At 48.9% G+C, this 70,852-nt stretch overlaps 1 protein-coding gene and 1 non-coding gene across 3 annotated transcripts; one reads left to right on the forward strand and one right to left on the reverse strand.

The window, feature by feature from the left end:
• The first annotated feature begins 34,611 nt into the window (after positions 1–34,611).
• Positions 34,612–51,463, forward strand: Lhx2 (LIM homeobox 2). Of its 2 annotated transcripts, none has more exons than XM_027938320.2 (5): positions 34,612–34,731; positions 36,218–36,420; positions 37,348–37,755; positions 43,347–43,545; positions 51,176–51,463. In XM_027938320.2, the coding sequence occupies exons 1-5, from the start codon at positions 34,612–34,614 to the stop codon at positions 51,461–51,463; spliced, it is 1,218 nt and encodes a 405-aa protein (XP_027794121.1). The 2 variants fall into 2 exon arrangements, with proteins under 2 accessions (XP_027794121.1, XP_027794115.1); XM_027938314.2 differs by having other exon boundaries at positions 37,348–37,751; positions 43,340–43,545.
• A 3,509-nt stretch (positions 51,464–54,972) lies between these two features.
• Trnav-cac (transfer RNA valine (anticodon CAC)) lies at positions 54,973–55,045 on the reverse strand. Its single transcript has one exon. It is a non-coding gene; the product is annotated as a tRNA-Val (tRNA).
• Positions 55,046–70,852: the final 15,807 nt, after the last annotated feature.

Raw genomic sequence — 70,852 nt, forward strand, 5'->3', positions numbered from 1 at the left:
CATGAATGTGGGTATACCAATATCTCTCCAAGAGCCTACTTTCAGTTCTTTTGGTTATATACCTCAAAGTGGATCACATGGTAATTCTCCTTTTCATTTTTTGAGGACCACTGTGCATTCCTATCATCAGGGCACAAGAGTTCCAATTTCTCCACATCCCCACTGACACTTTTATTCTCTGTTTTTCGATAGGTGCCATTGTAATGGGTGGGAGGCAATATCTCATTGTGGTTTTGATTTGCAATTCCCTAACGATTAGTGATGTTGAGCATCTTTTCATGTGCTTGCTGACCATTTGTATATCTTCTTTGGAGAAATGTTTATTCAATTTCTTTGCTCAATTTTAAATCAGGTTGGCTTTTTAAAAAAGTTTTTTTGTTAAACTCTTTATTGAAGTATAACATACAGATGGGAAAATGCACAAATCACAGTGATAAGCCCAATGACTTTCTCATAGTGAGTACATTTATGTGACCAATGCCCACATCAAGATAATCGAACATTACAGAACATCGAAATCCTCACTGTTCCCTACTTCTTCCCCCAAGGCAATCACTTTTCTGGCTTCTAGCATCATTGACTCATTTTGCTTGTTTTTGAATCTTATATAAATGGAAGCATTATGACTGGCTTCTTTCATTCAGCATTGTACTTGTAAGATTTATTATGTTGCTGCTTACAGCAATGATTTCTTATTTTCTCATTGCGATATAATAGTCCATTATATGAATTTAACACAACTTATTTTTTTAAGAGAGAGAGAGAGAGAATTTTAATATTTATTTTTTAGTTTTCGGTGGACACAACATCTTTGTTTGTATGTGGTGCTGAGGATTGAACCTGGGCCGTACACATGCCAGGCGAGCGTGCTACCACTTGAGCCACATCCCCAGCCCAACACAACTTATTGATCCATTCTTTTTTTTTTTTTTTGGTTCCAGGAATTGAACCCAGGGGCACTTTACCACTGAGTCACATTCCCAGCCCTTTTTTTTTAATATTTATTTTTTAGTTGTAGGTGGACACAATACCTTTATTTTATTTTTATGTGGTGCTGAGGATTGAACTCAGTGTCTCATGCATGCTAGGTGAGCATTCTACCACTGAGCCACAACCCCAGCCCTCCCCAGCCATTTTTTATATTTTATTTTGAGATAGGGTCTCACTGAGTTGCTTAAGGCCTCACTAAGTTGTAGAGGCTGGCTTTGAACTCACAATCCTCCTGTTTCAGACTCCCAAGCTGCTGGGATTATAGGCATGTGCCACCAGGCCCAGCTTATTGATCCATTCTACTCTCAATGGATATTTGGATCATTTCTAGTTGGGCAAATAGAAAAAGTGTTGCTATGGACACTTTTAAATTTTATTGTAATAAAATATGCACACTATAAAATATACCACTTTAACATTTAAATTTTTATTTATTTATTTATTTATTCATTCATTTATTGGTACTGGGGATTGAACCCAGGGGTGCTTAACCACTGAGCCACATCCCCAGCCTTTTTTTGTATTTTGTTAGGAGATAGAGTCTCACTGAGTTTCTTAAGGATTCACTAAGTTGCTGAAGTTGGCTTGGAATTCGCAACCCTCTGGCCTCGGCCTCCTGAGCCACTGGGATTACAGGCATGTGCCACTGCTCCCAGCAAATTTTTTTATTTATTTTATTTTTTAAGCTTTATTTTATTCATATATTTTTATGTGGTGCTAAGGACCGAACCCACGGTCTCATAGGTGCGAGGTGAGTGTCCTACCGCTGAGCCACAACCCCAGCCGAATTTTTTTAAATTTTTAAATGAAATATAATATTTATACATATGTATGGAGTCCAGTGTTGTATTTCAATACATGAAGATAACGTGTAATGATCAAATCAGGGTAACTAGCATTTTCATCACCTCAAACATTTACCATTTCTTTGTGTTGGAAACATTACAAATCTTCTCTTTAGCTATTTTGAAATACACAGTGAAATTGTTGTTACCCTTCTGTGCTATAAAGCGTGGGGACTTACTCTTCCAATCTGAATGTGTTTTAGTACCCATCCTCCATCATCTGTCCTTCCCAACCTTTTAGCCTCTGGTGACTGATTCTGCTCTACTACAAGATCAATTATTTTAGCTTCCACTTATAAGTGAGAACAGGCCCTGTTTGTCTTTTGCACTTGGCTTATTTCACTTAACATAATGTCCTCCAGGCTCCCATCCACTCTAACCACTTTTAAGTATATATAGTTCAGTGGCATTAAGTCCCTTTGAACTGCACTACCGTCACCACGACCCATCTCTAGACATATTCATCATCCCAAACCAAACTTGTACCACTTTTCTGTTGGGTGAATACTTAGAAATGGAAAGGCTGTGACAGGAGCGCATTGATCAACCTTTCAAAATAATGCCAAGCATTTTTCTAAAATGTTTATACTAATTTACTCAAGCACAGCAAAATGTAAGTGATTCCTTGTTCCACACCTCACTGAGACACAGTATTGCCAGATTTTTAAATCTCAGCCACCCAGGTGGGTGTGAGGTATATCTCACTGTGGGTGTGACTTCCATCTTCATGTTCCCTAATGATGTTGGGGACCTTTTCATATGCTTATTGGCCACTTGGATTTTTTATTTTGTCAAGTGCTGGGTGAAGGTTTTGGCACAGTTTTTTATTGCATTGTCTTTTTATTACTGATTGGTTGAATTCTTTGCATATCGGGTATGAGTCCTTGTTGGATAAATGCATTCCCAGAATTCCCTTGGTGACTTACTATCTTACTCTCTTCATGAGATCTTCTGATGAGTGAAAATTCTTAATTTAAATGGAGTTGAATTTGTCAACCTTTTTTCTTTATGGTTAAAGTTTTTGTGCCCTATTTAAGAAATCTTTGCTTATTCCAAGTCACATTTTCTTCTAGAAGCTTCAATATTTTCTCTTTTACATTTAAATCTGATTAAAACCTCCTTCCCTGTGAATTTACTAACACCCCTGGGTCTAGCTCCCCTCCTTTTTCTCCCAGATACAAAGCAAAATGGTGCCCCATCACCTTTCCTCCCTACACTACCCAGATGATGAGGAGCAAGATCCATCTTCTTCTCAGAACTCGGGTTGATGGGCAAGGTAAGGAGGAAGACATTGCTGGTCTGGCAGCCACAAGGCTACACCCACAGCCAACTTCTCCATGGAGGGGCCAAGGTTGTTTTACCTCAGAGACACCCCTTCCCCACTCCAACCTGGATTATCTGAAGCTGTGGTCAGGGCTCCTTATGGGCTATGCAGGGCCTGGGGGAGGTGTTTTTTTTTTGTTTTTGTTTTTTTTTTTGCAGGCTCCTTGTTCATGTAAACAATTTGAGTCACACAACCTTAGCAATTCAGCAGCATTCTGGAAGTCCAGTCTCACAAAATTCTGCAAAAGAAATAGCACATTGGCCAGCAAACCTTCTTGGAACTGGAGTCCATCTAGTCCACATAGATACAAATCTTGAAGCTCCTGAGGGCATCTGGTTAGGGAAGAAATAAGGTTCTATGGAGATCAATTTTGAGCTCCCTACACAGCCATCCTGGCCACCAGAAGGGGACTTGGAACATGTTCAGAACCCCCAAAGCATGAGAGTAACTAGCGATCAGGGTCTAAGGGTAAATCTGGGTTCCATTACCAGCGTGTGATCAGGGTTCCTTAGGAAGCCCTCTCTGATCAAGCCTCATGCTCTAGTTTCCTAGCCAGTTCCTTTCCCTGCTCTCTTTTCTTTGGACGCTGTGAGGCCTGGAAGTGCCATGGTCTTACTGAACTCGGGTCTCCAGGCTTCCAACTCTTAGCTGTCCTGGAGATCATAGCCCCACTTCCATTTCTCCTCTAGGAAATGGTACATCTGGTCCTTTCCTCCTCGCTCTCCCCTTCACCCCAGTCCCTCACTTTCTCTGCCTTACTTCTTTTTCTTTCATTCTCTGTCACTCTTTCTCCTCCCTTCTTTCTCTTCTCCCTTATCTCTCTTGCTTTTCCTCTTCTCCTCCCCCCGCCCACCAGACACACCCACACACACTCACACACACACACACACACACACACACACACACTCACACACACCCTTTGAGCTCTGCAGCCCCTCAAGCGCTCTCGGCTCAGCCTTTCTCCCAGCCAGGCAGGCGGGCGTGCAGACCATATGTGGTGCCAAGAACAGGCAGGAGCCTGGCGGATGTGGTGTGGCAGCCCGGGAACCATTTGTTTTCACCTGGTCCTCACGCTGCTAACATGTTGGAGCATCTCCATGCTTTAACCCTCTAGCTGCCAGTTGCACAGTCCTGAGGGAAGAGACAGAAGGGAGAAGTGGAGAATGGAGAATGCTTGGGATTCCCTATTCATCCATCCATCATTCAGCAATGATTGACTGTTCCCTGACCTGCCGTCCTCCTCAAGGCCTGGCTGGCCCCAGGGGAGGCAGAGGTAAGGCAGGCACAGCCTGAGGAATAAGCTCATCTTCTGAGGAGGGCAAAACACAGCAAGACAGCTCCAATCCAGCCTGATGTGTGTCGTGATGGGGGTGGAAGCAGAGCCGTAAATAGGGCACCTATCCCAGCCTGGGGGTCAGAGGAGCTTTGGCCAGGAGATGTTGCCAGAGCTGAGTTGTGAAGGTCAACATGAAGGTCAAGTAGGGACAGACTAGGCCAAGAAGAGGGATAGAACAGTCTAGGCAAAGGGAACAACAGGTGGAAAGATACAGATGCTTAAGAGAGCCTAGCGTAGCCAGGAAATTCTTCAAAATGGCTGTGTCTCTGTGTGTGTGTCTGTGTGCATGTGTGTGTGTGTATATGTGTATGTGCATGCGCACGTGTGCACACACACACGTAATGGGGATGGAAGATATGGTACGAAATGAGTCTAGAGAGGAAGACAAGAGCCATATCACACTCAGGGCCTCGAATACCAGTATTATATGTTTCCAACAGCCAGTGCCTTATCCTGCCACCGTGAGGAGCCTTAGCTAGAGTGGAGAGTCTGATTTATGTTTCAGGAAGACTCCTGGCTTCAGGGTAGAAAAGGAGTACAAAGGGGTGAAGTGGGTGACAGGGGGACCTCAAGTCATGACTGCCTCTCTCTAGGGCCCCTGCTCACTCCAGCAGGGACAATGTCCCCCTTTCCTTTAGCATCTGCCTCCAATTCAGGCTTCACGTGTGAGGGCCAGTCAGATGCTGAGTCCATACGCTCCCTGCCCTATGAAGACCTTCAGGGCTGGTGAGGAGGGGCAGCACCAAGCTGGCTTCCTGGCCCCTCCCTGCAGCTTCAGCTACCAGGTGTCCGGGCCTGTCCTGACCAGGGTGGGAAGGTAGGGGTGGACAAGTGGGCTCCAGGAATAGTCTTGCCGTCAGCCATCTGGTGTCCATGTGTCCTGGGAGCAGTTCTGAGGCTCTGGGCAGCCCTCTGCTCAGCTTTTGAGCTGCTGTGTGAGAGTCAGCTTGGTCGGAGAGCCTCAACACCTGGATTCCGACTGACAGCAGGACCAGGGCTCCTGTACTGCACTATCAACTTTTGTCTGTGTGCTTGTACTGCCCCGCTGGACCACTTTCCTCACCTACAAGATGAGATTCTGACATGTACCCAGGAGGCTTGGGAGTTTCATATGATGATTTCAGCATTTAACAAAGTCAGACTCTTGTGAGCCCTGAGTGAACAGGGCTGTGCTGGTCATCTTCGTATTCTATGATGGGCCTGATTGGAGTCCTTACTGGTTGTGTGACCTTGGGCAAGTTTCCTCCCTTGTTAGATGGGAATCATGCCGGCACGTATCGTGGGGAATTGTGGTTAACCCAGGTAAAGGGCTTGCAACCGTGCATTGGCGTGAGAGTATAAACCCATAGTAGTATTTTCCTACTTGAATATCTCAGAAGAATTCTATTTTTACTCTCATTACTAATGGTACCCTGGGGACCAGGTCCATATAGTACAATAATCCCCCCACTTCCATATAGTACAATAATCTGCTCCCTTTCCTTTCTGCTGCCCACTGATGCCAGTTAGAATCAAGCTAAAGCTCATTGCACCATATTGGGCACTGGGCATTGTGCCTCAGGACACCCCTGGGGTGTCTTAGGCCTCTTACCTTTCCACTGTCCCTGAACTGAGATGCCAGCATGCATTGACCCAAGTCCCAATGTGTCTTGGAAAGAGCCTGAGGACTGAGGACATCTGTGCCCACTTAATGGTCCCATCTCTGCACCGCAAAGCCAGAGATTTCTCCAGCTTTCATTTTCTGCCCTGTTCCTCATGCCCCAGCTCTGGACACCATCATAACCAGTTTTAACTGGTCTGTGCTTGGGCCAACCCCTCTGCCTTTCCCCTTAGCACAGGTATTAGCTATGGGAGTGTGCCTGCTAGCATTTCAGTCTGTTCCACCAAGTCTATTGAGGAATGAGATGAGGATTGTGTTCAGTGAATTGCTCAGCTGAGCCTTATACCTGGTGAGAGCCATGGGTCACTGTGGGCTGGAGTAGGCCATTTATTTATTCAGTCAACAAACATGGAATACCTTCTCTGTGCCAGAGGGGGCTGCTGAGGGAAGCCTGCCGAAATCACGGCTGCTTATCGACAAGCAGACGTGTTACTGGGTTTTCTTAGGTAGATGATGTCAGCAAACTCTTCTCTGCAAGAAGAGCCAAGAGTGAAATTATTTCTCCTCTTCCAGAAATTCCATATGATGCTTCCAGGTCTGGCAAAAGCATTCCCTCTGTTTAGAACCACCGAGCAGTAGCTTTCCAAGAGAATTCGAATGTAACATTTTAGTTAATCTGCAAACAACCCCGTGAGGAAGAGAGTATTAGATCCTTCCTACAGGCAAGGAAATGGAGGCCTGTTGACCTACCCAGGCCACCTGCTGAAGGATGACAGAACTGGGACTAGCCCAGCCCTCCCCACGGATGCTGACCTCCCCGAAACCCTCCTGCCCCTAATCACTGTGATTCTTTTTCTCTTGAGACTCTAGTCCCTGGTGGAAAGAAACTAGTCTTCAAGAAAGAAGATCCCCTAGCTGAGTGGTGTGCACCTGTAGTCCCAGCTACTTGGAGGCTGAAGGTTTGAGGTCAGCCTCAGCAACTTGGCAAGATCCTGTCTCAGAATAAAATTAAAAATTAAAAAAAAAAAAAAAACACTCTCTGACCACTCCTCATTCCAGATAGTTGGATAGCCTCCAAACTGATCCACACAGGGCTGGGGAGGTGGCTCAGTGGTAGAGCACTTGCCTAGCATGTGAAAGGTCCTGGGTTTGATCCTTAACACCACACACATGCAACACACACACACACACACACACGCACCAAAAAAAAATCAGCATGCATTTTTCCCCAAAACCTTTTTATTTTTTCTTTTTACCAAGGTAGTGTAGGTCTATTTTTAACAATTCAAACATTATTGGAATGTTTAAAAAATAAAAGTCACAGGTATTGCCCTCCCCCCGCCAAATAACAGCTGTTAACAATATGGGACATATTCTTCCAGTCTTTTCCTATGCAAATATTAATAACACACACACAAACCAGAATACTTGTTAGTATTCAAGCATGCCATACACCTTTTTAAAAAATTTAACACTATATTGAGGACGTCTTTCACTGCGGATTCATATGGCCTGCCCCATTTTTTTCTAACAGGTACTCTGTTATAGATGCACTATAGTCCACAGTCTTTCCCTTTATTCCCCTTTGAATGGATATTTGAACTGCTGCTTTTTCCCTCTGGCAAAAAAAACAAACAAACAAAAACAAAAAAAAAAATTGCTAGAAGGATTCCTGACCCTTGTCTTCCACACTGCATACTTCTTTCTTGAAGTGCTTAATATGATTTCCACTGTGGATTTCCATAAATGACCATTCAATGTCTCTCTCCCCTACTAAACTCTGTAATTCTAAGGGAACCCAGGAGATACATCTGTGTGTTCATGAGAATATCTCAGAGCCTGGTTCTGTGCCTGGCATTCACTAGATCTCAATAGATCACTTTTCATGCATGATCAAAGGAACTGAATGGATCTGTCCATACTCATTTTCCTGTCTGGAGGGCATGTTCCTAAAAGGAGAAATGTCATGTCAAAGGGTGTGCATATTGGAGGTGTTTATTATGGCCTACAAAGTTGCCATCTGAAAACAGTGAACTAATGTGAGGGGACAAAAGGGCTGATTTCCTCACACTGCAAGAAAGACACTTCGGGAGGACATGAAAGTCCAGAGTTCTATTCCATTTCAGTCCCATGTAATGTGCTAGGAATCCAGGACTCTGCCCTTGAGGACTTGCCACTGAAAGAAGAAGGGAAGATAAAGCTGCTTTGCCCCATCTGGTGAAACAGCCTCTTCACAAGTCCAGCATAGGCAGCCCCTTGGCCTCCCAGCTACCTGGCAACATCAGGTAAAGACGAAGCCTTTGAAGTCTATGTCTTCCCTGCTAGCTCTATCTGGCTGTCATACTCTCTGAAAGGCAGGGCAGGGACAACGCCCAGACTAGTTTATATAGCTGTGATTATACAGGGCCAGGGCTTGTGCTGTGAGCAGAGTTAAGTGAACAAGGAGATGGCCCTGCACATCCTCTCTGCTTTGTCACCTAAAGGATGGCTTCATGGGATTTCTTATGTATGTATGTATGTATGTGGGATGGAAATATTATAGATGCAAAAGTATCTCATAGCCTGCTTTGTAAGTGTCTACCTGCAATGAATGGATGTGTGATGGGCACTATTCAGAGTTCCAGCAATGGCCAGCTAAGATCTATATCTAAAGTGCTCCTGAACTTTATATTTTAGAAGGAATTGGCAGATTACAGGAATATAAGCAAATAATTAAGTTAAATAGCATCTCTGGAAAATGTTTTGAGCAGAATAAAACAGATAATGGGATAGAGAGGGCCTTGGGAGTTCCTTTAGATGGAGTTGGCCATCCTGAGAAGGTAGCATTTGAACTGAGTTTAGAATGAGAAGAGGGAGCCAGCCCAGCAATGAACTGGCACTAGAATGGTCCAGGAGGAGGCAGGCCAGCTGCACAGGTCCTGATGCAAGAATGAATTTGGTATGCTTGGTGAGCTAAAGGATCAGACCTGGAGAGAGTGACAAGGGCCAGCTGAGGCAGGGCTGTAAGCTTGGGGAAGGGTATAGACTTCCCCACCTCATATTGTCCAATCTGTATGCAAGTTATTGTTGAACCATCACTTAGTCACTCAGTTGGCCAGTTAACACTCCTTTTCTGCAGGGACTGGGGATACAGAGATGAATGAGACACAACTTCCACCTCACAAGGCTCATAGCCTAGTGGCCAAAATCAGTGTAGATGTACATACTTAAAAGCCAAAGCAACAGCAGAGGGTTGTTCAAGGTGCTGGGAACCAAAGCAGAGAGGTGTTTTGATTTTTTCCCCCTAAGGGGGAGGATCAGGAAAGATCTTCAAAATGCATGGTGTTTAAGTTGATCTTGAAATGCCAAGCACAGTGCTGGAACATGGAGGTGCTTAGTGTGTATTTGTTAAATAAAGAAAGGGAGAGGAGAAGGAAGAAGGAAGGATGGGAATTTGCAAATGCTAAAGAGACAGGGCATTTCAAGCAGAAGAAGTGGTAAATGCAGAGCTCTGTCCACCTGAAGCAGTGTGAAGGGTTGACTGGGCCTTCCAGGAGTCACAGGAGACTTCCCAGAGGTGACATGTGAGCAGAAGATATCCCACCTCCCATTCTGGAAGTATGAGACACCCATAGTAGATGCACAGTAAATGTTGAATCGATGGGTGTGGTGGTATTGAATGATATTTGCCAATAACTTCAGTCTCTGTGCTTTCCAGGCACAAGCTCAATTATACTTCTCTGCCACCTATAAAGTTAGGTGTGGTCATATGACTTGCCTTTGCCAGTATCATGGAACACACATGATGTGAGTCACCTGTGAGCAGAAATTTTAAGAGCTAGTGAATGATTTTATACCACATCCCTTTTCTCTACCTCAGCATCATAGAAATACAAAGAAGGAGCCTCCTTCAGCTTAGATCCCTGAGGGAGGATGATATAATGTTAAGATCTCCAGCCACCCATCATTGAGTATACAGGAAGAGTCACCGTGTTCTGGGATGGTTGTTATTGCAGCAGCATAGGTCCTATCCTGACTTATAGAACAAGTGAGTGAATGGTACCCAGGGAAGATTTCTGAGTTAAGGCAGAAGCATGAGGCACCTTTAGAAGTCACAGGTGTGGTGAGGCTGTCAAGGAATGAGTCATCCTGAAGCTCATTAAAAATATTTCTTGAGAAAAGAATATTGGGGCATGTTCTTAATTCAACCAGTCACAGGGAGCTGGCGTATCTCTCCAGCACACTGGTTTCTTCCACTGGCTTGAACTTCTCTTCTTTCCCAGGGACAGCACTTGGAGTTTCCTGTTATCACATCTGTAGCCTTTGTTCATGCCACTGGGTCATTCATTCAGTCCCAAACATATCTTGCAACCTACTCTGGGCTGGATCTTGAGCTCAAGGCTGGGGAGATCAAGATGAGTGGGATTTGGCACCTGGTCTCAGGAATCTCAGAGCCTAAAGAATAACAGACATGTAAATAAATGCAAACACACCCCAACACACACACACACACACACACACACACACACACCCCTGAGCACCCTAAGTAGGAAATATTGAGCTGGCATCTCTGATGTTGAGCTAGGAGCTGAAGAGTAGGCAAAAGTTCATCAAATGAAAAAGACAGGAAGAATATTGCGCATGGCAGGATCAACATGTGCAATGCCACAGGTTCATGGCAGAGAAGGGGAACTCTCAAGTGGGCTGAGTGGCAGGGGTGGGGCTGGTGTTAGACATGGAGAGCTGGTGAAGGGCCTGCAGTGCTACACTGAAGGACTATGTCCTAATGTCCACAAAAAGCCAGCAAAAGTGTTTGGGTGGAGGAGGGGTTGGGAGCTGAGTTTTGCCTGTGGAAAGTATCAGGTTCCCAGTTTCCAGCTGGATGACTTTAGTTAAATGGTGTGACCTCTATGAACCTCAGTTTCTTCATTTTGTAAAATGGGACTGACAATTGAGTACACTTCAAAATGCCCTAAAGAGAAATATTCTAAGGAAAGCACTTAGCAAGCCTGGCGCATAGTAAGTCTCAGCAAATGATAGGTATGATCATTAGTCACAAAGTGTGACTTCATAAGGAACAAGAATGATGTGTGTACAGCCCTGGAAAGTAGGAAGGAATGTTACATTTTCCTAGCTATGTTGTAAACTCTTTGGATTCCCAGTGGGTCTTGAATCTTCTCAAAGACCTTCATCTCCCTGGGTGCTGGAGGGTGGACCAGCAAGGTGGATGGAAGTTTTGCTGCAAGCACATCTCCCTGAGCACAGGTCTCAGCTCTGCCTCACTCTAGCCATAAACCCGGGGACCAGGGATGGGCAGCTTTGATGTGCAGCTACAAAGGTCTGGCTGCCCCTGCCTGGATCAGCCAGGTCTCCGTAGGTGATGACACCCCAGCCATTTCCAAGGATGTCTTTAATAAAGGTTAATGGAGATGCCTGATTGTACTCTGAAAAGGCTCAAGAGTCACTTCTGGGATGAGCCTGGTTAATGTGGCCACAAAACAGACAGAACTTTGATCACATCCAAGTCAGGGAAGGATTTTCAGAAAGAGGGACGGTTAAGCTGAGACCTGAGGCACGCATAGTGGTTTTGTCAGTAGGTGGGGCTCAGAGAGGGGGAAGCAGAGGCAAAGGCCTGAGTGACAGCATATAGCTCAGAGAAGCTGGAGGAGGAGGAGCATGGAGGACAGAGAGTGGCAAGGCTGATGAGGAGTCAGGAGTCTAGTCACCTTCCCGAGAAGAAGTGCCCATCTAGATTGTTTTTAATTAGAGCATTATAATTATGCATAGTATTTGGGCTCCTTTTGACAAGATTATACATAGAAGGAATTTGATTTCAATCCCCTATCCCCTTCTCTTTCCTTCCCTCCTCCATCCCCCTTTTCTCACTCATCTACTGATCTTCCCTTCATTTCTTATTGATTTTCAATTGGTACTTTCTACATACACATAAAGGAGTTATTCCCTTTGATACATTTATATATATAGCATGATTCTATTCGATTCATTCCATATTTCTTTTCCTTTCCTCTCTCTTTCTCATTCTCCTTCTTCTACTCCACTGATCTCCCCTGTATCTTTAGGATATCTGATCCCCCCCTGCCTTCTCTCCCTTATTTTGCTTTAGCTTCCCCATATCAGAGAAAACATTTGACACTTGATTTTCTGAGTCTGACTTATTTCTCTTAGCATGATCCCACCTAGATGTTTTTAAATATTTTTTAGTTGTAGATGAGCATAATAACTTTTATTTTATTTATTTATTTTTATGTGGTGCTGAGGATTAAACCCAGGGTCTTGGGAGTGCTAGGCAAGCTCTCTACCACTAAGCTACGACCGCAGCCCCCACCTGGGTTTTTTAATGACTCAGAGTCCCAAATGTCCTTCCTGGCAGGGAAGAGGATTTCTGTAGATTTGATGCCATAGGGATTTCTGTACCCCCAGCCCTCCTGAGTAGTTTACCTATTAGAAGACCAGAAAGGGGGAACTCTGAGGCTGGGAGGGAGGCAACCCCTACTCTTAGAAAGCGCCAGAGTGAAACCAGATGTGGTCACATGTGTTGGTAATCCCAGACAGTTGGATGACTGGGACAGGAGGGCTCCAAGTTTGAGGCTAGCCTTGACAATTTAACAAGACTCCCTGTCTCTAAATAAATAAATAAATAAAAGGGCTGAGGATGTAGCTCTTTGGTAGAGTGCCCCTAAGTTCAATCTCCAGTATCATAGAGAAGAATAAGAAAAGGGCAGGGGGAGAGAAGAAAGCAAGCTCCAGAGGGAGGTAGAGTATCCGCTGGGTCCTGGGCTGGAAGCCAGGGCTGGACAAAATGCTTTGCCTCTCTGAGCCAAAGGTTATTTTGTTTGAATGAAAAAAACATCACATGTAAGTGCCCTGGAAATGCTTACACTTTTATTTTCTCCTGGAAAGAGGAGCTTACTTTGCCCAAAAGGGCCCACTCAGGATGGAATAAAACATTGATTGGACATGCTCAGATTCCACACAACTCCCAGCAGGCAGTTAAACACAGGGCGGAGAAGCTGTCCCAGGGACTTTCTAAGATGAAAGGGTGTCCTCGATGAGGATGGCTCCCCACTGGTGCAGGCTCCCTGCCTGCCTCTGGCTGCCTCTCCACTCTGCCCAGAGGTCAAGTGTGCCAAGGGCTTCAGCTCTTCCCACTTCTCCACTCCACCTCTACACCAAGGAGAGTTTAAGGAGCCAGGCGCTGTCACCCCTGGGCTGAGTGTTCCTTGGCACTTGAACACTGAGTGTTCAGTGCCTGGGTTTGAGCTACTTTCTAGCCGTACAGCCTGGGGAAGGCTCAGTTTCCTCACCTGGAAAATGGAATGATTCCACTGTGACTGTTGCAGAGGACCCTATGATGACAAGTGGGCTGTGTTCTGCAAGTGGCCTGAGGCCCCATGAGCACACCGTGAAGATTGTGGACCATTGTTTTTCATTTTTGTTTTGTAGTCTAGGAAGAATTTTTATTAGAATTAGGCAAAAATGTCAGCTTTGGCTTTTTGTGATTAAAATACACATAACATAATATTTATCTTTTAACCACTTTTAAATGTACAGTCCAGTGGTATCCTTCCCTCTCTCACCATGCATCCCACTATTTTTTTTAAATCCTCCCAAATGGAAACTCTGCATCCATTGAACAGAGGCTCCTCATTCCTCCCTCCCTGTGGCCCCTGGTGACCACCACTCTGCTTTCTCCATGAACTTGACTCCTCTCTGTACCCCACATAAGTGGAATCAGAGCATTTGTCTTTTCATGACAAGTTTATTTCACTTAGCATAAAGTCTGCAAGATTAACCCATGTTAGGGCATATGTCAGAATTCCCTTCCTGTTTCCAGGGGAATAATATTTTATTGTATGTATAAACCACATTTTGTTTATCCATTCATCTATCAGTGGACACAGTATTCTTCTACCTTTGGCTCTTGAGAATAATCCCAACAGGGACAGGTATGCAAATACCTGTTTGAGTCTCTGCATTCAATTATTTTGTATTTATATCTGAGAATGGAATTATCGAGTCACATTGTAGTTCTATTTAACTTTTGTAAAAGAAGTTTTTTGGGTTTTTTTTTTTTTGTTTGTTTTTTTGGTACCGGGGATTGAACTCAGAGGCACTCAACCACTGAGCCACATCCCCAGCCCTATTTTGTATTTTATTTAGAGACAGTGTCTCACTGAGTTGCTTAGTGCCTGGCCGATGCTAAAGCTGGCTTTGAACTCTCGATGCTCCTGCCTCAGCCTCCCCAGCTGCTTAGGGGATTACAGGCATGAGCCTGGCTGTACAATAAGTCTTAAAGCCTTCATTTCTTCAGCTTAAAAAGGAGCACCACGGGCAGGTGAGGGGCTCTTCTTTTGCCCCTCCTCCCTCACCCAGACTCTGGCCATTGCCTTCTTGGTCACCCAACCCAAGGCTCCTCTGAATAGCACTGGCCTCCACTGTGGTAGTCCTAGTTGGGTGTGCTCCTGGCCCTTCATGGACACAGGCATCCATTCATCCTTAGTGGGGCAGCTCTTACTTCTAGTTCTTATTTCAGAGAGGAATTTGGAGGCTATTTCCTGCTTCCTGGAAGTCCTAGATGAGGCAGAAGCACTGGCACCTTGGAGTACTACCATCAGGGAGGACACTGACAGTCCTGGAGATTCCAGCCCACAGGTGTCTTCCCAGCTCCACTGCTCCATCCCCAAGGGTCTGCATCCAGGCAGACTAGTGTCCTGGTTACAAGCATGAGCTTTGAGATCAGATAGATGTGGGCTTGGGTCCTGACGCTGGCAATAACTAGGTGTGTGCTTCAGGAGGACATTCCTTTCCTCTGAGCCTCAGTTTCCTCATTTATGGAAGGGGATAATAACAAACTCTATTAATGGAAGAATCGAGCTACCACATGACATCCTCAAGCCTTTTGCCTGGTACAGAGTCATGGTCACCCAAAGGGTTGACATGACCATGGTCATCACCTGGCCCGGCACAGGACTGAAGGAAATGGAACTCCCATATCCCAGGGTAGAGGCACAGTGAGGTAATTATGAACAGAGTCCTCAGGGTCCCAGGTGAAGACATTCAGGAAGAGATTCCAGGTTGGCCAACCAGCCTTCCCTTCCTCATGGGTCTATTATCATTTGAATTTCCTTTCCTTATTATGTACCCCAGGAAGGAAAATCAGCACATATTTGTAGAATACAATTACACAGGTGTTTTTGGTCTGGTGGTTATTTCCCTTGCTAGTTGTGGAGGATTAAATGGTGATCCATATCCTGGAACTTGTGAATGAGACCTCATTAGGAATAAGGATCTCTGCATACATAATTGAGGATCTTGAGATGGGATTTCACAGATGGATCCTAAATCCTTATAAGAGACAGATGAGGAGATGATGAAGACACAAAGGAGGAGAAAGCTATGTGAACCTGGAGGCAGACATTGGAGTTGTGCGGCTCCAAAGCAAGGAACACCTGGACTCACCTGAAGGAGAATTCTTCAAGAACCCTCCCTTGGGGCTGGGGATGCTACTCAGTGGTAGAGCATGTGCAAGGACCTGGATTCCATCCTCAGCATGGGGAGGGGAAAGAAATCACCCTTAAATCTTTTAGAGGGAATGCATCCCTGCTGATACCCTAATATTGGACCCCTGGCCTCCAGAACTGTGATAGAATCAACTTTTGCTGTTTTAAGCCCCCAAGTTCGGGGCAATATGATGTGACAGCCCTAGAAAATGAATATACAGGTGGAGGCCCTCAGCTCCGCTCTTCGTCATAAGCCCTCTTAAGGACAGCCAGGCCGGCCTCCCCACTGGCCTCACTGCCTTTAGGCTCACTCCCTCTAGCCCCTCTGCGACACCAGGGCTGCCAGAGTGATGTTACTTAAATGCATGACAGTGTCACATTACTGTTTGAAGCCTCTACCAGTTAGAACTCTTTCCAAGTGACACAAAACCGAACTCAAACTGGCTTAAACAAAAAGGAATTTATTGGCTCATGAAATCAAAAAGGCCAGGGGCTAGGGCTGGCTCCGTCTTGGCTGGATTTGGGGCTCATATGATGTCACTGGAACTCATTTTGCTCCATCGTGCTGCCTTCTGCTGTGTTGGCTTTGGTCTCAGAATCCCCACGGTAGTGAGATAGTGACAGAAGCCCCAGCTCCTGCATCCTGTCAGATTAGAGACCAGCAGAAAGGAGTAAAGACCTTTCCCGGTCCTCCAGCCAAAGCCTGGACTGGCTCCCATTGGGCAGGATTGTCCATCCCTCAACCAATCACTTGACCACAGGAGTGAAATGCACTGATTGGCTTAGGAATGGGTCATGTGCTCCAGTCCCTGGAGACATGGGTGAGTAGCCCCTACCAGAACCATGTGGTCAGAGAGGGAAGAAGGAGAAAAGTGATAAGACACAATCCAAAAAGAAAAGTCCCACCTCCCCAATTCCCTAAGCATAGCAAATACATTGGGAGCAGCAAAATAATAATAATAATAACTACTACTATTATTATTAAATATAATTTAAGAATCAGTGTGTTTACCCAAATGTTCTCCAATGGACCCAGATGTAATTTGAATTTCAGCCTCACCTTGATCCCAACTTGCTTGATATCCCCAGGTGTATCCTGCCATTTTTTGCCAATGCACCTTTGCTCATGGTGGTCCACTCTGCCTAGAACATTCTTTTCTTCTCCCCCTCCTCATTATGTCACTTATTTCCAGTTCTCCTTCAGGCCTGGAGATGTAGCATAGTGGTAGAGCACTTGCTTAGCAAATTGATACCCAGGTTCTAATCTCCAGCACTGCAAAACTGCAAAAACAAACAAACAAACAAAAACTTTGCTCAGTGGAAGGTTTTGGTTTTGTCTCCACCCTGGGTCTGAAAGCATCCTCAAGTTCATTATCATGTCCTTTAACCCCTTGGATTGAACTTGACTGTTAATGAGTCTGTTTCCCCTACTGAATTTGGTGCACATCATAAGAGCAGGGGGTTATTTTGGTTTTACTTAACAAACACATAAAGCCTTTTCCAAGGTCCAACCACCATTCTAAGCTCTTTACAAATATTAACTCATAATAAACATGAGGTTTGTATTATTATTAACCCTACTTTAAAGATGGAGAAACAGGGGCTCAAAGATGTCATATCTTTTTAAAATTTTTTTTAATATTTATTTTTTAGTTTTTGGCGGACACAACATCTTTTGTTTTTGTATGTGGTGTTGAGGATCGAACCCGGGCCGCACGCATGCCAGGCGAGCATGCTACCACCCGAGCCACATCCCCAGCCCACAAAGATGTCATATCTAATTCAACCACATATTTGCCAAGCCAAACCCAGGCCTAAGCTCAGGGTGGGTATTCGATGGTAGGGCTGGGGCTCAATGGTAGAGTACTTGCCTAGCATGTGCAAGGTCCTGGGTTCCAACCCCAGCACCAAAAAGAAGAAAAACAAAAATGTGTCTTTCAGGTTGTTTCCTGTAGTCTCTGTTCCCAACTCACCAAGAGGTCATATCTTCAGATTTTCCCATTTCCCAAAGTGGCCTGCATTCTGGGCCTTCTGAGTTGGAAGGGGGTGTGCTGAGGTGGCTGCAGCCAGAGCAACCCGAGCTGACCTCCCTTTGGCTCTGCAGTTGATGACCAGGGTGCCATGACGAAAGGTCCCAATCTAGACCCTTTAAGCCTATGAAAACCTTGTGGATGGAGGATGAGCCAGGGAGACCCCAGGTGGCCTCCCTTATCAGCCCTGTGTTCCCAGAGCCCAGTCCAGGGTCCATCCTCATGGTCATTAACCTGCCTGTGCTCCTGAGGAAGCACAGTGGCTTTTAAAAAACGTGGTCAGTCCTCACAGGAGGGAGTAGCTCACTAAGAATGACCAGCTTCCACTTCCGTGGCTCTGCAGCATTCGCGCATCTGCCTCTCTCCTTCCTCCATTGCCCTGCCAGGGCTGCCCGCTTTCTCTGTCTCAGAGGCTCTCGCTTGGTCTCACCCCATCTCACCCTCTCTGCCTCAGTTGGCTTCCTTTCCTTGTTCCTGTTCTGGGTCTTTTCTCTGTCTCTTCCTGCTGAACTCTTCTCTACTGTATCCCCTGGGGTGTGTATACCTGTCATGTCCCTTCATGTTCCCTGGATAGCTGTCTGTTTTTCAGTCTATTTCACCCCATCTTTGGTTACCTGGGCTGTCCAGAAATGGGCCTGGGACCTCTCGTTTTCTCAACACCTTGAGAGAAGCCCCAGCAACCCCCGTCCCATGACTCCTCCCATCCTCTGAGCCTCCCATTGGCTCTTCTTGATCCAAAGGGCCCCTCTATCCAGCCCAGGGAGCAGGAACCCTCAGAGCCATACAGGCAGGGTTGCTGGCTGCTGCCCCAAAGACCAGGTCTCCATAGTTTCTCTTAATGACTGTGCCTTCAGTGACACATTCATTATTCCTGTTTGGTCGCTTCTAGTCAAAACTGATTAGTTACACTTACCACTGCAAAGATGTAATGATTTTATTGTTTATCTTCAATTTATTTTGATTAACATCTCCGTTCTTTTCATTGCAAGTGCAATTAGGTGCAATCTAACAGCGACTACTTTAATTTTGTTGAAATTAAGATGAATAAGTGACGGCTTATGGTGCTTTGTTTAACAAATAAATCATAGTTAAGAGGAGTGTATTAGTAATAAATGAAAAAAGACAGCTTAATTAAAATGCACAGAGCCAGCCTCTTGATGTACATCCAAAAACCAAATCTGAATTCCAAAAACCAGAGAGAGCTGAGGATTAGGAAGACCCTCGCTGCCTCTCGAAATGGTGATCAGAGAATGATAGACAGTGTGGTTTGGTTTTGAGGATGCTCTGTGGACGACAAGAACAAGGAGCATGTTATGATCCTTGTGAGATGGTCGCACCTTGTTAGCAAAAGCCACCACCAGGGGAACCCAGGTAGAGGCAGATGTGGGAGAACACAGGAGAAGAGGCCTCATTCCCTGAGGAGGATGCTTGTACCATAAATTCACCCTGGGAACCACCGGAAGCGGGGGACAGGTCCCTCCACCACTGAATCTGGGGAGGAGCAGGTTGCCCTGCTGGGGAGCCCCTCTCGAAGCCTAGGACCCCAGGGCAAGTGTCTCAGTGAGATCTCCTCCCCGCTGGGCTGAGAGGGACTTCCCCATCTCTTGATTTGGAAACAAAGTGCAAAAAGTCAGCCCTGGAAAGTTTCCCGTGTGAAGTTTAAAAGCGCCTGTGCTGGAGAGGCTGGCTTTGAAGCAGCTCCGCTGGGCCCCTCAGCAGGCTCCTGCGAGTCAGAAGACTGGCCTCGTCTCAGATCCGCCGCGCCTGCCTCCGCAAGGCTGGGAAATGGGAATTGTTTTTAAGTTGAAAAATTACTCATGGAGCTCACTCCTTTGCCACGGCACTTCTTTTGTTCTCAGTCATCTCCTTCCTCTGCCTTCTCCTCCTCTTTTGCTTCCTTCTTCTAGTGAAGAGCAGGCAGACCCGAGTTCAAACCTGAGTTCAGGCTCTTACCAGCTGTGTGACCTCAGGCCAGTGACTTAACCTACTGGACTTCCTCAGAAAAGGGTGGGTAATGGTACCCATGAGAGTTGGTGCTATGAAGGTTGATGGAGTAACTGCACCAGCCTGGCTCAGAGGAGCAGCTCAGGAAACATTCAGACCCTCCCTCTCTCCAGACCCCTCCCAGCTCTTCCTGGCTAGATCTTCTTAGGCAAATCTCCTCTTTGGCTTCCTTCACTCCTACTCACCCTTCAGCCTTCTGCACTTTAACTTCACTTTTCCTTTTCATTCTCTCAATATGTGTTACTGAGTACCTGCCTTGGGCCAGGCAAACCTTAGGGACCACTGTGCTAGGTAAGTGAACTCAGGACGGACCTGACCTGCCCTCAGAGTTTTTAGTCTCATGCCTCAAGTCCCCTGCGGGTGACTCCCTCTTAATGGTCATCATCATCCTATGTGTTCTAAGGTGTCTTCCCCACAAATTGAGTGCTGTGTGACAGCAGGGGTGAGTTGCCAAGGTAGGCAATGCCACTTCAGGGTGGGCAGTTCTGGACCAGCGACGGGGAGAGGGACAAGAGATGGCAACCCCCAAGATGGACCAAAAGAAAATGACATGTCTAGGGATTGAACCTGGCTTCTTCTGTCTAGTTCAGAAAAGGACAAATCAGGCCCCATGTGGTTTAGGGTTAAGAAGAGCTGTTCCTTTGACTGAGACCCAGACTCCTCCACTTGGTCTAGAAGAACCACCCCTTCCAGGTTTGGCCCTGCCTACCTTCCCAGCCTCTCCCATGTCCCCAGCCATACTGGCCTTCCTACTGGTCATGCTCCCCACTTCCTCTACCAGGAACACTCTATCCACCACCCCTTTTAGCAGTCCCTTCTACTTCCTGCTAATTACAGCCTTATGCCCATACATGACTTCAGGTCTCAGCTTTTTTTTTTTTTTTTTTTTTTTTAGAGAGAGAGAGAGAGAGAGAGAGAGAGTTTTAATATTTATTTTTTAGTTTTTGGCAGACACAACATCTTTGTTTGTATGTGATGCTGAGGATCGAACCTGGGCCAAACGCATGCCAGGCGAGCACGCTACCGCTTGAGCCACATCCCCAGTCCAGGTCTCAGCTTTGATGACAACACATCTTGAGAAAAGATCTTCCAGGGCTGGGGTGGTGGCTCAGAGGTAGAGTGCTTGCCTGGCACGTGTGAGGCCCTGGGTTCAATTCTCAGCACCACATACAAATAAATAAATTGAATAAAGGTCCATCAATGACTAAAAATAATTTTTTTTTAAAAAAAAGAGAAAAGATCTTCCAGGGAATAGGGCAGCTTCCCTAGATTGATCTCATCATGGCACTAATCCTTCATGGCACTTGTACAACTGTCATGAAATAATATGTCATTGTAGTTTAGTTTGCCTCCCCAACTACAATGTAAGTTGCATGAAGGCAGACAGCAGACGTGCCTGCCTTGTGAATTGCTCTTTCTTCCTCAATGCCAAGCAAAGAAACTTAATAGAAACTAGACAGAATAAATAACCTTCTACAAGCTGGGCATGTTATGCACACCAAGGATGATCCAAACCACAGTCCTTAAAAGGAAGGTGGTCATTGTTTCCATTTCACAGATGAGGAAACTTAAGCTTAGAATGGTGTGACTCACCCAAGTAGGTGGTCTTGAACTCACCAGTTTGACTCTGAAGCCACACTCCAGGAGCTTAAAAGCCAATCCTAGTGTGGTGGTGGGAGGAAGAGCAGAATTTCTCCTGCTTGGGTCTAAGGACAGAAGAGAGAGTTGCCCCTCTGCTTACTGTCAGTCAGCCAGGAAGGAACCAGCAAGTGACAGGGCCTGAGGTGTTAGATCCAGTTCTGGGGTGTGGCCAACCACAACCTGGGGAGAGGTCAACCACAGACACTTCTCAGGAGGGGCTTTGGGGACCCCAGAAGAAATCACCCTTATTCTCCCTGCAGAGTTGGCCTTTGGTCCTTGCCCTCTGGGCTGAAGACAGGGGTCATGTGGAGGACCCATGGCACCCAGTATGCCCTGGTCGCCAGGCAGCTGCCACATTTGACTGCTGCATTTGAGTAATGTGCAAGCTTCAAGAGGGGGGACCAGAGTCACTGAGCGCCTCCTGAGCCCCCTCCTCCACGCTCCTTACAACCATCCCACCAAGAGCTGCTTATTAGCTCTTCTTAAAGATAAGGAAACTGCAGCCTGGAGGGAAGAAGTGACTCCTTCGAGGTCCCAGAGCAGGGAAATGGCTTATGCTGGCTGTTCAGAATAGGGACAGAGGAAGCGATAGCGAGTCCTCTTGAGCAAAGGGGGGAAAGGGTGGCAAGTGAGGGGAGATAGAAAGAAATGAGAGGAGGGAGAAAATGGTGAGAGCGAGGAGCCCGGGGTAGGAGAATCCGCCCCACAGAGAGAAAGAGAAGCGCAGTGAGGAAGAGCTGAGGATCGGGGAGAGACTGAGGCGGGAGAGGAGACCGAGAGCGCCACAGAGACAGGGGATGGAGAGGCTCCGAGGGAGGCGGGCAGAGCCGGCCGGAGAGCCCCGCGGCCGGAGCCAGTGACAGTCACAGGCGGGGGCGGGGGGCGGCGAAGAGCGCGGAGCGGGCTCGGGACGGCGGCAGGCGGGCGGGGCGGGGAGGCCGAGGGACGCGGCGCCGCGCGGCCGCCTCCTCCCGGCTCCGCCGCCGCCGCCCCCGCCCCGGCCGCCCGCGCCCGCCCGCAGCCTAATGACCGCGGCGCAGCCTGCGCCCCGGCCCGCGCCCACTCGAGGCGGCCGTCAGCTGGCAGCGCTGGGCAAGCAGGGACGGCGCGCCGCAGCCGGGGTGGCAGCTCCCCCGGCTCGGCGGGCCCTGATTGATTTGTCAGCGGAGGCGAGAAAACAGCCCCTCTGATCCGCGCGCCTCTCCGGCTCCCGGGCCGGCCCTGCAGGCTGGAGCGCCCCGCCGGCCCCGGGAGGGAGCTCCCTGTCCCCCGGCCCGGGCCCCGGCGTCCGTCCCCGGCCCCCCACAGCCCGCGCCTCCGCCGGCTCGGCCCGGCCCGCCCGCAGGCCCTGGGGCTGCCAACTGCCCCGTCGCCCCCCCTGGGCACCGTGCCAGCGCCCCCGGCCCTCACCCTGCCGCTCCCCCCGAGCCCGGCGCCCCCGCCCCCCGCCCCCCGGCCCTGGCCCGGGGCCGCCCGCAGAGCCGGCCACACCCGCTACAGAGGGCTCGGAAAGGTAAGCAGGCGCCTCTCGCGCCCCGGGGCCGCGAGGGCTGCGCGGGGGACGCGGTAGGGCCACCGTGGGCACCCGCGGACCCGCACCGGGGTCTGCTTCTGCCACGGAGCCGGGAACCCGCGAGGGCCCGCCGGGGCCGGGAGGGCTTCGGGCGAGTTGGAATTGTGTAGCGAGGACTGGTGGAAATTGGGTGATAGTTACCAGTCTTCCTGTCCTGGGAGTGGGGGGTTCGCTCTTGGGTTAAGAGATCTTCTGTCCGTATGTTTTATCTTCTAAGGAATTCTCTTCCTCTCTCGCCATCCTCTCTGGCTCTGAAGGCATCATTTTCCTGTCTCTTTTGAGGGGTTACGTCTTTGCTTTGCTTGTCCCTCAAGCAGGGAGACTCTTTGCATTCCTCCCCCCAGTTAGCTATATTCTCTCTCTCCCCCATTTAGAAAGATTTTCTCCCTCTTTCTCACTCCCCAATTTAGAAAGAAATTCTCTCCCCACAATTTACAACCATCTTATTCTGGCTCACTCTCCCATGCTGAAGACTAGACCCACTTCTCTGTTGCCCTTTTACCCCCACTTAATGCTAGGTGTGCAGATTCAATTTGAGTCTTGCACTGGGAAGGGGGACCTGGTGTTTTTCTGGTGCAGGGGCCAGCTGGGGGCACGGGGTCCTCACCCAAAGCAGAGTACCATCAATCCATCTCTGCCTCTGAGAGCACCTGCCCAGTCTCAGCCCAGGTGTGGGGGGCATCTGTTTCCAAGGGGCAAGAAGAGAAGAATTTACCCTGAAACAAAGAATTAAAGCCTACCGAGACTGTCCCAGCCTCTTCCAAGGGAGAAGAATCCCAGTTTCTGGGCTGAGGGGCCATATCTAGCCCCCCTCCCCCACCCTTTTAACTTTAAAATAGTTTAATGAACACACAGAGAGAAATCATTTTTTTTCCTGCGTGGTGAGCAGTCTACAAAGAGAAATGGGAAAGGAGGGAGAGAGCTTTAACTCTGATCCCCGCAATTAGTTCCCTGGGATTGGGGGGGGGGGACCGGGAGCCTCAGTTCTTCAGATACAAAAGCATTTAGATCGCTTTAGACCGGTTAATCCTGAGTCTGGCTCGGGTCTCTTTTGTTTCCCAACTCCATTGTGGGTTTTGTGCAGTTTCTCTCTGTTCGCGTGATTGACTAGCCAATGGATGGTAATTATCCAAATGTCCCCTCTGTCCTTTGACTGACTTCTCTGTATTATGGGCAACTGTCATGCATTCTGTCATTCCATATCATATTACACATATTATCATATGAAGTCGCCCCTTAAAAGGAGGGAGCTTCAGCCCAGATGCTGCTGCTTTTAGAAGGAAGGGCCCCCGAATAATTTGTTCGTGCACAGTTAGGAATACAGAACAGGGGACGCCCAAGATGGGAGGTTCTGCAGGTAATTTGTTTTTCTGACTGGGGTGGGGGTGGTCTCTTGGGTTGGGGTTATAAGAACTTCTGTGAGGAGCTTGGCATAGATTTGCCAATTGTATTCTGGTCAGACCCTTGGAGTGGTTCTGAATAGATCTGGGGTACCTTATGGAGAAAGTTGAATTGGTTTTTTGACCTCAGCATATCAGAAAAAAATTGCAGGATTGGTGCCTTTTGGGGGTACAAAATCTTAGTGGCACATGCTCAATGTACCAGTCCTTGGGATCCCAAAATACACCTCTTCTACCTGTGGCCCTTCACAGGATAAGTCCTCTGGACCCTTACCCCAGTTTGCTGCCAAGCAGACTGGGGATGGAAATGCCAGCTGTGTCTATTTCAACAGCCCACCCCCACCCCCGAGCAAGCTAATACTAAAGCTCTGAGAAGGGACAAGCTTTCTGGTGATGCTTTTGCACAGATAAACTTAGTGCCCCTTGGTGCAATTGTGCATGCCATCACTTAAGAGGGAAGCAGGATTTATAACAAGGAGGCTTTGCAGACAGAGACTCTGGGGTCCTCTGAATCTGTGGGCAGGACTAGCCTTTCTTCTGCTAAAATGTGAAAAAAGTGTTTTATTATTGCAATGGATATGAAGTGCCGCCCAGATGTATAGCCTCGCAGTTAATTACCTTGTTCTTCATCAAATATATGAGCAATAAATTCTCTAGGTAGGGAGGTGTGTGTGTGTGTGTGTGTGTGTGTGTGTGTGTGTGTAGATAAATGGATGGATAGATGAATTCAGGGGAGAGAGAAACTCACTCTTTTTAAGACCACAGAAAGAGACAGACTGTTTTATGAAAAGCTTGATATACTGCTGCAAGATGCTTTGAATTTTTCAATGATCAAATATACATGATCAAGCTGAGCATGTTAGGGTGTGAGGTGCACTGCCGGTCAATGGCTATTGATCAGGCTGTTAAGTATTTCTGCTCAGTTTTATAAATATAGATAGATCCCAGATGACTTAAAGAATTATATAGCTAAGAATCTAGCATTCTGTGTTTCTTTGGAGAAGGGGAAATGTCTGATCAGTTACACAACACCCCAACCATTGTTTACCCCATTAGTCTCCCCCAAAAAAAATTCCTTGGAAAATGTGAACTTCATTAGCAGAAGTGTTTAAGAATAAAAATATTCCAGATGTTTTGCTTGGGGTTTGCCCAGAACAATCACTTTACCTGAGTCTAGCCTTGTTGATAGAGAGTTTACTCCTCTCTCTCTCTCTCTCTCTCTCTCACACACACACACACACACACAATTTTGCAATCACAAATTTGACCTAGACTGACATGCTGCTGAAGAGATGGAGAGGCAGCATTTATGGGAGTGGGATCTAAGATTCTTAAAACCCTTCTGGTTAGGAACTGGGTGAACCGGCCACATGGCTTTCCCCAATTAACTAATTTCTCACTAATCTAAAGATCTATTTAGAAAGGTGTGGAGGGGGTGGAAGATGGAGATTTAAAGATAACCTCTAATTGGTCTTGAGAAATTTCGTCCATGACACCTTTTTCTCTTTCATTCTCTCTCTCCTCTTTCCCTACCCCCTTTCCTATCTCTTTCTTTCATTTTGTCTTCTGGAAATTAAAAGTGGACTTGAAAGAAAGGAGTCCTGAGAAACACTTGGGAGGGGGAAGGAGCAAAAGTGAACTTTTAATTTTTACTGTGCTGCATAGCAATCTTATTTTTAATCATCCAACTAGCTATTTTGTGAAAGAATCATATTCAAGAAGATCAGCCTTCACCCTGATTGGGAAAACTTAAGCACACAGAAAATTGATAGTCATGATTTGTTTTCATATCTTGAAAATACAAGAATGTAGATTTTTAGATGTTTTTGTCTGCAGAAAAAAATTTTCAATCTGAGTATTCCTTATTGGAGTGGCTCAGGCAGGCATCCCTATTGATAAATTCCCCTCGAAATGGAACCAAAATTGGCATCCCTCAAAAAAGTTGATCTACCTAGAAACGGATGGATCAGCCCTGATTAGGTGGACATGCCCTTTCACCTCATTGTGTCTGACCTATCACTTAATTAATCTCTCCCAGATGCAGAGCTGTTGACAATGCCAAAGATAAGCAGTATTTTGAACAAAGCAGGAAGCTTTTAAAAGAACAAGCCACTGTTTGAGGCTCTTAAAAATGTGTAAATCATCAGCATTTGGATGCACAGACTTTGCTATAACAGCTGAGTCTAAGAGATGGTCCCATCTTTTCTAGAAACTTTCGGTGCCTTTCCTTAACCACTGATGTCTATGTGCATTCATGTTCAGCCTTTTGCCTCTGTGCCTCTGGTTCCCTTTCTTCTGCCTCTCCCTCTTTCCAAATTCAGACTACCCATGGCCAGCTTCCTGAAAATTGTCCTCTGCTTTCTAGTCTTGTCTTTGGCTCTTGAGACCCCCTTTTTAAAATAGTATTAGGGTTATCGAGGTGGTCAGTTCGAAAGCTTTGGGTGACAAAATATTGACTGCATTTGCTAGTACCTATGGAGGAGGACATTTGTGCTGGAGGCATCTTGGTGACATACAGGGAATAGTTAATTAATTAAAAGACTTGCTAATTGCTGCTTGAATTACTGTACAGAGCAAATGAAACAGAGAGTTTATAAAAGATGACAATTTGAAGAATGATTTTTTTCTTAAAATATTTATATAAACAGGTCCTAGAAAATGTGTTGCCTTTACTCATGCCTCTATCGTCAACTATTCAATTGAGCTTCAATTAATGATAATATATGGCCTGGGATCCTTAGCTGGGCCTGACTGATGGAAGAGCTTTGTTGAATTTGGTGCAGGTGGCACTGTTTAATAAGCACAGGAAAGAGTGAATAATGTAGTGCTTGCAAAGAGAAGTAAATGCAAAATAGATCGCTCTAATTATGGCAGCCCCCAGAAATGAAGACGCAAGCTGAAATGGCCAACTAACTGGGAAATTCCAAATAGAACTGATTGTCCGCTGCCTTTTTACTTTCAAGGGCTGACACGTTAGCTTAGAAGTAAATGTGGATGAGCTCATCTGACTCAACACAAGCACAAATTCAAAACCTGAGTCTGATGACCTATCAGTGTTTGCCTTAACCGTCTAGAATCCTTTACGCAGTTCTAGCATAGGGCTATCTGAACATCTCTACAAAAGATCGGCACAAGCTCATTACAACTAGTCTTCATGTTTTATTGCCAAGTGTCAGGAGATTTTGGTTTTGTTTTGTTTGAATTTCTTTATGCTTGAGAAAATGAGTCTATAGGAAATCAAAGTGTGAATACTTAAGCAAACAGAATTTCCCATATACCTGCAAGGCCTCATAATGATTTTCATTCATGCAGAGATAATCGATGGGACATTAGTTGTTTTAATTAATGGAAGAATAAAAATGGTGAGGGAGGGGGTGCCAAGAGGCTGGGCTTTGGCTAAAGCCTATATGGGAAAACTGTTCTACACCTGAAGAGACAATGCCAACTTCCCAAAGACTAGTAGAGATTTGCTAATCAGATCAGTGGAAAGTTGGGCCAGGCTAGAGGCAGGGTCTTGCAGAAAGCACAGGTGGAGAGATGGTAGCCGTGCCTGACATTCTCCCTTCTCAGCAACCTCCCTATTCCCCTAGGAAAAGTACCGAGTCCTACATCACCTCATTGATTACTTTCAAAGAAAGTGCACTTTGTTCTAGGAGCCTAGTATGCTTTGTGTCAACAGCTGGGAAGGCAAAATTATCTTGGATTATGGAAGGCTAGGGCTGAATGGTTTGCTAGGTATGGGATGATCTGTGTGGCAGTGGCTCCAGCAAGTGGGTACAGACTCTTGTTCACTGACAGGGGACCCAGGGAGGAACCAAGTCCAGTATCTTTAGACCAAACCCCGTTTTTTGTCCTTTGGAAATATCTACCAAACCCACCTTTAATCTAGTGAGCACTGGCTGGGCACCCGAGTCCATTAGTGCCAGTGTATGTGAAGCTCATAAAAGGTTTATGAGGAAACTTGTGTTTCATAATGGAGTTTAGGGGTGTCCTGCAGTCAGAAAGGGATAGCAGAGATGCTTTTGAAAGAAAAAAAAGACTGTGGAAGGAAATTTTTCTAGTATCAAGTGTGTTTGAAGGTATCAAAACTATTAGCTAGTCAATCTCCCTCCCCTACCCCATCCCCACTTTTTCTTATAAAATCTTCCTGGTTCTCTTTTAAGACAGCGTGGCCTCCTGTGTAAGGAAATTTATTGCTGTTGTTTTTTTGTGCTTCAACCTGGAAGACTTGCAGAGCAGAGGCTAGCAAAATGGCCTTTCCAGGACTGGCTATAATTCTGGGCTAGATTAAAAATAAATTATCTTCCAGGTACAAGGTATAGCTATAGTTATACCAGTTGGAAAAAAAAATGACTTCTTGTTGAAATATTTACTTTTTTTTCTTCCAAGACAGTTTATATCTTTTGTGAAAATTAGGTGTGGGGAGATGTAGTTATCTATTGTGTGTTTTGTTGCAGTTGTTCTTTGAGAATGATCTGATCTGATGGATTTATATTGTTACCAGTGTGATTTGAGCAGGGGCCCAGGTACAAACTTTCTGCACCCTAATTGATAATGGTAAATCCTTTTGCTGAGGTGAACAATTTCTGACCTGGTATTCGTATTTCTTTTACCAATTCCCTGTAATAAAATTGAACATTTTGTCACCACTTTGAGAAACACTGCCAAACACCTTAAAACACATGTCACATGCCAGCAACCCCTCATTTCCCTCCTCCGGGGAGCTTCTACATCTGGAATCATAATCACAGATAAAAACCTTGACAAAATTGCATCTGAGCACATTCTCTCTGCAGCCCTTACTTTCTCATAACATTTAATACAATATTAATACCTGCTACCGAAAGACAGGAGGGAGGAAAAGGGCTGCCAACCTCCACGTTTCCTGATGCATCATGTTCAAACCTGAAATTCACACTTCGTGTTTCATTTTAAGTTCAGTGCATTTAACAGGGCCCTAGAGAGAGAGCCCTGGTTAGTTCCCCAACCTGCTCAGCTGACGCCCAGGGAGGCGGTTTCAGAATTGTTCAGATCGCTGCAGGGAGAAGAGGAGGAGGAACTGGGCTACTCTTTGCCAGCAATGGGCCAAGCCATATCTCTATTCTAGTGTCACAGACGCGAGGCTCCCCTTGGAAATAACTAAGACCCCACTGATTTTTGCTGTCGATAGTGGTGATCTGCAGATTTTCTGTATGGTGTGACCAAGGCAATGAGTTAGTTTCATAAAAAAAGATAGCCATGCCTGAGCAGACTTACTGCTGACTGACGGCCTCTCACATCAATATAAAACAATTTCCCCTTTGCTGAATGAAGCCTACAAGCCTGTGAAAGGGGGTTCTTGTTGAAAATATGGGATTTCTGCCATGCCTAGAACTAACCCTCACCCCACCTTTTCTTGGAGATGATGCCCACAACCCCACATTCCTACACAGTGGGAAGGAATCACCATCCCTCTGCTATACGAACTGGAGACAGAGGTTAGAGAGAAGGGGAAAGTGCAGGAAGCATACCCCACTGGGGGTATTTCCTGGGGACACAGGTGATACCCTGGAAATGGACTTTCACAGGTCGATAGCTTTGTTCAATCTCTGCCTTCTCCAACCAGAATTAGGGTCAAAGCAGACGAGGTGTGGACCCTTCCTTTTTAAAAATTAAGTCCAGGTTTCTGGAATAAATAACCAGCATCCCTAAAAGAAACCTCAATGTAGAGAGGGAAACACACACACACACACACACACACACATTTCCCTGAGCAAGACCCACTTTTGTAAGCAAGAAGTGTAATTTGCTGAATGGTGCAAGCAAGCTCCAGGCACAGGAAACGTTATACTTTACTCAGGGAATCAAGGCGGGCAACTAGCCCTGTGACTGCAGCCAACAGCTTCAAGAACACTGTCCTTTCTGCTTCAAGGCGGGGAGGAAACGTTGATTTTGCCTCTTTCTTCTTTGCAGTTATTATTCAGGAGGTTTCCCTGTCCCCAACCCCAGCAACCATCCTCAGAGTTTGAGGTCATCCATTGGCAGTACCCAAAGGGGGGCCCCAGGCAGGAGATTCTGGGGCCAAAGAGGGCGGCTCCCCTGCGTGGAACCCTTCCCTGGTGGCTCCCAAATCCGGCATTTTCTCTGCCTGCTTTTCCCTCGGGGGAGACTCAGGAAGGCTGCAGAAATCTGGGCGCCCGCTCGCTCGCTTGTCAAGAAGCAAACTGTCTTCACATTCTCCAAGAGCAACATCCCTGCCTAGGAAGAGGAAGGAAGAGGCAAAATAAATAAAACCAGTTAATGTTGTAGTTAACTTGCAAATCAAGTAAATCTGTTGGTGCCGTATTTGAGAAATAAACCATCAGAGCGTCACAGCAAACACACACTTCTGAACGTCTTCATTTTGATTTAATGGTATATCAGCGTCAACTATCGCTTCCTCTGCTGGTACACACGGCCTGATGCCGCGGGAGGAGGGTGCCCATGTTTATCACCGAGTGAGATGACTAATTACACCTTGTCAATCACCGGCTATGAAGACATAAAACCAGCGCGCACAATGAAGTAGTTGCCTGCAGCGTCAATTAGTTGGCGATTCCGAGGTTATTGCGTGGCCCTGCTTTGGCCGCCTCTAATAACGGGACAGAGCGCCGGGAACAGCGCGCTGATCAATCACCCTCCTTCCGCGGCTCCCCCGCGCCCTCCCCCTCTCCCCCCGCCCGGCCTGGCCTCACTTTCTCCGGGCGGCTTGCGCTTCCTCCCTTCGCGGCCCCGGCTCCGTGGCGCCGGCAGCCCCGGGAGCCCCGAGAAGTTTGCGCGCGGCAGCTCCGCAGCCGGTAGCCGGGAGACCCGCAGCCTTCGGGGAGCGCCGGGGCTGGTGGCCCCTTTGTTGGAGGAGGCGTGGAGGGAGCGCTTTTGTTCTGAGTTAGTCACGGTGGCCGGCTGGAGGCTGCTACCTCATTATGCGCCGGGTCTGCTTCTCTGCAAGGAAGCAGATGGTGGGGAGGTAGGCAGCGGCAACAGTGGCCAGACCTGAAATCCGTTCACCTGTCACCTCCCACAAAAGGCAGGTTCGGGGGGCTTAGGGATTCTTTCCCCTTATTAGGGGGAGGGGGCGAGGGCCGCGGTTTCCGGCGCCTGTGAATGTTCCATTTACCTGTCGGTGCCCGTCCTCCCCACCCCCTTCTTTCCCTTGGCTGCGGCTTCTCGCACGGTGTAAATGTCATTCACGTGTCAGGATATGTGTTTACAGCCCGTTCCTCTCCTTATTTAGTCTCTGAGGACAGGGTTCAGCCGTTGCGCGACGTCCCCTTGCCGCTGGGGGAGATTAGCAAAGTTAAGGGCCTCTGAACCCGGGAGCCAAGGTGCCCAGCGGCGGGAGAGGAGCTGGAGCTTCTTACAGCCCCGAGCGCTTCCCAGCCTGTAGAACAGGGACAGAGAAGCACACGCGCCAGGGATCTTGACTGCCCGGGAATCTAGGGTCAGTACAGGGATGGAAGGCAGCTTCTGGTCCGAGAGGTGGCGAGGGAATCTTGTATGTACTGGGGGGAAGTGAAGAGCTGCAAGGTGTGTTTCAGCCCTCGGCAAGAGTTACTATGGACAACCCCTCCAGCTCCTAAGACAGTCCCTGGAGCTCTCAAAAATGTATTGTATCCAGCCAGCACCAAACACAAAAACTCCAGCACCGTTATAATTTTTTTCTCCCCCTTGGGCGACCTCCAGATGAACCCTGGTTACTCCCAGATTAGATTTTTATTCCCCACTTTCTTTGAAAGAAATTGTCCCAGATGCTTCAGTACAACATGTCTGTGTATTCGTGTAGGCGTCCGCGTGCCTGGGCGCGGGCCGTGTGCAGGCGCTGAAGCACAGTCTGTGTGAACTCGCGCGCACGCGCGCCTTTGGATTTATGGTCCTTCCCTCGCGCTGGGGCATCTGTGCACGTGCAGCCTGTACACACATACTTGTAACTTCAAGAGTTTTTGCAAATACGAAAAACGTAGCCTCCTGGGAGCGCACTTAGGGACTTAAGTGGGATTGCCCAAGCAGGCAAGTGTAGTTTTAACTTATAGCCTTCCAGAAGCTCTCTCCTGCTCAGCCCTAGACACTTGTACATGATAAGCACGCATAGACCTTAGCTCTACATTAGTGCTGGCCGTGGTTTTGCCATCAAAAAGAAATTCATGCTGGCTGTTTTTTTGCCAAAAGAAATGATCATGTACATTTGCACACATGTGCATGTGCTTGGGCATTACAAGCAGTGTGTATTTATGTGTGAAACTTTTGTATGTAGGAAGTATGATTTCAGTGCTGTTTCAACTCTGTGTCCTCAGAGATCCTGGCTTTCCCTTTACTCTTCTGGCAAGCAGGTCGCCTCAGCCTGAAACCCTTAACTCCATTACATGGAGTAAACTCACCTCCAAAACAAATGGACTCAGGGGGATAGGACTCAGTAACGGGCTTGCTTATTCAGTCTTTCTCTACAATCACTTTTTATTTCCTAATTCCCACTTCACCAGGTACCTGGGTGTTACCCTCAATTGCCCAAGAGACTTTAGGTTGAGCCAGAAGTCTAAAGACGGGGACTGGTACTGGGATTTATCCCACAGTCTAGGCTGTTAGTCCTTGGTGAAATGGTGTAGCCAGGTGACTCTGATGTTACCAGGGTGGGTAGCCTGGCATGCCCAAAGGTCAGAGCATGGGTCTGTGGTCTTTGAGAACCTCACTGATGCCAAATGTATCTCAGAGTGAAAGAGGGAATGAATGTTTAAAGAATGTGTGGAGTGCCTACTATGTTCCAGACATTTTATGTCCATAATCTCTTTCCTTCATTACATCTACTTGGAGGGGCCTTCTTGTGTCTCATTGAAAAGGTCAGAAACAAGCTAAGGGAAGTTAAGTCACTTGCCTAAGATTACACTGCATGTAAATGGCAGAGTTTGGATTCGAACTCCTTGCTTCTCTGAGTTCTTAAACCATGCTCGCCCCACTCTTCCAGGCTGGAGAGAGACGGGAAAGAGCAAGAAAGAATTACACGCTTGGCCGTAAATTGGGCCCTAGCTCTCTTGGAGCGAGGATATGCTAGCTGGCCTCCTCCCCGGGAGTCACAGCTCTGTGCTTTTCCGGCCTTTGGGGCTCAGCTGGGTCCCCAGGAGGCCGGAACCGCCGGCCGGCCGCCCGCGGCAGGGAGCCCCGGACGAAGGCGGACCTCAGCGGGAAGCGGCCGAAGGCTCTCGCAACTCTGCCTCAGGCCTGCCTTCTCCAGCCTCCCCAGACGGTGCCTGAGGCCAAGGGGAGATCGGAGTGAGAACTCCTCGAGCATCCTCTGGCTGCGCCTTCTTAGGATGGAGACAGCGAGGGGAAAGGGTTTAATTTTCCTTCCCGAAGAAATCGCAGGAAACTGTTCGTAGCTTAAAAATTCCAAACCCCGCGCTCTCCCTCCTCCCTTCCTCCCGCCTCCTCCTCCAGCCTCGCCCACCAGCTCCCACCATCTCCTCTCAGCTCTCCTCCTTTCGCCTCACCCCTCCCTCTCGGGTCTCCCGCCTTCCCGGAGCACGCGCTGCCAAGGCCTGGGGCGCCCAGCGGCCAATGGCACGGCAGCAGGACGTGATGTCAGGCGCGGCTGTAGAAAAGGCGCGGAGGCTTGCGCTGGCGCGGACTGCAGAGCCGGGGCTGGGCTCGGCGCGCGCTTGGAGAGCATTGCGCGCGGCTGGGCCCGCGGCCGGCGGCTCCTCCTCCCACTCTGCTCCTCCTCCTTTTTCTCCTCCTCCACCTCCTCCTCCGCCTCCTCCTCCTCCTCTTCCTCCTCCTCCTCTTCAATTCTCCGGGTGGCTCGGCTCGGCTCGCTGGCTTCAGAGAAACCCCTTCTCCAGTCGCCGACTCAGCGCCCAAGAGGGTCGCCTTGGGCAGGGGGCGCCCCCCAGGGAGAGAAGGGGTTCAGGCAGCTTGGCCGCCGCGGGCACCTACCCCTTCCTGGGTGAACCCCGACTGCAGCCGTCGCCGCCCGGGCAGAGTTTGCGCCCCTGTTTTGCGCCCTGGGCGCGGAAGACGGGCGGGCGATGCCCGCGGCGTGAAAGCGCCCGCGGCGGGCGCCGACCTCTGCCCTCGTCTCCCGCTACCCCCCCTCTCCCCGTGCCCTTGTGACCCTGGCTTTGGCGCCGCCGCCCAGGCGCCCCGCGATGTAGCTGCCCCCACGCCTCGGCGGGAGGCGTCCTGGCCCGCGGGCGCCCGGGGCCCGGAGCCCGGCCTGGGGGCGCAGCCGAGCTCGGGCGGGGCCGGGGCCGCGGTGGCAATGCATAGGGCCCGTTAGCGCCGGGAGCGCCAGGCAGCTGAGGTGGGGGGCAAGCCCTTCCTCTGAGGAGCCGCGCCCCCGGCCCCGCCGGTCCCGCCGCGATGCTGTTCCACAGTTTGTCGGGCCCCGAGGTGCACGGGGTCATCGACGAGATGGACCGCAGGGCCAAGAGTGAGGCTCCCGCCATCAGCTCCGCCATTGACCGCGGCGACACGGAGACGGTAGGCGCGCGGCTGTGGAGTCGGGGCTGAGAGCTGGGACCGGGCCGGGCCCGTCAGCGCCTCTGCTCCCCGAAGTTTGGGGAGAGTCCTTCGTGCCGCACGGGACTGAGCGCTGGGGATCCTCGGACAGGATGCAAGGCCGGTAGCTCCAGGCTCGGGGGAAACCCGGCTGCTGGGGCGGTGGAGGGAAACAAAATCTCCGACCCGGAGGGTGGAGGAGAGTGTTTCTCCTGAAGTGAAGCGAGGTCCCACCCGCGGCCGGGCGGCTCCTTTCTCCCCTACGCCAGGCGCTCCAGCCCCCGGCTCTCCTCCACCACTCCGCTCCGGCGCCGCCGCCCGCGCCTCCCGAGAAGGGCGAACCAGCCGGGAAGAAGCCCTGGGGCTCCAGCCGCTTTGAGTCACTTCTAGTCTCCCAGCAGCTGGGGCTCCCTTCCTAGCGCAGTTTCAGGGGCCGAAGTCTTCTGGGCCAGCACTTTTCGTTGATGGTGTCCTCGCGTCCCTGGCTGGCCCGACTTGCCCAGGCCAGGGCTGGGAGTTCAGGATCCGGCCTGGCTCTCGCGGAAGGAGACTACATTTGGATCTCTATACCTGGCTCCGCCGGCCCAGCCCCAAATAGCCAGTTCTTGGCCTCAGACCTCCCCGGGGGCCAGACAACCAAACGCTGCCCAAGAAGCGGGCCCAGAAGTGACCTTTAGAGGACGAGGAGGTGGGGAGCATTGGCGAAGCTTTTCAGCTCCGAGAGCAAGAGCGGCAGCCCAGTGGCTTCCCGGTCTCCGAGACCTTTTCCCCCTCATTAAACATTCCTTACTCCTCAGTTTGGTTAGGGATGAATTTGGTTTGGGCCTGTCCTGCATGCAGAGACTTTGAGGGTCCCCTTGTACCCTACTCACCATCTCCCAAGACTCAAGAGGGTCCGGCTAGTGTGGCAAAGGAGACAGAAGTTAGTTGCCCGACCTGTCCTGGCCTAAACCTTTCATCTGAGGATCCAGAGATCACTGGGGCTGGGGGCCAGGAACTCTGCTGCCTCTCTGAAGTGAAGTCTGTGTGGACCGTGACCTTTAATGGTCACTTTACCCCATTTCTGGGGCCCAGACGGTGGTTTCTTTAAGAAACAGTTTGGGGAAAGCTCTTTGAGGGCTTGACTGAAATATAGTTATGGCTGTCCCAGTCCCTAACCAGCGGGAATATTTCTGGGGAAAGGGCATAGGGTCAGGAAGCAGGAGACATAAGGCTGGAGAATCACCTAGACCAGGAGCCTGGGGCTTGGGCCCTTGGCAGCCTAGAACTGGGCCGTTGGGTCTGACCCTTAGCCACCGGGATTTGGGCCCTTTTGGGTGGAGGAAGCTGCTTCTCTCTCAGGCAGCCCTTTCTATGCGTTCAGGGCCGGCTGGGGCCACGGAGGGAGATGCGGGTACTGGATTTTTGGTGGCGGCGCGGCCACAGGCTGACGCAGGCGCGGCGGTCTCCCGCCTTCCTCCCTTCGCAGACCATGCCGTCCATCAGCAGTGACCGCGCCGCGCTGTGCGCCGGCTGCGGGGGCAAGATCTCTGACCGCTACTACCTGCTGGCGGTGGACAAGCAGTGGCACATGCGCTGCCTCAAGTGCTGTGAGTGCAAACTCAACCTGGAGTCGGAGCTCACCTGTTTCAGCAAGGATGGGAGCATCTACTGCAAAGAAGACTACTACAGGTAGCCCCCCACCAGGATCCGCTGGCCGTTAGGCCCCTCCCTATCTCAGGCACAATCTTGTCCCTCTTTTCTCCCTGTAGTCTCAGTAGAGGTTACTCTTCTCAGGACCCCCTTCTCCAACCCAGTAAGAACCTGGTGACATTTTAAAGTAGCAATTTGGGTGGCTCTTGGGAAGGTTCATGAAGTGTAGAGACTAGAAAAAGTCAGAAACTGCCCTCCCCTCTGAGCTTAGATCACGAATAAGTTTGGGTGGGGGTCCTTGCGTTCCTTTCCATGTGAAGTTTCTTGGGCCTACCAGAAGGGATAGAAATAGATACCCTCCTACCCAGACAGCCTAGGCTGGCCGCAACAAAGTTGGAGGGAGAACCTGGGGAGTGAGTGTGCTTCTGGGTCTTTTGGAGAGACGGGAGCTAAGGCTGGCCAGTATTAAAGAGCCATAATTAAGAAGAGGCCCCAAGGTCCCTTCTTCTCCTCTCCGAGCTTAGGGTTAGGGTCTGTTTATATTCTCTCTCTGTGTCTCTGTCTCTTTTTCCCTGTCTCTCCATTTCTTCCAAATTACCAAGGTCTGTAGGATTCCCAGGCGCTGGTCTGGAGGGCAGGGGCAAAGGTTGAGGAAGGAGTAAGTGGGGGAGTTTCTCCTAGCTTGCAAGTGAAGGCTGTCCTAGGGCTTGCTCAGACTCTGGGTAAAATAGAAGCTCTTGTAGGATGAAAATGGTTAAGGGAAACTACTTCAGGGTAGGACTAGGTAGGCCTGGGTCAAAATCTAGTTCCCTCTCCCCCCCATCCTCCAAATGAAGGCTGGATTGTTGTTCTTGAGGAGGGGATTTTCCCCAGCGGCGGCAGCGGCGGCACCTGGAGGAGGGATATGGGGTGGGGGGGTTACCCAACCATTTGTCCCCACAGCCCCTCCTTCCATGGTCCCTACAGGCGGTTCTCTGTGCAGCGCTGTGCCCGCTGCCACCTGGGCATCTCGGCCTCGGAGATGGTCATGCGTGCTCGGGACTTGGTTTACCATCTCAACTGCTTCACGTGCACCACGTGTAACAAGATGTTGACCACCGGCGACCACTTCGGTATGAAGGACAGCCTGGTCTACTGCCGCTTGCACTTCGAGGCGCTGCTGCAGGGCGAGTACCCTGCGCACTTCAACCACGCCGACGTGGCGGCGGCAGCAGCTGCAGCAGCCGCCGCCAAGAGTGCGGGGCTGGGCGCCGCAGGGGCCAACCCTTTGGGTCTTCCTTACTACAATGGCGTGGGCACCGTACAGAAGGGGCGACCTAGGAAGCGCAAGAGCCCTGGTCCTGGGGCGGATCTGGCAGCCTACAATGCTGGTGAGTGCAAGGCGTACGGAGCGCCCCCGTCGGGTTGGGGGAAAGTGCGGCGACGACAGCCAGGAGCTGGAGTGAATGAATCATTGTGTCAGGCCTACAGAAGGTACCTTGGCCCTTAGCTTCCCAGGCCCTAAGCACCAGACGTCCTGAGAAGGGATAGTAGCTTCCCTGGGATTCGGCCGGTGGGCCCTGGGCTGGAGAGGTAGGAGAGGGTGCATTAGTACCTTGCCGCCCGAGGTGCAGGACCACGTCGCGAAGAAATTGTTTTTTGGAGGCGGCTTTTTTAGTTGGACTTTCCCCAGCTTTGCTGGGCAGAAAGTATAGGAATAGAGAAAGAAGGCGGCGCCGACACCAAACAGGCTCTGGGTTGGCTCGGCCGAGGGCGGGGAGCTGGGGCAGCCGGAAAGCGAGGCAGGGCAGCTAGGGTCCCAAGAGAAAGGGTAGGCGGTGGCCGGGGGCACGAAGCGGGGCCTGGCCTGCGGCCGGATCGCGTGAAATGTCCCGAGTGCGGCAGACTTGGGAACTCAGGCTCTGGATCCTTTATTAAGGGCCGCGGGTCCTTGTGCCGGCCTGATCCTTCTGCATGGCCAGGTCTCAGAGGTTTTCCCGGGCTCCTTCCTCCGAGTTCCCGGCGCCTGCTGGGGTGAGGGCGCCGACCCTCGGAAGCTGGCGCCGGGGGATGGGGCCCGAGGCAGGCCTGGCCTCGCGCGGGGGGTGGAGTGCGGGACTCGTTTCGCATTTCCGGCATCTTTGAACCCTGGGCCTTTCCCGGAGGAGCTCTGCCCCCTCCCGCGTTCTCCCAGCTCTGGACAGCTGCGGATGTTCTGAGACCCGACAAATTGAACCGTCAACATCTGCGCGAAGTCTGCAGGGCCGACAAAGGTTTATGACTCTCCGGGCTTCCGAACTAGAGTTTATTTGCAATTATTTTCTTTCTTTCGTTTGCGACAGAATCGGTTTTGGAGATTTTTGTTTTCTTCCTCCTTTTTCCCTTAATCTAATACACAAATGTGTGTGTGTGTGTATGTAGGGGGGAAACCAAAACCAAAACAAACCCAAGACTGTGTAGCAGGCCGATGTGGGGAAGGAGTCAAGGTTATTTTGATTGTTAAGAATCTGAACCAGCTAGCAAGAGAATAAGGGGCAAGTGGAGTGAGTCCCTTTTCGCTCCAACGAAATTGCCTGTTAGAGGATCGTGGTGCCGAGCTGGGGGTAGAGGATGCAGCCCCCGATTTGGTAAATGGTGAAGAGGCGGTAGGTTCAGCGGGTTTAAGATTTCTTGAAGTCACTACTAAAGACGCCATTCTTTAGAACTTTCATCCCTCATCTCCCACCGTCCGGAAAATAAAGACCAAATCAGTCCAGGCCATGTCTCCTAAAAACAAGCTGCCTCTAGTTATCAAGTGGGGTCAGCTTCCTTGGGAAGTAGCCTCGAGAACTGGGCTCCAGGGCACCTGGTGGGTGGGAAGTGGTTTAATGTTTTTCTGGGCTTGCAGGTTCTGCACCCTGCATGGAATTGTGCAGAAACAGGGTAGAGGTTTAGAGATTTATTTTTGCTTTTCACTGCTCAGTCTTTGCCTTCCCCAGGGAGGCCGTAGGGAGATACGGCTGGAGGCTGAATTTCAGAGAAGTTGGCACCTTTCTAGAAGAGATCCCTCACTCAGCTTTCACATTTTCTCTTTGGCTCCTCTCTTTTCTTTCTGTTCTCTCAGTCCCCCTTCCCCCTCTGTCTCAGTCTCTGTCAGTCTCTCTGTCCTTGTTTCTCCGTTCCCTTGCGCGGGTCTCTGGCCTTGGCTTGGGCTCCCAGTTCTGAGAGGAACCGCGTTGTGCGCGCGGGCAGTGGCAGTGCGGTGCGGCTAGCTTATTTGGGGATCCCGAGACAAGGTTGGGGATAAAGGGTGACTCCTGGTCCTCTCAGGACACAGCCAGGCCTCCTGAGGTCTGGTTTCTGCCCCCTTTCATTCTTCCCTGTGCCGGCAGGAGAGAAATGGCCGCAGTCTGGGCCAGGGGCAGCTGGGATTGGAAAGCGGGGACCCTGGAGGGTGCGGCAAGTGTCTGCGTGCGTGTGAGTGCTTGCTTCTGACTGTGAGGACACCAGCTTGTTTGTGTGTGTCCCACATCCAGGGGCCCAGTCACAACGATTCCTTGCAAACCTGTAGTTCTGAGGGACAGTCTCGCCGAGGGCAGTGAGCTGGGGGCCCAGTGGGTAAGGGGCTCCGTGGGTGCGCCCGCCTGGCCCTCGGCTTAGGGACGGGCAGCTGGGGCCGCAGCCGCAGGGTCCGGGAAAGTCCTTCCGGGGCGGGGGCCACGACCGACCGCCCTCCTCCTGCGGCCCCTCAGGTCCGAGCGCTGCCCCTGCCCCTGCCCCGAGGCCGAGGCGGAACTGAAACCTCCCCCAAGCCCGAGCGGGGGCGCCGGGACCAGGCCCGAGCCGGCCAGGGGCCCAGGCCGAGCACTTTGCGCGGGGTTCGCTAGCCATGGCCACGGGAGTCCGGTACGGACCGGCCGGACGCCCGGGCGTCCCCCAGCCCCAGCTTTTTGTGTGTGTGTGCCTGGCGGCGTAATTACTGATTTGATTCCAATCCATTATTTAGACAATTGAACCTACAATCTTGTCTTTAGTAAAATGAGGCGAAGTCAGATTTGATTACAGGTTCAGTCCCAGCGACAAGAGCTCGAAACCCGATGGGTTAATAACAGATCACGAGTAAATTATTCATGATTTTACGAGCTCTTTAGCTCCATTGAATCGGCCTAATTGAGAGGAAAAAAAAAAAAAAAAAAGGAGAGCGAAAGCCCGAGTCCTCCCCCTCCCCTCAGCCCCTCGCTCCTCCCCGGATCCGATCTTGGGGCGTCTCAAGCTGGCCCTGGGCATTGGGGACGCCGGCGAGGGGTCAGGGGCTCCGGCCAAGCCTGGCCCCACAGCCGCCTCCCTGGCCACCCTCCCTTCCCCAGCGCAGCCCCTCCCCCACCGCTGGCCGGCCTCGCCTCGCCACCTTGGGCCACTCCTTCCCTCCCCTCGGCTCTTCCCTCCGTGCCCCTTCGCTCACTCCCAGCTAGTAACGGTTTGGCTTCGTAAAAGTCCTTCCTTGCAGAACCCGGTCTCTTTGAGTTCTGGGATTGGATTCAGTCATCCCCATCCTGCACCACACATTTCCCCTTATTTCCTGGACTCGCTTTACCCCCTCTGGCTCCATGTCTCTCTCTCTCTTTTTCTTTGTAGCTGTCCCTCTTTGGTTCTCCCATCTCCATTGCTTTTCCCTCTCTCTTTCCTCTCTGTCCATCTTCCCTCCGTACCCCCTCTTCTTTTCTCTCTCTCTCTTCTGTCTTTCCACCTCTGTTTTTTTCTCTCTTTACTCTGCTCTTTCTGTCTCCCTCCCTCGCACCATCTTCCCCCACATAGGCCGCACTCAGGGCACATCCCTTGGGCCCACAGGGCGCCGGGTTCCCCACGGAGCTCATTAACAGCAGAGAGGCCCGGGTGGGGGCTGGGCGGTGGGATGGGCCCAGAGATCCCCCCCCCCCCCCCCGTGGGGAGGCCTGGCTCACCCCGGTGGAGCTGGGGACTGGGAGAAAGAGAAGGGTTGATCCCCTTGGCAGGTTCATCACACAATTCCCACAGATGGGATTCCGAGTCATGCTCTGATCCCCTTTAAATTCTTCACTTGGTGCCACTGGTGGAAACACAGGACTCTTGGGCGGATGGAGGACCTGGTTGCCTAGGTTCATGTGGAAAGGGACCCTGAGGTGGTGTCCCCTCTAGCAGACAATTCCAACATTAGGGGCAAGACCTTTATTCTGAAAATTCTTTCTGCAAGAGGCTATCCCTCGCTTATATGGGGAGGGGGAGGTCACCAAGGGTGCAAGAGTACTTCTCAGGTAGTGTTGTCTGATGAAACACAGGACCTTCAGTTAAATTTGAATTTTGAGTAAACAGTGGATACATTTTTTTATGTAAGTATACCCCATGCAATATTTGAATTTCAGATAACGAATAATTTTTATCATATGTGTATCCCATGTAACATTTGCATGTTAGGTAAACAAGATATACATTTTGAGTACAGATGTGTCATGTGCAATATTTGAACTTTAGATAAATAGCAAATAAAATTCTAGTATAGGTATGTACCATACATTTGGGCCATTTTTTCAGTAAACAAAAATTAATTGGGCAACTTGTACATTTATTTGCTAAATATGGCCCTTCTATTATGGGCATGTAATAAATATTCTAATGGACAGGGCACAAGATATCTTCCCAGATCCCTACTTTAGCAGGACTGAATTTGAACCTCCTAGGCCTCCTCAAAGCAAGACCCTAAAGGTGGGATGACTTGATATGTGATGAGACAATCTTGAGACAGATCTCCAATGTCCCCATCAGCTGCTAGGTTGCTGAGCAACTTTCCGAGGTTCATGGTTCTACTCAGGCCCCTCACCCTAGTTAGGGTCCCAGCCAAGAGAGTCAAGGTTTATCCTGCCTCCCTTTGTGGTGTGGTGCTAGGAAGCAGGGAGGACAATGTTGAACCTGGGCTGTCATTACCAGAGCAAGTGGTTTCATTTCCCTTGTGGTTGGTTTCTTCATCTCTAAAATGGGAACAGTATAGCTACCTCTCTTAACAGTAGTGATGGCACAATGATATATGTAAAGCCAAAGTGCAAGGTAGGTGTCTAACACATGTTAATTTCTTCCTTCATCTTCTTTTCCTTTTCATTAAGATCTCTACCGCTCTCTTTGTGAGACAGCCATGGGTCCCTTAACTTCCCTGAGCCTCATTTGCTCCATTTGTAAAACTAGGAAATAACCACCTCATTGGGCAGTGGTAAAGATTAAACTATAAAATACAATTTCCAATCTTAGGCCCAGTGCCGGAGGCCCAGGGTGGCTTAGTACTTTGGGGTGTGGGAACTGATGAAAGAAAATGAAAGTGAGTCTGTCATTAGTGACTCCTGGGTGCCAGTGCCAGACACTGTAGGGGGAGAATGGTGATAGCCTCTCTCTCTCTCTCTCTCTCTCTCTCTCTCTCTCTCTCTCTCTCTCCTTGAAGAGTACCAGGGAAACGGGAGAGAGTGGGCCCATGGTCTGCACTCTGTACTGCTGCATCCACAGACAAGTGACTTTCCTTTCTGAGTCTCACTTTCAACATCTGTAAAAGTGAAAAATAATACCTATGGCTTATAGGACTGTTTTAAGGATCCAATGGAAAGGCATGTGTAGAGCTCTTTAGCACATCATCTGGAGTCCAATAAGCCATCAACAAGTGGTAGCTGTTGCTGCTGCTGCTGCTGCTGCTGCAGCAGCTATTCCTGTAACACGATGGCTCAGAATGGTTTTGGATTCTCCCAGAGTTGGGAATGGAATCTTGCATTTCTTAGCTCAGTGATCCTGGACAGGTTACGCTCCCAAAGCTTCATTTCTCCATCCATAAAATAGGGTTCATATCCTCATCTCAGCGTGGTGCGTGCACACAGGGCGGATCCGAGGATAGAAACATTTGGCAACGGTTCGGGAGGGTGTGGACTTGGCATTGGCCATGTGAGCAGGGTCATGAAATTCACCTGCCACCTCTGCGTCCCTTCCCCAGCGCTGAGCTGCAATGAGAACGACGCAGAGCACCTGGACCGCGACCAGCCATACCCGAGCAGTCAGAAGACAAAGCGCATGCGCACCTCCTTCAAGCACCACCAGCTTCGGACCATGAAGTCTTACTTTGCCATTAACCACAACCCCGACGCCAAGGACTTGAAGCAGCTCGCGCAAAAGACTGGCCTCACCAAGCGGGTCCTCCAGGTCAGCTTGGGTGGGGTCGAGGGCGTCTGCAGCCGCCACAGCCTTGGGTGGAAACTCACGGGGGCCATGGACCTTGAGCCTTCCACACTTCTGTCGTCTTCTTTCTCTTTCTTCATCTCTTCAGTCTGACTCCAAATTTAAATCTTTTCCCCCCTAACTTTACCGCCTTCTATTTTCACCTCTCCATTCTGTGTGTGTGGTCCTCTGTCCTGTCTCCATACTTGGTCTCTTTTCTTTCTTGTAAACAATTTGTAGTTTTTTTTTTTTTTTTTTTTTATCAAGCAACACTCAGATATGCTCACTTTATAAAAGGCTCTCGTTTTAAATCAATCCGGAGCCTCCTTTGTCCCAAGGAGATAGCTCCTAGCTTGCTCCCACCAGCCGTTCCTCTCTTTTCTTTTTGCCTCTGTCTCATTCACCTCTTCTTCTTTTTTCTTCTGGCATCTCTCTTGGCTTATCTCCTGCCCTTTTTGGCTGTCTCCTAGACTCTCCCAAAAGATCTGGTGTTGTCCTGGTGTGTGGGCAGATCCCCTGGGTGACTGGGAGGCCTGCCTGGTGGGGTCTGCTAGGGGATTGGATAAATGGCTGGGTGCCCGACTGAGCCCAATTGCACGTGTATGTGAGGGCACTTTCTTGATAGACAGGATCTAGAATTTTCACCAAAGATGTTAAGAACACTAGTCTGGGGGCGGGTCCTCTCCCGTTCCTGGACAACCCAAACTTGTGACACAGCTTTGGCCTCACCAATTCTCAATTCTTCTGCTTCTCAGCTCACTCATTTCATGGTCCTGAACCGGTTGCTTAACTTTTCTGAGCCTCAGTTTCCTCATATGCATGATGGATTCAAGAAATCATGCTAAGGGGTTATTGGAGGAGCCGAGGAGATCATGTGGGTGTCCACAGCAATGCCTGACACTGTCGTTCAGTGGATGGTAGCTAATAATCTCATTAAGTAGATTAATTAACTGATATTAATTAACTTGTAAGAATGATCCTTCTGGTTGCTAGACTGGTTTCCCATCTAGAACGAAGGAGAATACCCTCTTTTCTAGCAAGTTTAACCAATTTATTCTTCAGGAAATGCGTTTCTAGTGCTAGCTATGTAAGAGGCATGTAAGCTGACCCCTGTCACAGAAAAGGAGAGGCACTGGAATTCCAGTTCTGGCCAGTCTGACCCATCTTCCAACCCCTGGTCTTGGGCTTAGGGCTGGGAGGTGACGTTGAGGGAGTGACAGTGCCTGATAAATCTGCAGGGTTGCAACCCTAAGAAAGTTCCTGTGAGTCTGTCAGCAAAACAAAACTTTTGTGGGAAGATGGCCGTCCGTGGTGGGTTGGGACTCTGAGCCGGGAGTCCAGAAGCTGGGGTCCTGTTCTCCGGAGGATTGGGGGCGGCTGGACTGGTGGGCCTGGATGAGGTAACGAGAGAGAAGCAAGGGCCAGCCAATGGGAGGTTGATGCGCCTCTCTGGGCCCGCCTTTCGCGCTGGGTGCGGGGGTTGTTTTTGCTTTTAGTTCCATTGCCTGGGCTCTTCAGCAGGTGGCGGGCACTGCTTCGCCGGTACGGTCTTGGGTCCCCACCTCGTGCGTTTCCTTTGGACTTTACCTTCTTGGGGTTAGGTCAGAGACCCTCGTTGGCGCCCCTGACCTTCAGCCCTGGTCGAGTTTGGACTGAAGACCCGGGGCTGCCGCCTTTTCTCAGGTTAGTAGGCTGCTACTTGTCTCCCCCATCCAGATGTCTTGTGAAGGGTTTGGCGGGGTGGGATGGAGGTGGGAGGGACTTGGACTCAGGCAGAGCTGGATTCAGGAAGATATGAACTCAGTTCACTGGCTGTGTGTCTTGAATAAATGAGTTACCCTCTCTGAGCCATAACTATCTCATCTGTAAAAAGAGCACCCAACCTCTGTCCAGCTATCTAGACCTAAGTGAAATAGTCAGTACCCATAGTTGAGTGAGGAACCAGTTTATGCTGGTCTTGGGGAGGCAAGAGACTTGATTCCCTTGGCCTATAAGCAAATTAGATTTTTAGCATAGTTATCTCTTATTCTTTCATCTGACTAAACATCTATTGGCTCTGGGAATGAACTGCTTCTGGCTCTGAAGAAATTCACCTATTAAGCATAGAGAGACTCACATAAATCAGTTTTCTCTTATTGTGATTGGTTGTGTGAGGTGGGGTAGATCTTGGGGGAGGGCAGAGGAGAGACCAACCACCTACATGTCAAGAATCATGCTCCCCCTTTCCCCTCTGTAGAGATGAGAACATTGAGGCCAGAAGGAATTCTATTTGCCCAGTCATACTTTGCTAGTAAGTAGCTGAGCTGGAGCCAGGCTTGTCTGACCAATGGTCATAGTTCTTTCTCCTCTGAGTAGTGAACTGATATCATCCTAGCCTATGTGTTCCAGGGAAGGGGCATAGCCATAACCCTGCCCTCCCCTCTTTCTCGACCTTCAAGTCTCCTGCACACATCCTCAGTGCTCCCTAGCAGCATAACTGCTTGGGGTTATGCATCAGTTTGCAAAGCATCTTTCTCCCCACGCACCTGCCTCACCTTAATGTTTTCCTGCCTCTTTTACAGTTGAGAAGCTTAAGACCTAGCAGGGGGAAGTGACTTGCTCTAGGTTGCAGGAACCAGGCATTGGCAGGGTGGGGCTTATTCCAGTGTCCTGACTGCTGCTGGGACATCTGGGGGATCTGGGACAGGAGCTCTTTGGGGTGAGGCACCTGGCAGCCAGGCTTTGGAAAGCAAAGGACTGGTTCAAATCCTCTCTGATTACCAGCAACATAATTTGGGTGCTTCCGTTTTTCTTCTCTGAACCTGATTCCTTATTTGTGAAATTAGTTTCTACCTTGAGGAGTCTGACAGTGAGTAGAGAAGACCCCGGTGTGGTGCCAGCTGGAACACACTAGGTGTTCTTTCACAGGGTGGGGGTGGTTCTAGGCTATTACTGGATCTAATGCATGAGCACCATCAGGATGATAGACCATGTCTTGGTGGGAAAGAAGGAACAGGTGGCAAAGATCTCACTGCATAAAGAGTGCTCAAATTTGTCATCAGCAGCATGACAGCCACAACCCTTACTCTCCAACAGTGGGTAAGGTGACAGGGAGACAGAATGGCCCCTGGACAGAGTTCTGTTATGAAGTTAAACCTTGCAAATGTGTCTAGGTTGTTCCTCAGCACACAGATGCCAGTAAGATGTCTTTGGCTTGGGGGAGGGGTGATGAGCTAATTGATTTGGGTGGGTAGGATCTCTTTGGGGATTCCTGGTGTGGCTTTGAAAAGAAATATATTTTTACCAAGGATAGTTCTTTATGCTGGGCATGGTGGTGCATACCTGTAATTCTAGCTACTAGGGAGGCTGAGACAGAAGGATCGCAAGTTCAAAGCCAACCTCAGAAACTTAGGAAACTGTCTCCAACAAAACAAAACAAACTTGTTTAGTATTCTGGGTTTCAATCCCCAGAATAACAAAACAAAACAAAAAACATTCTTCAGGAGCTGGGGGTGTAGCTCATGGTAGAGCATGTATTTAGTACTTGTGAGGTACTCCTAACACCAGAAAGTTGATATATATACATAAATAAATAAAACTCTTCAGATGACTGGTTCGTCATCATTAACCTGTGAGAGAACTCGGGAGCTGAGAACACTTAGTTCTCTCTTCACTCACGTGTATCACACAGATAGACTTTCCTGCCACGTGCTTGGCACTGAGACACTGAGAATTCAGCAGTAACAAGTGAACAGTCCCTGTTGTAATCTACAACTAGATGGGATGTGTAGCAAGGCATATAAATAATTGAAATGGTGACCAGACTAAACTCTTTAGTTTGGAATATCTTATACTAAAAGCATCTTTTAAATTATTCCAGAATCAAATAAGTCTGAGAAATGCTAAAAATTGACTGTGTCTTTCTTTTGGAGCATGTTAGCATCAACAGAGACATTGAGAAATCTTGAAAAGACTCAATTTTGATACTAGAACCCAAGGGTGCTTTACCACTGAGCTACAGCCCTAGGTTTTTTTTTTTTTTTAATATTTTAAAGCAAGGTCTATCTCAGTTGCTGAGGGTTCTGCTAATTTGCTGAGGCTGGCATTGAACTTGTGATTCTCCTACCTCGACCTCCTGAGTTGCTGGGGATATAGGCATATGCCATTGCACCTGACAAGACTTGATTTTGTCTAATCTAATATTTCCCAAAATTTATATGGCCACAGAACTCTTTTTATTTTGTATTATTTATTGGGGCTGGGATTGAATATTTAACTCTTGGGGGAAAAAATTGAAGAAGTCCTAGGAAAAAAAAAAGTGTGGGGCTGGGGATGTGGCTCAAGCGGTAGCGCGCTCGCCTGGCATGCGTGCGGCCCGGGTTCGATCCTCAGCACCACGTACAAAGAAAGATGTTATGTCTGCCGATAATTAAAAAATAAACATTAAAAAAAAAAAGTGTGTGTTGCAATGAGAGCATGTAACAGAGGGACCTGAGCCAGTGATGGCAATAGGGAAGGCTTCCTTGAGGAGGAGGTGAGATTTCAACTATGGCCAGTTACTTCATCTCTTTGAGCCTCAGTTTTAAATGGTCATTGTCCTTCCTGTCAAATATGCAGGACAGCAATGAGTGGCAGATGCAGTCATGGCCGGCTGGCATGAGTAGAGAGGGCTGTGAGTTTAAGAAGATGGGTGGGTGGAGCAGAGTGGATCATCTCCTTGTTCCTTGCAGCTATCCCGGAAGCCACAGAAATCATGTGGCATGGTCCAATCTTCTTTCTGTTCAAGTGGGGAACCTGAGGCAGAACCAGGGGCAAGGGACCAGCCAACTTTCATGTTGCTAGTCACTGGCTGAACCAGGACTGGAAGCTACATCCCGTGCTCTTTCCACTGCCCATTGCTGCTTTTCAGAAGTTCATTCATTTACTTGCAGGCTTACTCAGGGATACGAGGCAGAAAGGATAGGTACTTTTTATGGCAAACAGTCTTGGATTCCAAGCTCAGCTTGGCCTCGGTGTGGCCTTTGACTTTACCTCTGAACCTCTCTGGACTTTAAATCTTTAAATTGGGATTCATAACAGACAGAACACCCTACTTGGTTTATCAGAGGGGTAAGCTGTGATGTGTACAGGGACACGGTGCCTGACGCAGAGTAAAAGGCACACAAGTTAGCACTACTATTCACTCAACCCATAGTGCTGATTCTTAATCTTTATCACTCTCTGCCATCGTCATGAAGACGATGTGGATAGATAAAAAAACATGTAGGAAGTAGCCAATAATAATGAGAAGTCATTACAACAACCTCTTGGGAAGGGACTTTTTTGATGTGTCACTGGGGATTGAACCAAGGGGCCCTCTGTCACTGAGCCACACCCCCAGCCCCCTCCCCACTTTTTTTTTTTTTTACTTATTTTGAGATAGGTCTGGCTAAGTTCCTGAGGCTGGCCTTAAACTTGCATTCTCCTATCTCAGCCTCTCAAGTTGCTGAGATTACAGGCATACGTTGCCACACCAAGCTGGGAGGGGATTATTTGAAATATCTAGGAGAGAAAGCTAGCCAAGCTCTGCTTAAGGAGGGAAAAAAAGCCCCACACGAAACCCCAGGGTAACCTGACTTTTAGTTGAGTTTCTGGATTTTCTTCTACCAGATTTCCAGTGCCTCGGATCCTGTAAAGCAGAGCAGGCAGTTGTGGAAGATGGTGGCGTTGTTTACAGATGCATTGTTACAGGCAATGCCTGAGAAATAGCCAACAGCTGGCAGCTAACTGGTTCCAGACCTTCCCAAGGCCTTAGAGCCCCTGAAGGATGAGCTACGTACCATCCTGGCCCCCAGGTCACCTGCTCCTACTCACAGATCACTTGTACACAGGCCATGAAGATGGCCAGGGTGGTATCAAGACTGCAGCCTTTCTCGGAAAGCCACTGGGGGCCTTCTATGTTTGTTTTTTCTATCAGCTAGTCCCTGGGTCAGACAGATATAGTTCCTGAAGATTGTACAGCCTGCCAGGGAAGGACCTCTCCACCCGCGAAAGAGCACATAGGGTGATTCTAGAAGCAATGGGCTGGTTGGCAAGCCCCTGGGAGGGGCGATGAGCTTCCTTTGGGCAGAGAGCCAGAGAAAAGTTGCTTTTCCCTGGGAAGATCCAGCCTACGGGACAGGAGCTGACTTTCCTCACTTCACAGGGTCCACATTTCTCTCTTTGAGACTTGTGGCTGTGCTTCTAAATTCAGCCCAAATTGTGTCAGAGGACCAGAAAGGGAGGCTTGAGGCCACAGGCCCCTGCAACAGGGGTGGTCCCAAAGGAAGCTGGGAGCTAGGAGTCAGCCCAGCCCATCCCTGCCTGAGACACTGGGAAGACAGACTGATGCAGACACATCTGGAAATACGTAACTGGACACCCTAGAGTCTGTAGAATTCCCCAAAGCCCTTTGTTTTATGGGGAGGCTCCTGGCAGGGTTTTCCTGGCAGGGAAGTTCGGGGGCCCTGCCTTCTAGGCTCCTTTTCTTTGGGAGGCATAACCCTCGCCTCCCAGCAGCCTGGATTTCCTGGGCTTCTCCCAAAGCACTGTACTGTCCTCAGGGTATTGTGTGTGTGTGTGTGTGTGTGTGTATGCACTCATTCAAATGATTGAGGGGTCTATGTAGGTGTCTGTGTACGTCTCCACGAGTGTGCACAGGAACGTGTGTGAAGGTGTGCGGATGGACGTGCCCTTGGAGATATGAAAGTCAACCCATGCTCTGTCTCTCCGCTGTTCACATTCACACCACGCTCAGTTCTCACTCTGCACCCTTCCCTACCTCCCTCATACACGGATCCCGGATGTGGCAGGATGGGAGAGGGAATCTCCACCTTACAGTCTCCATGGTCTTGCTGTAATCCAACAACCATTTCTACTCTGCCCCAGGGACCCAGGATACCTGGTGGCTTCTCCACCTGAGGGTAGGGAATAGAATAGGTGCCTCTTTTTTTCTTTTTAATGACTTCTCATTATTACTGGCTACTTCCTACATGTTTTTTATCTCATTCCCAGACTGACTGACCACGAGTCACTTAAAACATTATGCCCATAAGAACCCATGGGATCTATTGTCTGTTTAAAAGAGGCTGCCAAAAAGAAAAGAAAAATTGATTTGTTTGATGTGTCCAATAGAAATGCAACATAAACCACATATTTAAAGTTGCTAGCAGTTACACTGAAGAAGTAAAAAGAAAGTGATAAAATTGATTTAATACTATATGTTGTCTAACTCATTGTGTTCAAAATATTATCATTTTGACATGAAATCAATAAATTATTACTGAGATATTCCACCTTTCTTTCTTTCTTTTTTTAATTCTAAATCTTCCTATCTGTTGTGCTTTCACGTAGAAATGGGCCACATTTGATGGTTCAAGGTCTCAAGTATCAGTATTGTGGCCAGCAGCTCAGTCCTGGAACCTTCTAACAGACACAGAAACCAGTAAAAGCCCATGGAGAAAATGAAATTTATTCTTTTATCAAGGACAAAATATTCCCTCCCTTCCCAAAAGGGAGATTGGGATCGCACAGAAGCGGGAGAGCTGAGCCAGGCGGGCCCCTGGGCCCAGCTCCCGGCCGCCTTCCCCTAACCAGCCCTTCCCTGTCCCCCACGCAGGTCTGGTTTCAGAACGCCCGGGCCAAGTTCAGGCGCAACCTCTTACGGCAGGAAAACACGGGTGTGGACAAGAGCGCCGACGCGGCGCTGCAGACCGGGACGCCGTCGGGGCCGGCCTCGGAGCTGTCCAACGCGTCGCTCAGCCCGTCCAGCACGCCCACCACCCTCACAGACTTGACTAGCCCCACCCTGCCGACTGTGACGTCCGTCTTAACTTCTGTGCCTGGCAACCTGGAGGGCCACGAGCCTCACAGCCCCTCACAAACGACTCTTACCAACCTTTTCTAATGACTCGAGGCCCCCCAAGCCCCACGATTTCTTTAAAAAAGAAATTATCTTTAGTTGAATTCCAAGTGTATTTTAAAATAGAGGCTTTGAGCAACTAACTAACCACATTTTAGGATCTCGCCTGGAAACAGAGGAAAAAAAAAAAAAAAAGATTGCGTCGGCTGAAGCAGTGGTGTGCACTGAGGAATTACTTGGAAGATCTATCCGCAACACAACATTTGTGTCCCTGTACAGTTTGTGGACTGAGCGAGGAAAAACAACAAATAATTTAAGTTGGCTAGAGCTTCTGTATTTTCAAAGACTGCCACGTGCCTTAGGAATACTGTTTTATCTCCATACTTTGAATGACTTGTTCATTTTTCTCTCCCTCTTTTTCTCTCTGTATATTTATGACCAGAGCAAACATGTAAAAAACAAAAAGCAAAAAAAAGCAAAAAACAACAAAAAAAAGTTTGTTACTTTGAATAGTCCTAAAAAGAAAAAAAAAAAAGGAAAAAAATCAAATCCCCTCCAACGGTCGCTTTGTTGTTTTAGAATTTTAAGGTGGAAGTCTGTTCGAATATCAGAATTTGTAAAATCTAACCAGTAATAAAACCACTTATCGAAACTATTTGGTACTGCTGCCATTGAGTGGGTGACATTCACAGGACTGAAGAGTTTTACTGAAGCCCAAAGATAAATTCTAGGTCTTATTTATCCAATATTCTTGGTCTCCCTTTCTCTGCCAGGTTTTGGACTGGTTGTCACCATCCGGAGACATCCTGTTCCCACTCTCAAGGAATTCAGAGCAGTGACAGAGATCAGAGATAATATCGACACGTTGTGAGAGGTGCTCAGGTGGAAGATGTGTCAACAAAGTGCCATTCATTTGTTTGCTTGTTCTTTTCCAATATTCGATGAGCACATGCATGCTTTCCCTGCGGAGGTCAGAGGCCCTCCCCTGGCTCCTGGCTGGGCTGGAAGGTGTGTCAGGCGGTTACAGAGGCCTTCTGAAAAATGTGCCTGAGCAGCGACTGCCATCTCCAAGGGCAGCCTAGGCCCCACTTTTCCTAATGTCACAAATTCTAAAATTTCCCAAGAGAGCAAAAGCAAATGGATTTGGTTCCTTTACTAAGGCTTCCAGGGAACCTCTGAAACCCAAAGAGAAGACTGACCCCCAGAGGATGGCAGTTCAGAGCCAGGCAGGGGAGCCCGCAGTTTCCGTGGTTGAGCAGTGTGAGCTGAGGGAAGTCGTTCCACCTTTTGGGCCTCAGTTTCCTCAGCTTGAAGATGAAGATGGTGGCCCTTAATGGCAGTTGTAATGAGGGCAAAGTAGGGTATATTACAGGGCCTAGCCAAGGGGGTGGCATATGGTAATGGCTCTGTGCATTTTATTGAATGACAGGTAATAGGATGTAAGGACTTTGCAGGTGGAGAGCAGGCAGGTGTGCATCCAGGCCTTGCTGGCACTGCTGGATGCCTTAGGCAGGTGGGTGGGGGGTCAAGACATCTTCCACCCCTCGTTTCCTACTCTGAGCTCTTCTGCAGAGTACTCATGGGATGCCAGCGGTTACCCACCATCTTACCTCAGTGGTCCACAAAATCCAGAGGAAAATTCATGGCCACCTTGAGGGAGAAAGGGGCAGGCAAGATGGAACAGGAGGACAATCCAGCCCAGGACTGGGGTCTCTTTCTCCCTCCGCCCTCTGCCATCATGGTTTGGACAGGGAAGAAGGGAATGGGGTGTGGATGGGCTAAGGATGTTAAAAGCCTAGACTGAACCTTTTTTTGAAAAACAAAATTTTTAAAGCCTGCGCGTGCGCGTGCGCGCGCACACACACACACACTGGTGAATTTATATAGTGACATGCACACATCCAAAATACACAGGCTGGTTAATGTTTTCCAAAGTAATGCATGCATGAAACTATCATCCAAATCAAGATATAGGACATTATAGCACTTGGAAGTTTCCCTTGGTCCCCTTCCCTGTCAATATTTTCCGAGATATCTCCTAGACTAACTTCTTATATTAGAGATTGGTTTTATCTAGTTTTGATCAATGTATTTTTGCTGAATGGATTCAGGAGACTTACCAAGATGAGCTAACTTGCCTGGAGTCCCATGGCTAGCTGCTGAGATCCCGGATCTCAACCTCCAGCAGAAGATTACATCCATGGTCATACATTCAAGCAAAGGGGTTAAAAACTTCAACTTCTCTACCTGTCCAATGGGGTAGTGGGATCCTATCTCCTTCATGACCACAAGAAGATGTAAGCAGATGGCCTGGCCAATGGATGGCCCCATGGACACACAGTGACTTCAGTACCCCCAAGGAGTCATTCATGTGTCCCAGACACACACATGTGGGCTTTCTCAAGGCACCCATGGAGAGAGAGACCACAGGCTAAGGTGCTCACATCCAGACAGCACCTCACAAAGACACACAGACCAGATGCTGCCAACAGACGTAAACAGGCTCAGACGCTCACAAATAGACCTAGACACACACCCAGACCACCCCACATGGGGAGACCTGCGCACAAACCCAGACGTGCAGCCTGCAAACGTTGCAGGCACCCAGACGCCCCCGCATAGCCTGGCTGTGCCCCTTGCTCAGGCCCAGACAGAGCTGAGCCTGATCACTATCTCATCTGTCAGCACTGCCACCCAGATGGAGAGGGCCCGGAATGATGCCCGGGGGTCCCCCGCCCCCTACATGCTTAGAAGGCAGGCCTGTTGTTGGGCCAGAGATGGGGACACCTCAGGGGAGGTGCTCCTCTCCCCAGATCCAGAGACAGACACATAGAGACTCCAAAAGATGGAGACGGGGGGGGGGGGGGGGGGGGCAGGGGCCGCAGGAGAAAAAGAAAGAGAACCTGGGAGACCCAGAAAGAAAGACAGTGACAGAGATACAGAGGCAGAGACGAGATGAAGGGATAGAGAGACAGACAATAGACAGAGAGGGGGAGGGACAGCGAGGCAGAGAGCCAGATTGAGAAGGGAAGCCTCAGAGATCCTGGGACGTGCTCAGAGGCTGAGAGAGGTCCAGACCAAGGGATGGAGCAGGAGGGGTGGAGTCCCCCAAGAACTGGTGAGGAGACCCAGAGAGGGAAAAGGTGGAAGGGGACCAGGAAAGAGATTGGAAAGGCAGGCTGTCCACCCTGGTGGCATGCAGGGAGACGCTGCCCTCACCACTGTCCTCTGCAGCTCTAGGGACCCAGTGGAGCCACCTGCACATAACTGTGAGCTCTGTGGACCTGGGGATCCTCCTGTTCTCTGGCCCCACGGCCAGGCTGAGCATTAGGCAGTCAACAGGGGCTGGGTCTTGAACAGGGCCCTCCCTCACCATGCCAGGAGTCCCTTTTGCTGGAGTGGGGGGATCTAGAGCAGCTGGAAGAGATCTTACCCAGTCTTCTCCACCCTGACTGGTTTGGATGAGGTACTTAGCCACTCTGAACTCAGTATCTTTTAAAATTCAATTTAATTTTTTTTTAGTGGTAGATGGACACATATCTTTATTTATTTTTATGTGGTGCTGAGGATTGAACCCAGTGCCTCATGCATGTGAGGCATGCGCTCTACCACTGAGCCACAACCCCAGCCCTGAACCTCAGTATCTTAACCTGTAAAACGGGGCCAAAGGGCATTGCTAAGATTCCGTGAGCCAATATGTACCTGCTTTATTTGTGGTTGGACTAAACCCCAGGCAAGCCACAAGGGAGGTTTGAGCAGTTGTCTGGAGAAAGTGAGAGACTCGTAGGAGATATCTGGGGGACTCATGAATGAACAAAAGGCGGCTGGGTGGAGAGAGGCAGCAGCAGGAGGTGCTAGAGGCTCGGGAGCCGAGCGTGACTGCGGGGCTGGGGTGCCCCTGCGGAGGCCGGTGTTCAGCTCATGGGGGCACTAACTGGGGCATCTTGGGGAGCTTTCTCCAACCAGTTGGGGTGGGGAGAGAGGGAGCAGGAGACCTCTTAGAGGCTGCGGCAGCCACGCAGGGGAGGTGGTGAGGCCTGGGGTGGTCTAGCAGGACTCCCCTGCTCTTTCCTGGGCCTCTGGCCCAGGACACTGCTGAGCAGCCCTGCTCCACCCCTGCATGCATGCTGGAGTCCTGGCCTGTGTGTCCTGCTGGCAAGAATGGACCTTCTAGACTGCATCTGCCAGCTGAGCCCCGAGAGGGCCTGTCTGTGCTCTGCAGGTCCTGGGGACTGGGGACGTGGAGATGATGTGGCCAATAGCATCTGCCTCTTGAGCTCTCTGGGAGAGAGATGCAGTAATAGCCCATCACTGTCCAGCATGAGAGAGGCCGGGGGTTCTGGGCGCCCCTGGGAAGACAGTCGGCTCGGCATGGGGTAAGTCTTGGTGATACTGCACAACTTGCAGTGCCTTTTTAAATTTGTGGTCTCCTTGGGTCCTTCCCGGGCCTGGGAGGTGGGGTTTATCACTTCCATTCAGAGAAGGAAGCCAAGGAGAAGCCACCTGCCCGGTGCCACACAGCTTGGGGGCCACCAAGGTATTTTCATGATGATTCAGTTCAATGTGGCTTGCATGGATTCGTCCCCTGTTGGGCCAGGCACTGTGACTAGGGGCACCTCATCAGTGCAGACCCATTCTGGGGTCCTGCAGAGCAGACCAGGTGTGAGGCAGTGGGGGCTGGGCACTTGAGAAGTGGGGACCTGGAAGATGCGGGTGGTGTTGGGGGACTTGAGTTAGGAGATCAGGCAATTGACCCCGCAGTGCTCAGACGGCAGCAGGACTGCGGGGAGGGCAGAGGCACATGCTCGGGGTGTGACATTTTTCACCAGCACCCACGAGCTGGGAGGAGCCAGGGAGATCCTCCCCAGGGCTGCTCATGGCAACATCAGTGGCTTCCCGGCTCCCCTCTCCTTCACTGGCTGGGGAGGAGCCCGACCTGGTGGATCTTATAAACACTTTTATTGTGGAAAAGTTTAGCATATATGAAGTGAACCAAACCATAACGAGCCCCAGGTACTCGCTGGCCAGTTTCCATGTTGTCAACATCCACTCACTCCTGTCAGTGTCTGTCCCTCTAGCCACTCCCCACCCAGCCTCAGTGACGACCGTGACAATATGTGCACTTAAAATGTTCCTCTGGGATTCTGATACAAAGCCCGGGTGGGGACTCCCTCCAGCCCCTTTATTTTACAGAGACCTGTGTAAACTCAAAGAGGGGAAGGGACATACCAGGCATCCCACCGAGCAACAGCAGAGCTGGGGGCATCTGGCCAAAGACACTTATTGAGCGCCAGGTCCTGTGCTGGGCATTGGGGGTACCAGGGAATATGGTGGTCTGTATCTTCATGGAGTGCAGCATCTAGCAAGGGAGACTGATGTCAGACAGCCTCCATGTAACTACTGAACAATGTCTGGATGATGTCATGAGGCATATGCAGGACCACGACACAGACAGGGGAGGGAAAGGACAGCCTTCTGAAGAGGGTATAATTCAAAGGGAGTGGGAATTAATTCTGCAAGTGGGAGGGAGGTGAGATTAAAATAGTATCAGCATGTGCAAAGGCCCTGAGGCCCAGAAGATCCAAGTCACTAAAGGGTAGCCAGTGTGGCTGCAGCTCTCGAGCAAGGGACAGCACCGTGGGAAGTGCACTGGAACAACTGGAGCATGCCTGGGTCTTAATTCCAGGAGTACCGGAAGCTAGGGATGATGAGCCTGGGCAAGAGGACAAAGGTGGATATGAGGGGGCTTTAAAGTCAGTCAAGCTATGGGATATCGGACTGGGTGGAGGCAGAGGGGACAGACTAGCTATGGAAGGAGGGAGGGTCAGACATGGGCAGGACAGCTGGAAGATGCTGAGACACTTCATGGCAAAAGGAAAGGCGTCAAGAAGAGGAGGAGGGCCACTGTCAAGAGGATTTGGGGTTTGAAATAGTTGAGTTTTCTATGCCCTTGTGACATCAAAGTGGCTCCCAGGTAGATGGGGGAGGCGGGTAAGGGACCTGGGGACACCTCTGCATCGCTTCTCTTCTTTGAGTCACCAACATTCCTGAGCAAGCTGGGCCTTACTCTGGCATTCGAGGCCCAATCACCAGTTGGTCCCTGTTCGTGTCTCTGGTGCAGGACTTGGAAGACGCCCATCTCTGGGCTTAAAGTCAGCCGGGTGCATGAACCCCTCAATGCTTTGCACGCTGGGGGGATTCTGCCTGGGGGGTCCTGCCCTTCCTTTTCTATTCATGAACTCCTCCCACGCCCTTGCTCCCTGAAGCCCTCCGCCTTCCTCAACTCAGGGCTGAGGTCGCTCATCTCACCCACCTTCCCTGCTCCAAGGGGGCAGCCTGGGGCCAGCCTGTGCCTGCCTGCATCGGAGGCCAGCACAGTGCTGGGCACAGAGTTCCTAGTAACATCTTTAGTAAGAGAGCATGTTGAGGGAGACTCTGGGGAACGTGTTTTAATAGTATTTTACCCCCCTTCCTTCTGCTGCAAGCCCCTGACCCACTGTCTCTGTCTTTGTCTTTCAATTTCACCCAGCACAGTGCCTGTCACATGGCAGGTCCCTTAAAAAATATTTCCTAAGTCCCGGAGAGGATAAATATTAGCATGGGCTTTCGCTATGGTTGAGAATGTAGTCCTGAGAGCTTTGGCACTAGACTCTGTCTTACCACTTACTGCTGTGGACTCCTGGGCAAATTACTTAACCTCTCTGAGCTTTTAGTGTTTGTGATGTGTAAAACCGGGTAATAATAGCTACTTCATGGAGTTTTGTGGGCTTTGAATGGTTTAACTCAAGCATTGAGTGCCTGGCACATAGAAGGGCTCTGTTCCTGGGAGCTGTTGCTATTTATTCATCTTTCAATTGGGCCACCTTTATGAGGCTTTGCTTCATGAAAAGAGGAGAGGGAGGGGCCCGCTGGGGGATGGCCTCGGTGGTTCTCAGAGCCTGGGCCAGGGTAGGCTTTGGGGAGGTTCCGGGCAGAGGGGGCGGCTGCGGGCCTGGAGCCGTTGGAGGAGGCCGGGCCCTGGGGACTGGGGAGGGGGCGGAAGCCGCAGCCGAGCTCGGATCCGGCAGTGCGCGGAGCGGAGACATCCTGCGGGGGCGCCCGCCGCCGGACCTAGGCAAGCTGGGGGCAGCAGGCCGTGCCTCGCGGGCATTGGAGGGGCCACCGGGTCGGAGCCGCTGAGCCCCCGCTGGCCGGGCGGAGGGCGCCCCCTGGCGGTGCACCGTGGCATTGCCCCGGGCCTCCCACTCGGCTCTCCTCTCAGTCTGGGGTCTGCATTGAAATTTCTTGGGGGACATCAGAGACAGAGGGGATCTATTCCGGGCTCGGGACACTATCCTCAGCAAAATCGGGAGTGATGAATTTGGGTGCCTGGTGTGTCAGCTACTGCGTTAGGACGAGTGGAAAGGCCGTGACAGGAAGAAAGGGCACCCACCGCCACCGCACAGGGACTGGCGCCCAGGAGGTCCGCCAGTGCCTTCCTTTCTTCTAGGCTCATTCGTCGGGCCTCTGGCCTCTGCTGGGCTCAAACCTGAGGGCTGCCCAAGAGCTGCAGGCCCAGGCTACCAACCTGGGCACTCCCTCCGTCCCCCAGTGGCCTCCCCAAGGATTGGAGTCTGGGGGAGCACGTCGTGGTGGCCCGTGGTCGTTATAGGTGGTGAGTGTCAGTCATTGGTGTGTAAGTGTGTTTGTGTTGGTGTGTTTGTGTGTGTGTCCATATTCAGGGGTGTGTGTACCAATATGTCTATGACTGGGAGCCTGTGACTGTGATCAAGGGTGTGTGTGTGTGCATGTGTGTGCACGTGTGTGTGTGTGTGTGTGTGTTTAGGGCATAGTGTCCATGTGTGACAGAGGGCAACAGTTTGTGTTATCTGTTCACACAACACGAGAGTTCAGGCATGCATGTGTCTTAAGGGAGACCTGCTCATGTGGTACAGGTTGGTGTGTGTATGTGTGTTGAGGCCAAGGGGTGATTTGGGCCTGTCCAAAGAAACAGTGACAACACTAATCACCTTTCTTTTTAAATTTATTTTAAATTGTTTGGTACTGGGGATTGACCCACACACACTGAACTGGGGATTGAACCAAGCAACATCCCCATTTATTTAGTTATTTATTCATTCATTCATTCATTTATTTTTGAGACAGGGTCTAAGTTGCTGAGGCTGGCCTCAAACTTGAGCAGTGAATCCAAACTTGAAGTCCTCTTGTCTCCGTCTCCTGAGCTGCTGGGTTTGCAGGTGCAGGCCACGTCGCTCAGCTCTCTAAATCATCTTTTCACCCAACAGAGGGCTGGCTGAGCCCCTGTCTTGTCCCTTAGTCTAGTCCCCTTAGGACCAATATTTTCCCTCCTCTCCCTTCCCTGTCCCCTAGCTGCACCCGAGTCCAGCACTCTGCTTCATTTGGGAGATGAGAAAACAAGATCTAAATCCAAGAGGTACCGGCCCAAGGACACTTGGCCAGAAAGCACAGAGCTAGGGACTGGCATGACTCCCAACTCCAGCCAGAATTCTTTCCTCTCCCAGGAGGGCTCTGGGTGCTCTTTGCCCAGCCTGGGGCGGGGGTGGGACAGGTTTCTGGGCTGGGCCAAGCTGTTAGGGGAGCAGGACACAAAAGGCCCAGTGTTTGCCCCTGCCTCACCCTCCTGGCCCTGCCCTGCTCCAGGAGCCGAGGGGGTGTCCAGCGCCAGACTAGTCAAAGAGAGGCATGTGACATGCTCAACCAGGGGCCTGGTCCCAGCAGTGGACCGCACCTGCCTGCCCTGGCCCATGGGCTGACTTGCTGGGTGGGACAAGGAAGCTCTGCCTGAATTTGGGGCTCCTGGTGCCAGCTCATATTTGGCACCTGCCCAGGCCCAAAGCGCTTCAGCTTGCCTACTGAGAAGGGATTGATGAGTAATTAAGATCATGATGATATCAACACAACGTATTAACAGAAGCATAATAATGGCTACTGTTGGCTAAAGCCTGACTATGTGCGGTTACTACTCTCTTTATTCCTGTTCTGGTAAGGCAGTGAATCCAAATGGTTAGGGCCTTGGGCTGCAGTGCAGCCAGACCACCAGGATTATTTCCTGGCAAGACTTTCCAGCTGTATGACCTTGGACAAGTTGCTTAACATCTCTCCACCTCAATAACACCAGCTGTAGAATGACAGATGACTTATACAGAAAACAGTGAAAGCTCACCCTGCCCGACAGTGAGAAAGTGTGCATCAAGGACCAACTCTTATTTTTGTGATCTCCTTGATAAAGAGAGGCTCCCCCTTTACAGATGAGGCAATTAAGACCAAGCCTTTTTTTAAATATTTTTTTTAGTTGTTGATGGACCTTTTAATTTATTTATATGCAGTGCAGAGAATCGAACCCAGAACCTCACACATGGTAGGCAAGTGTTCTACCACAGAACTATAATCCAGCCCCAAGACTGAGCCATTTTTTTATAGATCACAAAACTAGAGAATGTCCATGCTGGGTCCTGACCCCAGGCCTGATACCTAAGCCTGTGTCTCAGGACAGATTTGTCCACAGGTGATAGGATTAACCCTCTGATAGTCCAGAAAAAGCTTCAACATGAATCAGCTTGACTCTGACAAGAGCCTTAAGAAAGATATCTAGCAGCATCTCCTCTAGATAAACAGGGAAATTGTGGCCCAGCGATGGTTCTATGCCCAAGGTTATATAGCAAGTAAGTGGCAGAGCCAACATTTGATTTTTTTCTACTAATAAAATGAATCATTTTATGTAATTTTGGTTTTGGGGTGTACCTACTGGGTCAGGCTGATGCTAACACCGTACCCACATGATCCTTTGTAATTTGGATCACTTTGTCACAGTGATTCCAATTCCCTGGGTTTCTTCACTGATCCTTGCTCTGGCTACACATCTACCTCCACCCTTCCAGGCTGGGACTCTTAGAGAACAGGGCCCCACAAGTAATTTACCTCTGGGTATCCAGGGCCAGCACCAGGTCTGGCATGTGGTGGGTGTGCAGTGTGGCCAGGAAGACCTGGTTTTGCAAGAGAGGGTAGCTACCAAGAGAAGTGGATGATGGGAACTCCCGAGGAAACATAACTGGACACCTGATTCAAGATGGAAGTTTCGGGAGAAGCACCCTGAAGAACAGATGTCTGTGCTGAGAAGGAAAGGGCAAGTGAGAATGATATATATGTACATATATAATTTACATGGATCCTGACACGGCCCGGTGTGCCAGACATCGCACTGGCTATGATTCAGGGTTTTATATTTATTTCTTTTAGTCCTCATACGGTCTCCTGAATTCTCAAAACTTGAATTGGGTGCAAGTGTTAGTCCCCTTTTATAGAAGAAGAGCTTTGGGCATAAGTTCTAGAGGTTATGCAACTGGCTGAGCTTGGATCCGCACGCTGGTCATCCAGGCACTGATGGCGGGAGATCCGCGGTCAGTTGTCCCATTTCCTCCTCCAGCAGCTCCGAAGGTCTGCCCTGGCTCCTCTTCAGTGCTCAAATCAGGAATCTCCACGGGGAGAGTGCCCCCTAATTTCCTCTTGGCAGATGTCGGGTGCGCGGTTCTTTCCTGCTTCCCATACCTCCATCACCCCCGCTGCCCCGAGCAGGGCCGGGCATGCAGCAGCCACTCACCGAGCGGTGCTGATGGATGCCTGGGTCGGGCCCTCCTGCGCTCTGGGCCGGGCCGGGCGGGGCGAGGCAGGGCCGCGGGAGGGGGCTCGGGAGCAGCCTTCGCGCCTGCCTCCTGCAGCTGGGCCCACCTGCAGGGTGGCCTGGGCGGGGGGGGGGGGACGGGTGGGACTCTGGGTGGCCCCCTGAGAGCCGATCTTCCCGCACAGGGGACCCCCAGAGTCAGCCGGAGCTCGGGAGCCGTCGGGACGGAGCGTCTCCGGGGTGAGCCAGCGTCTGGGGCCCGCGGCTCCCTCGGAGCAGGCCAGGAAACGCCTGGTGGTGCATTTGTTTTTCCATCAACAAGCGGCTTACGTAAACTCCTCGCCCGACTTCGAGGCTGCCAGCGCGGGGGAGGCGGCTTATCTGATGGGGGCTGCGCCAGGCCGGGGTTCCCTGCGTGTCCCGGCACAGGCCCCGCGGAGGGAGCCCGGGTGGGTGGGGGGCGGGGGCGGGGGCTTGGCGCCCGGGCTCTGTCGCCCCCCGCGGTGCGGAACCGCCAGGCTGGGACCTCCTCTCCCAAGACTGGTCTGCAGCTCCGACCTCGACCTCGGGTTCCCAGTGCCGCGTCCCGTGCGTGCCCGCCAGGCAAAGGCGCACAGGCGAAGGGAAGGGGCCTGCAGAGAGAGGCCGGGGTGGCCCAGTCCCCAGAGTCCCTTGGTTCCTAAACTCAGTCTTGTGCTGGTCCAGTGGAGCTCAGAGCGCAGTGTGCTTGAGCTAAAGATGGCTCACCAGCCTCAGCTGGGGTGGGGTCCAGGAACCAGCAATCGGAAAAACAACAACGGAAGCCACTTGGTAAGTTTGAAAACTTTAAAATCACAGAAAAGGCCCAATAGTAAAATAAACTCCCATACACCCTTTCTAGACTCACCAGTTTGTTGATCTTTTACCACTTTTACACTCCCGGAAAAGGTTCTTGAAGTGGGCAATATTATTATTATTCCCATTTTACAGACAGGGGAAGTAGGTTTAGGGAACTAACTTGTCCAAGAAGGTGTTAGGGCTGACATTTAAACTCCGATCTAAGAGGAAAACTTTTTTACTTCTTTTTTCTTTCTATGCAAATTTATTTCTCAGTTAAACATACTGCCTCTCTTTCTCGTTTACAAATAGTATATGTGGTATGAAGCTCAAGTTTCCCCACCCGGGCATCCTTACTACGGAAGTTCCTTGTGTATCTTTCCAGAGACATTCTATGCCTGTGAAAGCAGGTCCATACGGTAGTTTTTACACGAATGGTTTTGTATTGTACACATTGTTCTGCACTTTGCTTCCACTCCCTCTGTTCCTTAACTACGTTTCACAGAGATTTTTCCACGTTGGAAATACAAAAGCTCACCATTCTTTTAAACCAGTGTGTAGTATTCCACTGAACAGATGTTCTGGAATTGATTTCTCTAGTCCCCTGCAGATGTGAAATTAGGCTTTTCCGGTCTATTGCTATCATAAGCAAAGCTGAGATAAATATACACATTCATTCATCCATTTGCTCACGTGCAAGTGCATTTAAATGGTAAATTCCTAGAAATGAAAATTCTGGGTTAAAGGGTATGTGGATTTTTAATTTACTCAGATATTGCCAAATCATTCCTCAGGGAGGTTATACCAATTTGCCCTCCCACTTGTGATGACTGAGAATGCCTGTTTCCCACACCCTTGCCAACACAGCATGTTATCAAACTTTTTGATCTTTGTCAATCTGTTAGATATAAAATGGTATCTCGTAGCTGTAATTTCATTTCTCCTGCTACAAGGGAGGTTGACCATGTTTTCATATGACTAAGAATCATTTACATTTCCTTTCCTGGGAACTGTTTGTTTATATCCTTTGCCTATCTTTTAATTAGGTTGTTTTTTTTCTTCCTAATATGTAGGAGCTCTTAAAATAACAAGGATATCAGCCCTTTGCCGATAACATATGTCTATAATATATGTCTTTTGACTTTGTTTATGTTATTAATTTTTGTGCAGAATTAAAAATAATTTCATGTGGCTAAACTTATCCATCTTTTACAGATTCAACTTTTTAAATTTTATACTTTAAAAGGCCTTCTTTACTGTCAGGATACTTTTTTTTTTTTTTTTTAGTTTTTAGTTTTCGGCAGACACAACATCTTTGTTTGAATGTGGTGCTGAGGATCGAACCCAGGCCAAATGAATGCCAGGTGAGTGCACTACCACTTGAGCCACATCCCCAGCCCCACTGTCAGGATACTTTTAAAAAATATATTTTTATTAGTTGTTGATGGACCTTTATTTTATTTATTATATGCAGTGCTGAGAATCAAACCCAGTGCCTCACACATGCAAGGCAAGTGCTCTACCACTGACCCACAATCCCAGCCCAGTCAGGATACTTTTGAAAATACTCTCAGGTTTTCTTTTCTTTCTTTTTTTGGTACTGGTGATTCAACCCAGGGGTGCCTAACCACTGAGCAACATCCCCAGCCCTTTTTACTTTTTATTTTGAGGCAGGGTCTCCTTAAGTTGCTTAGGGTCTCCTCAGTTGCTGAGGCTGGCTTGGAACTTGCAATCCTCCTGCCTCAGCCTCTGGAGTCTGTGGGATTACAGGTGTGCACCACTGCACCCAGCTACTCTCAGGTTTTCTTCATTCCAGAATTTGTTTTGGTATAAGATGTGAGGTAGGCATTAGCTGTTTCTCAATGGGACTCTATCTAGTTGTCCCAGCACTGTTTCTTGAACAGTGCATCTTTTTGTTATTGATTAGCAATGTCACTTTTGTCATTCCTGTGGGTATTTGGTTAATCTATCAGTTTTCCAGGGCCATCCCAACGAATATACTCATTCCCCCAAATCCTCGGGAGACATGTTTCAAGACCCTCACTGATGCCTGAAACCACAGATTGTATTAAACCGGGTATATAACATGTATCATGTTTTTTCCTGTACATGCCAACCTATGATAGGGTTCAATTTAGAAATTAGGCACAGTAAGAGATTAATAAAAACTAATAATAAAATTGAACAAGCACAACAATATACTATAATAAAAGCTGTTGACAAGTTATGAGTTTTTATTTCTGAATTTTCCATTTAATATTTCAGACCTCAGTTGACCATGGGTAACTGAAATCATGGAAAGCAAACCTCAGATAAAGGGGAACCACCGTCCAACAAATTGGGTAACTTAAAGCAAGAGAAACTCGTTCTCTCAAAGTCCTGAAGGCTAGAAGTCTGAAATCACGTGTCAGCAGGGACAGGCTCCTCTGGTGATAAACCATTGCATGCATCTCTCCTAGCTCCTGGGGGTGTCTCAGTCCTCGACATTTCTTAGTGACAGTTTACTGTTGATCTGTGCTTCTGCCTTTTTCCTCTCTTGCTTATGTCTGTGTCCAAATCACACTCATAAAGACACAAACCACTGGGATAGGGCCAATCTGGCATGACTTGATCTTATTTTTATCTGCAAAGACTGTTTCCAGCTAAGACCACAGTACCCCGGGAAGACCTTGAACAGATCTTCTTGGAGTGAATGCACAATTCGAACACCAAAAGTACACTTTCTCATATGCTATTCTGTTCTATTGATCTATCTGCCTAAAATGCACCAGGCACTTAAAATATTATAGATTTACACTGTGTTCTAATTTCTAATAAGACTAGTTCCCTCTTGTTCCTTTTTTTTTACTTGAACTTTCTTGTTTATATTGCCATATGGATTTTAGAATTAGCTTATTATTTTAAAAAACTGTTGATATTTTTCTTAACACACACACGCACACAAACACAGACTAGGAGAAAATTAACATATTTATGATGTTGCGACATCCTTTCCAAAACCACTTTCCAAGCTGAGGTCTTCTTTTGTGCCCTTCAGCAATTTATTAAATTGCATTTCCAATAAATCTTATACATTTCATTTCTACTGATGTGATTTCTACATTTTTAATTTTTTTTGCTATTGTAAATAAGAGAAATTTCATTCTAACTGGCTGTTTATATTAATGAATATTATTAAATTTTGGCATATTAATTTTTTACCCACTTTACTGAGTTCTTATTTATAGTGGCTTTTTAGTTGATTCTATAAAAGAGGTCAGTTTTCCTCTTCCCTTTTGATTTTAATTCTTCTTATTTCTTTTTTGTATCCAATTAAGTGGGCTGGTACTTCCAGAACAATGCTAAATAATAGTGTAAAAACAGAATGCTCTTTTATTCTTTTTCACAGTAGAAGTGCCTGTAGTATTTCCCCTTTAAGCACAGGGCTGGCCGTGGGTTGAAATAACTACATTCTTCTGTGTTTAAACATCTTGCCATTTTATTACAAAGAAAGTTCTTTTAACACTGTCTCCTCGGGCCTTCTCCATCTACATCCCAGACCTGGCGAGGACATGAATGGATTGTGCTCATGCTCCCTACCCCTGGCCCATGCTGGTCCCTCTTCATGGAACACCCTCTTCCTGGCTTCTTTCAGGAAAGGCCCAAGAACTGTCATCTTCTCTGGGAACCTTCCTGGGCAGTCATTCCTGGAGAGGGCAGAGACAAACTGAAGGCCCAGTCGCTGTTTGGTGGCAGAAGGACTCTCTGAATGGCTTAGGAGGTGTGAGTGGACAGAGCCGATGGTTCTCTGGGAAGCCTAGCAGCTCCTCCCAACAACCCTCCTGGGAAACAGGCCCCAGGAAAGAGGGACAATGATATTATTGAAATATGCCATAACTCATTTATTCACTCTCTTGTCAGTGGGCCTTTGGCTTGTTTTCAGTTTTAGGAACAAGACTTTGGTGACCGTGTGGGCCAGGTCTTTTGGTGGCCAGATGCACTCATGCCTTAACATATATCTAGGAGTAGAATTGCTGGGTTGTAGGGCAGGTATATTTTCAGCAAAGGTGTACTTATCACCTTTGTTATAAAAGAAATTTGGAAAAACTGACAAGTGATTTTTTATAACTCTAAAATGAATACATTGAAAGTTCTATGGGAAACAAGCATAGAGCTCTCTGGGGCCCCAGTCCTAGCTTCTGAAGTGTGTTCTTTGGATGCCAGAGGGGAAGGTCAAGCTCAGGCCTTGGGGGTTGGGCATGGAGGGTAGGATTGTGCCTGGGTTCTCTCAAGACCCCTCCCAGGTAAGGAAGCATAAGTTCTACCATAAGGCCATCTCCAGGGGCAGACCTGGTAGGCAGTCCTGTGAAGAGTTGGATTTGGGTCCTCACTTTCCCCACCTGTGCATGGGCCAGAGCATGGGGGACTCAATGGTCCCCAGCCTCTAGGTGTCTTTGGGCATCTGCCTGGGAGCCTCCTCTCTGAGCCCCTCCCCTGAGCCCAACAGAATTTTCTGTGGCAATATGGATTCTGGCAGGTTTTAAGGAGTGGAGGAAGTTCCCTGAGCCCCCAAACTTCTGCCAGGGTGAGCTCTGTGATTAGCGCCCCAGAGGCCTCCCCCCACCCCCATGCTGGTCCCAGCTGTGCCTCGGGCTCCCTGGGAACAGCGGAGGGTGGGGGAGGGTTGCAACAGTCTGGCTATTTCCATGAAGTCAGAGCAGCTGCTGCCTGGAGTTCGGGAAGTTGCTGAGCTGCCAGTGGGGGCCTCGAGGGACATGCCAGAGCCAGGGCTGGGTGATCCAGTCAGCCCCCAGATGAGCTCAGGACCTGCCCCGGTGTCCAGCAGCTGAGCAGCAGCCCTGACCAGCTAATTCACTAATTCCTAGCAGTGGCTTAAATGAGTCAGCAGCCCAGGGGCAGTACTCACGGGGCCAGCTGAAGTCCTCTGAAACCTGGAGCAGTGCTAACCAGTCTATAGTAGCAGCCATTCATTTGGAGAAACACACACACACACACACACACACCACACACACACACACAACTAATTGAAAAATCTCAAAATGGTGGTTCTGGATTCATAGCCTGTCCCTGCCCCTCCCTTTGCTGTAGTCTCCGCTCTAGGGTTGTCCATTCCCTCCGGGTTTTGCTGGGAGAATCCAATGGGATAGTGTTTACAAGGTGCTTCTTGTGGTGATTGGCACATGGTGGGCTTCCAGCAATATTTATGGAGGGTCAGCTATACACCAGATCTTGCTGCAATCACTATGGCCCTTGGAGAGGCAGTCCTGGGACAGTGCTCTGGCCAGGGATGGCATCTATGGAAAAAAATGCACAAACTTCACTCACAGCTTGGGATATTGCCTGAGTCTTCAGAATTCTCTTCTAGGATATTTTCTGGTCCTCCTTTGGTTGTACTTTAAAAAGCTCTGACCCACACCCAGATCCCTTCCTCCTGCCTTCCCACTGTCTCTTTATCCACCACGCCCATTGTTCGGTTCTCTTTGGGACACTGGACTTGGGCCTTATGTAAACAAGTGATTAGCATGTGTTTGGAATGGTGGTGAAACTGCTTATAATATAAATACAATTAGGTCTCTGTCTGCCTGTTTGTTTCCACATCATGAACAAGTAGCTGTATGAATTGTCTGGAAAGTATGCTCAGTACAGTCCAACTCAGGGTCCTCTGCATTCCTTGGAGTGGCTTGGGATGTGGGGGCAGAGGGCAGGTCTAAGACATGGGGAGGTGTTTCCCAGTGTTTCTCAAATCAGTAGTCAATAACTGGCTATTGCTTACTGATTGGGAGGCCATCTGTGTTAAAATGGCATGGGCAGAGAAAACAAGTGGATTTTAAATGTGAGCTCCAAATTGGCAGTCACCAGGGCAGATACTTAACATGGGTGTTAATTGAGATCAAGCTGCTTCTAACGCCACCAACAGCTCTGCATAGCTTCTACATGATAAACAGAAGGAAGCAGGAATTGATCCCTTTTGCTATGGGTAATTATCTCCCCAGTTATGCAGGAGAGGCCAGTTAATAATAAATTAAAACTTCCTCTGTGGCAGGCCCTTGAATGCCTTGCATCTCTTTTACTCCTCACAATAACCTGGGTTCTGGGGTGAACTAATCTAGAGAGGGTAAGTAACTTACCCAGCTAGTAAGTGGCAGATGCAGGATTAAAACCCAGGTTTACCTGGCAGATGGCAAAAACCGAGCTTTAAATACTTAGCTTACACTACATCTTGCCTTGAGATCCTGCAAACTCATTCAGTTCAAAGCTCCCCCTTCTTCTGGTAGAACTAGAAAGTGAGAAAATTGAGTTTGCTAGATATGAGATCAATATAGAAAATCCAGAATGTTCTTATCTACCAGCAGAAGGAATACCAATTAGGAAACGTAAATGACCAAAGAAACAAACAAAAAGGGTTTATATGATTTCAAAACTATAAGGGCCTAGTAATGAACTAACAAAAATATGTAATTTAGCTGGGCAGGTATCGTGGCACACATCTGTAATCCCAGAAACTCCGGAGATTGAGGCAGGAGGATCACAAGTTTGAAGCCAGCCTCAACAGCTTAGACACTCTCTCAAAATAAAAAATAAAAAGAGCTAGGGATGTGGTTCAGTAGTATAGCACCTGCACCCCTGGGTTCAGTCCCCAGTACAATACACACACACACACACACACACACACACACACAGGAGAAAATGCAAAATACTATTGAAAATCATACAAACATACACAAGTAAATGTAAAGACATATACCATGTTCATGGAAAATAAGGTTCAAAAATCATAAATAAATTTTCCCAAATTAATTCATAAAACTGGTAAAATTACAATTAAGATTCCAATGAGAGGGGCTGGAGTTGTGGCTCAGTGGTAGAGCACTTGCCTGGCATGCATGAAGCCCTAGGTTTGATCCTCAGCACCACATATAAATAAATAAGTAAATAAAATAAATAAAAGATTCATTTACAACTAAAAAAAATTTTTTTAAAAAAAAGATTCCAATGAGATTTCCCACTCAATTTGTTAAACTAATTCTAAAACTTGCTCAGAAGAGTAAAGGTACAAGAGTAGATAAGACACACTTGAGCTAGAACAAAGTAGGGATCTTGCTCTAGTAAATATCCCAATTTATTATAAAGCTTTAATAATGAAAGTATCGTGATTATTCACAGAGGGATGGGAAAATACATAACTGGAAGATAAAAGAGAGCCTAGACATAGACCTAAGGTACGTGGGACATTGGTGTGTGATCAAAGGCATCACCAGTCTGTTGGAGAGGCAGGTAGGCAGGTGCGGTGTGTGTGCCTGTGGTCCCAGCTACTCGGAGGCAGCCTGGGCAACACAGAGAAATCTTGCCTCAAAAAAAAAAATATGCTTTTGGGAGGAGGATGAACTATTAAAAAATGGTGTTTGGACAATTAGCCTTCTTTATCAGAAAAAAATACCATTAGACCCCCATCTCACACCATACCCCTAAATAAATTTCAGATGAACTAATGAACTAAATGGGAACAACAATCTTAAAAGCTTGTAAAAAAAAAAAATAGAATTCTAGGGCTGAGGCTGTAGCTCAGTGGTAGAGCTCTTGCCTCGCATGTGTGAGGCCCTGGGGCAATCCTCAGTACCACATAAAAACAAATAAATAAAAATGAAAATATTGTGTTCATCTACAACTAAAAATATATTTTTTAAAAAAGTAGAATTACATTATGGCTTTGGAGAGGGAATGAGTCCTTAAGCCAGAAAAATGATAGATCATAAAGAAAAATATTAAGTTCAAGCTCAACAAAGTCAAATATATGATAAAATATATCATTTGTCAAGTTATTATTTCAGCAAGAGTCTATGGGAAAGCATTTACAGCATATGTAACAGATATAAGATTACTGTCCAAAATATATAATGTCTGCAAATTCATAAGAAAAAGAATCCAATAGAAAAACAGGCATAGAATATCAACTATTCACACAAGAGAAGAAACAGAAA

This window comes from Marmota flaviventris, chromosome 13, assembly GCF_047511675.1.
Source record: "Marmota flaviventris isolate mMarFla1 chromosome 13, mMarFla1.hap1, whole genome shotgun sequence".
NCBI lineage: Eukaryota > Metazoa > Chordata > Mammalia > Rodentia > Sciuridae > Marmota > Marmota flaviventris.

What these genes read in the sequence shown, in the direction of transcription:
- Lhx2 (XM_027938314.2), top strand. Translation starts at nt 34,612, where the DNA reads ATGCTGTTCCACAGTTTGTCGGGCCCCGAGGTGCACGGGGTCATCGAC. An exon ending in TCTGGCAGCCTACAATGCTG is followed by an intron (nt 37,752 to 43,339) that starts GTGAGTGCAAGG and finishes TCCCTTCCCCAG; the next exon opens with CGCTGAGCTGCAATGAGAAC. An exon ending in TCACCAAGCGGGTCCTCCAG is followed by an intron (nt 43,546 to 51,175) that starts GTCAGCTTGGGT and finishes TCCCCCACGCAG; the next exon opens with GTCTGGTTTCAGAACGCCCG.